We start from the raw sequence: 72089 nt of genomic DNA, 5'->3' as shown, positions 1-72089 counted from the left end.
TTACTAACTTCATGCACATGGTTCTATGGGGTGGGGGGCTCTGAAAGAAGGCTGGATTAGAGGGAAAAAGAGTCTGTATCACCTGCAAGCTTGGAATTAATCATGAACTGGAGGGTATTTCTTTCTCTCTGAGGGTCTGGGAGGAGGTTACAGGCATGATCATATTGGTTTTCAGCTATAATCGAGGGAAGTCACCTTGATGCACATGCTTTCCCCATTCCTGCAAGGAAACCAAATTGCAGTGGATCCTGGGCTGCTCCTGCCCACTCCCACGGCCCATTACCAGGTACTGAGGTCATCTGATGCCTTCGAGTCTTGTTTGGTGGTGTCTCCTCTTAAGCATTGTACAGGTGACTCAGATCTCTCTTCTGAGCCATTCATCAGGGAGACAGTGATTTATTGAGATGGGACAAGAAGGTGCTAACTCCAGCTGTTGGTCCAGGCCTCATTAACACCAAGCCTCTTAGAGTTCAGCTCTAAGCACAGGTGGGTAAAGGTCATGGCCAAGGGGTTCTCTCTCCTCCTGCTCCACCCTCTGGAGTCTTCCAGAAAGTCTTGGCACTCACTGAGGTAGGAATGGTACCCTCAGAGCAGAGGCTTTCAACTAGGGATGTGAAATAATTTCACCTGGAAAACCTTAACTCTGTCCAGCCATCTGTCCACTGACTCTTCTCATCACTATTTATTTAAATAGATAATGTGAGCCTAAAGGGAAACAATTAAAAAAATGAAGCTTCCTCATCTGTAAAATAAACATAATAATAACACCTACTGTAGAGAGTTGTTATGACAATTAAATGAATTACTATATGTCAAGTGCTCAGCACAGTGCTGGCTCTTTTTATAAATATAATGCTTACACTTCCAACCCCAACCACCCAATTTCCTTCCCATTACAGGTTCTAGAGATCATCTCCATATAAAGATATGAGTGTATATAAACATGGCTTCCCTGGAGGCTCAGTGGTAAAGAAACTGCCTATCAGTGTAAGAGATGTAGGTTTGATCCCTGGGTCAGGAAGATCCCCTAGAGAAGGAAATGGCAACCTTCTCCAGTATCCTTGCCTGGAAAATCCCATGGACAGAGGAGCCTGGTGGGCTAAGTCCATGGAGTCACAAACAGTAGGACATTTCTTAGTGACTAAACAACAACCACACACACACACACACACACACACACACACACACACACAAATTCCTCAAGGTGCTAACCCTGGAGCAATTTCTCAGGACTTGTTTCCAGGCCCCTGCTCTGGCCAGACCACAGGAGTTTCTAGTGCTAGCCTGGGTTGGGAAACTCAGGCTTGGAAGCCAAGTAAGATTCTGGGGAACATCAGGAAATCAGAGTGTGGAGCCACTAAGGGAAGAAGCAAACAACCGTGTTTCCACAAGTGCCTAAGCCCAGAGGACTGCCTGGAGGAGGGTCGCGGTGAATGAAATATGCACAATGTAGCTGTGAAAGTCACAATCAAAATAAGAGTAACAGAATTGGGGGACATTGGTTGGGGCTTATCATGTTACCTCAGCACTCTGGTTAGAGTCCTAGGCTCAGGACAATTGGCATTGAGAAGTTCCACAACCCTGAGAGTAGCAAAATTGTCAACAAACTCCTTCCCAGGACTTACTAAGAGGCAGTAGAAATGCTTCTGCTGCCTTCATTGCCATGCTCCCCTCCCAGGTGTGAAGATAGGTCTGGGGAATCTCTAGGAGCCCTGACTGATTAGGCCAATGGGGGTGACACATCAATTTATTTTCCCTCTTTCCTGGGGGTTTTCACCTGGGTGCAATGCAAAGCAAACTCTCTCTCTTGAGAGAGAGAGATACAAGCATCTCACGCCTAGGCAGGACACTTGCTGAGCTGATGAAACCTGTGTGTCCTCTGGGGCTGCCAGTGGAAGAATTCATGGACAGCCTGGCAAGTCTCCCTGGAAATGTACAGAAGCAGAGAGACTGGAACCAGCTCCTGGCCTGACATGCTGAAGGTGAGAGGCTGGTGGAGCAGCCTGTCCCGGTGGATACAGCAAAAGACGGTTGTAGAGCTGTAGGCACTTTGCACCACCTGATGTGGCCAGGATGCCTATGCTTCCTCAGGACCCAGAGGATGCTGCCGATTCTCAGCAGTCCTTGTCCGAGGATACTGCCCTCCCCTCCCCCCCCCCCCCCCCAGGAGCCTGGGCAGCAAGAGGCTGTGCAGAAGGAGCGTGGGAGTCACAGGGGCGGGGGAGCGCTTTGAGGGGCTGTTGACAGAGGTCAGCTAGAGGGCATCGCCCATGGCAGGGAACAGTGGAGGGACTCCTTGACATACTCCCCATGAGATCCTACAATACTCAGATGCACTTGTAGAGGTTTGATGGGAATGAGAGGGTTCCAGCAGCCTCAGTGAGGGGAAAAGACTGCTTTCCTCTCCCTACTGATCACAGTAGGAGCTGGAGCACAGAAGGGGGGCCTGGGCCATGAGAGTGAGCTGTTCTTATAAGTCCTGGTGCCTCCTCCACTGCTGGGGCCTGAGTAAAATGTCCTTGGGGGGCGCCCAAGGACAAGGATTCAGTGTGAATAGTTGATAACTGGTCTTAGGATGCTGCCAAGCAAGTGGGGACAGAGATATTGAGGGAAGAAAGCCAATCAAAGACTGCCTGCCACACTTAGTGGTTCCTGCTGTGGGCCACGTGGCTAACACCTCCCCTGTGTTTTCCACCAGGGGTCCAGTGGGCATTCAACCTGAAGCTCCCGCTTTCACTCGCTGAGGGTTGGACCCGCACCTAATAGTGTCATGTGCATGGCGGGAAAGTCCATGGGCTCCCAGTATGTGCCAGAAACACGAGTGCCAGGGGTGGGCCCTGAAAACCTCTGCTTCAGGGGATGGGGGGAGGCTGAAACAGGATACAAGATGAAAGATTTGAACCAGATTGAATTGGACTGGGCAAGACTGGAGTGTTTCCATTCCCAGAAGTGACCCAGAAGCTGTGGGATCAGTTGGGAAGCTCGATGCAGGACAGGGAGATGCAGGTGAGCATATGTGAGGCAGGAGCCAGAGAAAAGAAAAGGTATTTCAAGTTGCTTGCCAAGTCCAGACTGAGAACGGTGCTGACTTCTTGCATTAAGTGCATGCTTAGTGCTGTGAGGACTACCCCAGATGCCCAACTCATTTAATCACTTCAAGGGATGGCTTTGCTATTATCCCCATTGTGAAGATGGATGGGCTCGGGTCTGGGAGGCTAAGTCATGTCAAAGCCGCTCAGCTACTTGGCAACAGAGTTTGTCTCCAGCCCCGTGCTGTTTACTACTGGGGAAGAGATTCCTGGGGGCCTGTCTGCTGTCCATTTTCTCCTCCTTCCTTAGTGACAGAGCTTCGGTGTTCTTTCAGGTACCAATGCATCTGCCTTCATGACCACACTTTCCAGCCTCTTTGGAGCCAGGGCTGCCAATGAGCTGTAGGCAGAGGCTTTTGGGTGGGACTTCTAAGGCTCCTTAAGAAACAACTTACAGGTAAAATGTGCCCTTTACTCCTTCTTTTGCTTCTTCCCTGGACCGGGATGTGATGTTCAGGGCTCTAGCAGCCATGTGGGACAATGAGGTAATTCTGAGAATGGGCACCACATAAGAAAGGATGAAGGGCTGTGGAGAAGCATGTTGGCAGGAGCCTGGGTGTCTGGAAACTCTGACCCAGATCACCCACCTCATCAGCCTTGTACAGGCCACTGTCCTTTTTTAATCTCTGTTATTGGCAGGTGGATGCAGCTTCTGATGGATACAATCATGGAGCCATCACATTTTCACAGTAAGAAACATGTGAGACATTCAGTACCTGCAGAAGATATTTACTGAGGAACTTGCATGAGATCAGCCCCAAATGGAAGGCACTGGGGAGGCACTTTCTTCCTTCTCTCAGACACCAGCACCTCTCCAACCCACCACACAGAGTCAAAGCCCTGGCCCATTTGACCATGAATCTGACAACCTGTTGAAGTTTCATGTTTCACTGTTTAATTTTTTAATGGATGAAATTCCTCCAGGACAGCATCATGTTTTAGAAATTGTGTGTTCTCCTCTGCATGTGCATTTCGGGAATTCTGTGTTAGGCATGAAAGCTATAGAGATTCTATTGGCGTGAGGATCTGGAGGAGTGGAAGGAGTGATGAACAGGCCTTTGGGACTGATGGTAAGAGTCCTGTGTGCTAAGTTGCCTCAGTCGTGTCTGACTCTTTGGGACCCTATGGATTGTAGTCCGCCAGGCTCCCCTGTCGTGGGGATTCTCCAGGCAAGAATACTGGAGTCAGTTGCTATTTCCTCCTGCAAGGGATCTTCCTGACCCAGGGACTGAACCCAGGTCTCCCGTATTGCAGGCAGATTCTTTCCTGTCTGAGCCACCATGGGAGCTCCTAAGAGCTCTATTAAACAGACCCTCAAACTAGAAAGAGGGTAAAAAACGCTGATGGGTGTGCCCAAATCTAGGAAAGCAACTCTGAGTAAAAGAAGCAGGCATTTGGGGGAATTTTTGATTTTGAGCAAGAAATATTTTTGAGTGTCTAACTCAAGACTGACATCACTCATATAATGGCTACCATGCCTCTCTCGGTGTGTATTAGGGTCTAAGAATTTTGAGCAAGAGATTGGTATATTGGTCAGAACTCTATGGGCTGTGAACATAAGATTTATACATTTCTTTCATTGACAAACTTACCTGGAGCCATAGGCAAAGGGAATTCTGGAAAAAGTAGCTCCCAGTTTTAGAAGAGAATGATGTGGTACCAAACTGACTACAGGCAGGTCAGCTTAAGAATGCAGATTTTTTTGATTCCTCATCTTTTGCTATCTTGTGCTATCTTTCACAGAAGAATTGTATAAGAACCTGATTCTTGATTCTAAGGAATCAAACCAAACTCGGGTCTACAAGGCTAATCTTGCCTTGAAAAAAGCTGAATATGATATGGTAAATCCCCCGTAAGTATGTTAACTAGATTAGGGTACCAATGGCATGCAGGGCATTGACCCTGGTCTCTTGGAGTAAGTAAAGTAGGCAAGAATGAAAACAATTTGCATTTCCACCAGCAGTGTAAGAAGCTTCCCTTTTCTCCACACCCTCTCTAGCATTTATCATTTGTAGACTTTCTGAAGATGGCCATTCTGACTGGTGTGTGATAATACCTCATGGTGGTTTTGATTTGCATTTCTCTAATAAAGAGCAATGTTGAGCATCTTTTCATGTGTTTGTTAGCTATTTGTATGTCCTCTTTGGAGAAATGTCTGTTTAGGTCTTCTACCTACCTTTTGACTGAATTGTTTGTTTTTCTGATGTTGAGCTGCACGAGCTGCTTTTATATTCTGGAGATTGATTGTCAGTTGTTTCATTTGCTATTATTTTTTCCTCTTCTGAGGGTTGCCTTTTTACCTTGCTTATAGTTTCCTTCATTGTCTAAAAGCTTTTAATTAGGTCCTATTTGTTTATTTTTGTTTTTATTTCCATTACTCTAGAGTAGTCATCTTGCTGTAATTTATGTCAGAGAGTGTTCTGCTTGTTTTCCTCTAAGACTTTTATAGTTTCTGGTCTTATGTTTAGGTCTCTAATTCATTTTGAGTTTATTTTTGTTTATGGTGTGAGAAAGTGTTCTAATTTCATTCTTTTACATGTAATTGACCAGTTTTCCCAGCACCACTTGTTGAAGAGACTGTCTTTTATCCATTGTATATTTTTGCCTCCTTTGTCAAAGATAAGATATCCATAGGTGCATGGATTTATCTCTGGACTTTCTATTTTGTTCCATTGATCTATATTTCTGTTTTTGTGGCAGTACCATACTGTCTTGATGACTGTAGCTTTGTAGTATAGTAATATAGTCCAGAGTCAGGAAAGTTGATTTCTCCAGTTCCATTCTTCTTCTCATGATTGCTTTGGCTATTCAGGGTCTTTTGTGTTTCCATACAAATTGTGAAATTATTTTGACAGTGTGGAGATTACATAAAAAAACTGGGAATAAAACTACCATATGACCCAGCAATCCCACCAGTGGGCATACACCCAGAGGAAACCAGAATTGAAATAGACACGTGTGCCCCAGTGTTCACTGCAGCACTATTTACAATCGCTAGGACATGGAAGTAACCTAGATGTCTGTTGGCAGACGAATGGATAAGGAGGTTGTTATACACAGTGGAATATTACTCAGCTATGAAAAGGGATGCATTTGAGTCATTTCTAATGAGGTGGATGAACCTAGAGCCTGTTATACAGAGTGAAGTAAGTCAGACAGAAAGACAAATACTATGTATTAATGCATATATATGGAATCTAGAAAGATGGTGCTGATGATTGTACATGCATGGCAGCAAAGGAGACACAGACATAAAGAACAGACTTTTGGATTCAGCAGGAGAAGGAGAGGGTGGGGTGATTTGGGAGAATATCATTGAAACATAAGCATTACCATATGTAAAATAGACAGCCAGTGAGAGTTTGATGTATAATGTAGGGCACTCAAATCTGGTGCTCTGTGACAACATGGAGGGATGGGGTGGGGAGGGAGGTGGGACGGAAGTTCGGGAGGGAGGGGACACATGCATGCCTGTGGCTGGTTCATGTTGATGTATGGCAAAACCCATCAGTATTGTAAAGTAATTATCCGCCAATTAAAATTTTAAGAAAGAGTGAAAACAGGATACCTCCACTGCCCAATGGCCATCACCACCTAGCCTGTCTGGGGGCCTCCAGGGAGTGGGTTTCTGGTAACTCAGAGTTGCTTTCCTTCTACCCCATTAACACAGATACCTTATATGAAGTGATGGGTGATGCTTGGGTGAGTGTGGGCTCTTATGAGCAGTGGGTGACTTTACTCATATGGGCTTCAGGCAGTCATGATGAATGGTATCACTAACTGGCTTTTCTGTGTTTTGGACAAAATAAAAAATAATAAAATGAAACATTCATGACTCAGGCAGTCTTGCTGACAAGCTGGTCTGCAGTGAGAAAACTTGAGAAATTAAATTTGAAAATAGCTTGAAAGCACCTTCAATATGTTTCTGTGGAGCAAGTGCAGGTGTATCTCTGGGGTTAGTTTTGATTCTTTGACCAGCTAATTTTAAGTGGCTGTATCTTGAAAGAAGTCATGGTAACATTTTGGGACTCCTGTTGAATTTTTACATTAGTCACTAAACACAGTTGCAACTTCTGTCTCTTTAGAAGGACTTTTAAGAGTAGAATAAAATAACAAAATGCAACAGTCTTGGTCTGAGTTCCCCAGAAATCAGGGCCTGAGACAAAGGCTTCCCTGTTATGGTAGCTTATTTAGAGCACAGGGCAGGGGAGTGAACAGGGAAAGAGGGGAAGCCCACACAACCATGGGTTATTGAGTTGGCTACCACTATTGGCAGGTCATAGCACTTGATTCTGCTAGGACTTTCCAAGGACCTTTATGGAATGTGCCTGAGAACTCTTTGCCCAGAGGACCAAGGAGGGAAGCATTTATTCATTTGCTTCAGGTTCCCATTGATCAAAATAGGTCCCATAGAACCTTGCACTTCAGGTCACGGGTGTTAAGCACATAATGGATTTCAGTGGGTGCTCCAGGCAGGAACTGAGATGTACTCAGTGCAGACCCAGCGGAAGTCAATGGTCTGAATACAGCTGCTCAGAGATGACCACAGCCTAGTTGAAACCAGTCTCTGCATCAGTGATTAGAGGGAGGCATGAATGTGAGAAGGTTTTTCAAGGGGATACAAGAGGTATCCAAAACATCTTTCAAACAATAAGCATGTATTAACTATTCTGGATACTGTGTGTAGGGATGGTCTGGGTGGAATAGGTAGAACAGTGATGTGGTAAAGCCTTCACTTCTTTTGTTGCTGTTGTTCAGGCCCCTACTTGTCTCTGATCTTTCAGCCTCATGGACTGCAGCACGTTGGACCACCTTGTCCTTCACTATCTCTCAGAGTTTGCTCAGACTCATGTCCATTGAATTGGTGATGCCAACCAACCATCTCTTTCTCTGTTGCTGCCTTCTCCTCCTACCCTCAATTTCTTCCAGCAACAGGGTCTTTACCAATGAGTCCACTCTTCACATCAGGTGGCCAAAGTTTTGGAGTTTCAGCTTCAGCATCAGTCTTCTAATGAATTTTCAGGGTTGATTTCTTTTAAGACTGATTGGTTTGATCTCCTTGCCATCCAAAGGACTCTCAAGAGTCTTCTCCAGCGCCACAGTTTAAAAGCATCAATTCTTCAGTGCTCTGCCTTCTTTAAGGTCTAACTCTCACATCTGTACATGACTACTGGAAAAACCATCATTTTAATTATACAGATGTCAGCAAAGTGATATTTCTGCTTTTTAATATGCCATCTAGGTTTTTTTGGTCATAGCCTCTCTTTCATGGAGCAAATGTCTTTTAATTTTCATGGCTGCAGTCACCATCCACAGTAATCTTGAAGCCCAGGAAAATAAAATCTTCCACTGTTTTCGTTTTTCTCTATCTATTTGCCATGAATTGATAGGACCAGATGCCATGATCTTAGTTTACGAATGTCAAGTTTTAAGTCAGAATTTTCACTCTCCTCTTTCACTTTCATCAAGAGGACCTTCAGTTCCTCTTCACTTCTTGCCATTAGGGTGGTGTCATCTGCATATCTGAGGTTGTTGTTATTTCTCCTGGTGATCTTGATTCCAGCTTGTGTTTCATCCAGCCTGGCATTTCGCATGATGTACTCTGCATATATGTGAAATAAGTAGGGTGACAATATACAGCCTTGACGTACTCCTTTCCCAATTTGGAACCAGTCTGTTGTTCCAAGTCTGGTTCTAACTGTTGCTTCTTGACCTGCACACAGGTTTCTCAGGAGGCAGGTGAGGTGGTCTGGTATTTCCATTTCTTTAAGAATTTTCCATCAGTTTGTTGTGATCCATACAGTCAAAAGCTTTAGTGTAGTCAATGAAGAAGAACTAGATATTTTTCTGGAATTCTCTTGCTTTTTCTATGATCCAATGGATATTGGCAATTTGATCTCTGGTTTCTGTGCTTTTTCTAAATCCAGTTAGTACATTTGGAAGTTCTCGGTTCACGTACTGTTGAAGCCTAGCTTGAAGGATTTTGAGCATAACTTTGCTAGCACGTGAAATGAGTGCAATTGTCTGGTGGTCTGAACATTCTTTGGCATTGTCTTTCTTTGGGACTGGAATGAAAGCTAACCTTTTCCAGTCCTGTGGCCACTGCTGAGTTTTTCAAATTTGCTGGCATATTGAGTGTAGCACTTTAACAACATCAGCTTTTAGGATTTGAAATAGCTCAGCTGGAATTCTATCACCTCCATTAGCTTTGTTCATATGAATGTTTCCTAAGGCCCACTGGACTTCAGACTCCAGGACATCTGGCTCTAGGTAAGTGACTACCCCATTGTGATTATCCAGGTCATTAAGATCTTTTTTGTACCATACTTTTGTGTATTCCTGCCACTTCTTTTTAATTTCTTCTGCTTCTGTTAAGTCCTTGCAATTTCTGTCCCTTATTGTGCCCATCTTTGAATGAAAATTTCCCTTGGTATCTCTAATTTTCTTGAAAAGATCTCTATTCTTTCCCATTCTATTGATTTCCTCTATTTCTTTAAATTGGTCACTTAAGAAGGCTTTCTTATCTCTCCTTGTTATTCTTTGGAAATCTGCATTCAGTTGGGTGTATCTTTCCCTTTCCTCTTTACCTTTCACTTTGCTTTTCTCAGCCGTTTGTAAGGCCTCCTCAGACAACCAATTTGCCTTCTTGCATTTCTTTTCCTTTGGGATGATTTTGGTCACAACGTCCTGTACAGTGTTGTGAACCTCTGTCCATGGTTCTTCAGGCACTCTGTCTATCAGATCTAATCCCCTGAATCTTTTTTATTTCCCCCTAAATCAGGTTTTCATAGGTAAAGAGAGTGTGCCACAAGCATCCTGGGAATCTCCTGTGGTTGGGAGCCAAGTTTTCTAAAACTTTTATACTTTTTCCTTATCATCCTGGCTTTGCCTTGTGCTCATAACCTTGGGAGAAGGTGTCCTGGTGCCACCCGCTCTTCCAAGGGTAGACTTTTTTCCCAGTCATTCTTCTCCCTTGGCTTTTGCCATGAGGAACCTGATGTGAGGAGAGAACTCAGCAAATATTTAAGTAAATATTTATGGAATGACATGAATGAATACAGAGTTAAAAATAGAACACTTTCCTATTCTACTGGACTAGATGTACGATCAAACAAACCTGAATAGATTTTGCATAGATTAAACGTCACCTTCCTGACCTCCCCGATGAGTTCAGCTCCTGCTTCTGTTTTTTTCCAGACCACCATGTATATTCACCTGCTGTAGTCCTTATTCTTCCTTGTACTTATTTAAGGTTTGCTAGAATGTGGACTCTTCAAGGGCAGAGACCATTTCTTGTTCATCTTTCTGTTGTTAGCACTGAGAAAAGTCTCTGGTGCCTGGATATTTAGAATTAATTAGAATCTGACTTTAGTTTATGTAAGTCATGATATCGTCAGTAATGTAATTAAAATGAAGAAAACCATTTGAAGAGTAAAATGTCTAAACCTATCTCCCAGCTGAGTGACTTTGGGTGAATCACTCAACCCTTCTGTGCATCAGTTTAAGTGAAACAGGAGAGATTAGACAGAGTTAGGAGATCTCTTGTGTGCCCGCTGCCCTTCTGCTTCCTGGGCAGAGGAAGCGGACATTTCTATTGGATCATGAACCTTTCTCATTGAGTCCAGACATGGGTTTATTGTTCTTATCTAACAGGCATTCTTTGCTTAATTGTGCTTCACCGATATTGTGTTTTTTATAAGTTGAAGTGTTGTGGTAACTTTGCCTCAAACAAGCCTATTGGTGTCATTTTTCCTACAGCATTTGCTCACTTTGTGTCTCTGTGGTAAATTTAGGTAGTTTCTACAGTATTTCAAATGTTTAAATTATCATTATTTTTGTTTTGGTAATCTGTGATCAGTGGTCTTTGATATAATTGTTGCAAAAGATTATGACTTGCTGAAGGGTCAGATGATGGTTAGCATTTTTCTGGGCAATAAAGTATTTTTAAATTAAAATAAGCACATTGTTGTCTTTTAGACATAATGCTATTGCATACTTAGTAGACTATGATATAGTGTAAACATAACTTTTATATGCACTGGGAAACAAAAAATTCACGTTACTTGTGTTATTGCAAGGCATTATTGCAGTACTCCCTTTATTACAGTGGTCTGGAATCAAAACTGCACTATCCCCAAGGTATACCTGTTTAACTGGAAGTTTCTCTGATGATATTAGCTGCCATCTGGCTGAAATCAGTTCTTTGGAAGCTTTTAGGCAGGAGAGAGATAAAATTTGATTTAGGTTTTCAAAGATCATTCTGATCAATTAGTAGAAGCTGCCCAGAGTAGTGTATCTTCTCTGAAACTCTAACTAAATTATTAATATAACAACAAAGACCAAAGCACATGATTGATCTGGTAGGAAAGCAAATGTCAGTGACATAAATGAAATTGTAGCAAACAGGGAAATCCTGTGAGCTCATGAAATAGTTTCCCTGGGAGGAGGAGTCTTGAGTGTGTAATTAGGTCTAATAATTAAACTTCAGGTCAAATTTAGGGATAGAAGATCCTGTCTTGGGTCTGAATGAAGCAGGGGACTGGAATGAAAAGCCACATAAACCAGGATGCTTGCAGGGTTGATCTGTAGAGATAAGATTCTCTAGATGAAATTCCACCTACCAACATAGAGAAGAAAGCATGTCTATGTTTTGCTCTGGGTGAGAAACACTATCTCTGAGAATTCAGAATCTCTACTTTCTGCTTTATGCAAATTTAGCATCCAAATCTATTCTTTCCAATTTTTCCATAAAACTCAAACTGAAAAATTAATATATAAAGTGATTCTAAGCAAATGTTATTCGTGGGTACCTGGCAGAAGGAAAGCAAAACTCCTGTGGAGGAGCATTTCCATTTCCTAAACCATAGGCATTCCACCAAGTGAGAGAGACTGATGATGAATCCACAACCCACAATTACAAAGCACACACAGAAACAAAACAACAGGCCTTAGAAAGCCAACAGACAAAACAACATTAAGCAATTTTATATTTGTTTAAGTGTCTGAGACATAGTATTATGTAAATGTCTAGATAGAGAAGTGGATGGATAGATAAATAAATATTAATAACAAAAGAAGATTAAAACACCAAGAACATTGGTTACCAGAGAAATTCATAAAATAGTTTATAAGTATACTTAAAACTTTTAAAGATATAAAAGGCATAAACATTTATAAGAATGTTCATTGTAGCATTATTTACAATAATGAAAAATTAGAACTCAATCTAAATATTGACCAATGGGAAAATGGACAAATTGTGTACACTCAAATAATGAATGAATGAGTGAATACTCTACATGGGTTAAATGAACAAACTAAAACTAAGTTTATTTAGTTCAATATCAAACACATAATATTAAGAAAAAAAATTTTAGAAGGATTTCTACAATATGATTTTATTTATAGTTTAAAATCACCCATGCATGGTAATGTTGTATTACTATATATTGTTTGTGGGTATATATATATGTTAAAAATATAAAAATATAAATATGCATGATAAACATCTAAAATCAGGAAAGGGTTTACTTCTGAGTATGAAGGGGTAGGAGGGGAATAGAATTGTCTCCATTCACCTTATTTCTTAAGCTAGGTGGTAGAAACTCAGTGTTTGTTAAATTATTCTGTATACATTTTTTAAGCATGAGGTAATTATTCATCGCAGTAATCACAAGAGAGAACTACTTAGTGACTGATATTTATTTATCCGTAAAAGATATTATAGAAGAGCAGAGAACAAACCCAATAAAGTAATGGAAATAAATAGCAGAGATAAGAGCAAAAATTCATTTAAAAGAATGTAAAAAAACAATAAAAGAGAATGAAATAAAACTAAAAACCAATCTTTTGAGAAGCTTAATGAAATAAACCTCTGATAAATTCAATCAACATAAAAATCGAGTATACAAATAAAAAGTATTAGTATTAAAAGGAGACATAACTACTGATTCAGTAGAGGTGAAAAAAATCAGAAGAGAATACTATAAGCAACTTAAGCCAATGCCATCTGAAAACTTATATATGGATATCTTTTAAGAAATTGACTCAAGATGAAACATATATGTTACCATATGTAAAACAGATAGTCTGTATAGTCAAAGCTACGGTTTTTCCAGTAGGCATGGATGGAATTGAGAGTTGGACCATAAAGAAGGCTGAGCGCTGAAGAATTTATTCTTTAGAACTGCGGTGTTAGAGAAGACTCTTGAGAGTCCCTTGGACAGCAAGGAGATCAAACCAATCCATCCTAAAGGAAATCAATCCTGAATATACTTTGGAAGGACTGATGCTGAAGCTGAAGCTCCAATACTTCGGCAGCCTGATGTGAAGAGCTGACTCGTTAGAAAAGACCCTGATGCTGGGAAAGATTGTAGGCAGGAGGAGAAGGGGACGACAGAGGATGAGATGGTTGGATGGCATCACTGACTCAACGGATATGAGTTTGAGCAAGCTCCAGGAGATACTGAAGGACAGGGAGGTCTGGGATGCTGCAGTCCATGGGGTTGCAAGGAGTCAGCCATGACTGAGAGACTAAACAGTTTCCTGTACAGCACAGGAAACTCAGCCTGGTGTTCTGGGACGATCTAGAGGGGCGGGGCGGGGTGGGGGGAGGTTCAAGAGAGACGTGACATATGGATACTTATTCATGTTGTTGTATGGCAGAAGCCAACACAATATTGTAAAGCAGTTATTCTCCAATGAAAAATAAATTTTAAAATAGAAAAACGAAATAGACACAATTATTAAGGAAATTAAAATAGTGGAAAGTCTATTCATTTTAAAAGTCTCTAAGGTGAATTTACAGGCAGGTTTTGTAAAAGATCCCCTGGAGAAGGAAATGGCAACTCCCTCCAGTATTCTTGCCTGGAAAATCCCATGGTCAGAGGAGCCTGATAGGTTACAGTCCATGGGGTCGAAAAGAGTTGGACACGACTGAGCGACTTCACTTTCTTTGTAAAACCTAAAGGAGCACATACCAATTTTGTATAAATTGTCCCACATAATAATAAGGATGAAACGCTTCCCAACTGCTGTTATAATATTGATAACACACCCGAAAAGGGTACAAAACCTTAGGCTTAGGATATCTTCGTGGGATGCTGCAGTCCCCTTACCAGTTTAGGTTTACAAGGCCGCCCCTGAGTCAGCAATAAAAGGCTAGATTGAATGTTCTGCTTAAGCAAAGTGCCATGGAGAAGGACAGACATGGGGCTGATGTGTTTGCTGTGGTGTTTCAGCCTCCTGCATGCAGATTTGCTCTTATAATAAGCATCCCCACAGCTGTGTTAGAGTCACAATGATCGACATTTCCAAGTCGATCACTGGCTAAACAGGCATATTACAGCTACCTGGAGAATTTCTCATGCAGAATATGTCTTTCCTTGGTGACTTCTGCAGGGTGGGGAAGAATCTCTGTATATCTTTCTCATTTGTTGCCTTCCTCATTTGTTTAAAAGCAGTATGCTCTTAAGTATACTGTTGCCTTATAACTGCAGTTTCCCCCTTATTTTCTTGCTTACTCCACACTTCTTTAGGAAACATGCTTTTTTTTTAAACAAACAATAATAGTAATAAAGAAACTATAAACATAACTTCAAAAATTCCAAAGAAGTTAATAAGAGCAAAATAATTTGTCAGTAATACCTAAGTTAAATGATAAATCATGACCAAGTAGACTTTATTTTAGAAATATAAGGAAGATTTTACATTCAAAAGTATTGCATGTAGTTTATCACACTGCAGTAAAAAGAAACATCTCGTGATCACCTAAACAGATGGAGAAAAAAGATTTAATAAAAATTAAATACTCATTTATAATATAAATTCATAATGGACTAGGACTATAAGAAACCATCATGAATCTGATAGTATATTCTAAAAAATTATAATGGTCATAATTAATGGCAAAATTTTTAGAAACATGCCTATTTAGTTCAGGGGGTGATATTTTCTTGGTGGGCTTAGCCATCATAATTAAATAAGAACAAATACAAATATGAGGAGTTAAAAGGATGTAACCTAATCCTCATAATTCAAAAGTTATATAATTGTCTATACAAGTAATCTAAGAACATTAGATTAAAATCATTAACACTAATAGGAAAGTTCAACAGGTTTCCTGAATTTAAGATAAATATATAAAAAACAATTATATTTTTAGGTACTAGGTGAAATTAGGAAATGAAGATTTTAAAAAAGATATCATTTTGACAAATGTAATAGTTATCCACCACCATCACTCTCCAGATTTCCCTTATAATCATCATTTCTCAGTCCCATATCATCATCCCCAGCCGCTAACACCACTGATTTCTTTCTCTATTACTTTTTATTTTCTCAGAAATTCAAGTAAATGGAATCACACAGTTTATTGTCTTTTCTATCTAAGCTTTTTATTTTATACATGTTTTTTCATGTATTAATAATCTCATACTTTCTATTCCTGGATAATATCCCACTTTATGGATGTACCCTAAATTTTTATATTAAATTACCCATTGATAAATGTTTAGTTAATATTATTAATAATAAACTCATTATAAAGATTGTGTACAGGTCTTTGTGTGAACATGTTTTGATTTATTTTGGGTAAATAGGAATAGGAGTTGCTGCTAGAAACAGGCAAACTCTTTTCCAAGGTGATTCTAGCATCTCCTACTAGCAACATGTGAGAATTCCAATTGTTCTTTGTCCTTGCCAATACATTGGGCCATCAGTTCTTTTTTTAGCATTCTGTTGAGTGTATAGTTCTACCTCTTTATAGTTTTAATTTGCATTCCCCTAATGACTCATGTTGCACATTTTTTCATACATTTATTTGCTGTTTGTATATTTTCTTCATTGAAGTGTCTACTCAAATTCTCTCCCACATTTTTAAACTTCTATTTTAATATTGAATTGTAAGAGTACTTTTTATATTCTGGATAGAAACCTTTTATTCGATATGTGTTTTGCGAACATTATCTTTTTGTGTGTGGCTTGTCTTTTCATTTTCTTATCTGTCTTTTGAAGACTGGATATTTTAATTCTCATGAAGTTCAATTTTTCAAATTATTTATGGGTTACTATGTGACCCATAGTATGTGATATCTATAAAATCTTTACCTCACCCCAAATCACCAAGATTTTCTCTTTTATTTTCTTCTAGAAATTTTAGAGTTTTAGGTTTTATGTCTGGATCTATGATTCATTTCATGTCTTTTTAATATGGCACAGGTTCATGTTTTTGGATTTGGATTCTTCCAGCACTATTTAGTATAAAATCTATCTTTTCCCTATTACCTTGGCAAATTTGTCAATCAACCATATAATTAGGGTCTATTCCTGGACTCTAGTCTGTTCTATTGACCTATATGTCTGTCTTAACATCACTACCACACCGTCTTGGTTACAGCAGATTTATGCTTGCGAGGGTGCCAATGCCCTGTCTGACTCTGCAGTGCTATGGACCGTAGCCCTCCAGGATTCTCTGTCCAGGGATTCTCCAGGCAAGAATATTAGAGTGAGTTGCCATCCCCTCCTCCAGGGAATCTTCCTGACCCAGGGAGCACAGCAAGTGAATTCTTTAGCGCTGAGCCCCTGGGGAAGCCCCACAGCAGGTTTATAACAAGTTTAAAATCAAGTAGTGTGAGTGTCACGACTTTGTTCTTTTTCAAGATTGCTTGGATCATTTTAGAGTCTTTGCTTTTCTATGTAAATTTTAGCATCAGCCTGTCAATTTCTATAAAAATGACCTTCTGACATTTTAACTGGGGTAATATTGAATATGTAGGTCAATTTGAGGAAAACTGACGTCTTAACGATAACTAAACAACTGAGTCTTCCAATTCATGGGCACATATTCCTATTTATTTAGGTCTTGTTTAATTTTTCTTATCAAGTCAATAAGTTTTAAAAGCTTTGTTATACATAAATAAATAACCATAAACATCTGCTTTGTTACTATTTTATACTGAGACCTTAGAACATTTTCTGATATTCAGTTAATGAATGCTCAGTGAATATTCTTTGAATCAATAAAGAGTTCATATACAAGATATTTTGAGAATATGTTAATATATACTCCACAAGATTGTGGAATGAAAGAAATGAGTGAAAAAAGTGAGAAATGATTTTTGAGTACTTGGCACAGTTGGCACTTGGTAAGATTAATTATGTCAAAGGGAAAGAAAGGGTAGAAAAAATAATTTCATATTGCCTTGGTGATCCTGTGTTTTCCAAAGTGAAGAATGGAGGATTAACAAGCATTTTGAGATAAGATAAACGGTAAAATTTGGTTCTGAGAACTATCTTGATTCAAACTGGATAAACTAAATATTTGCACACATCTCCTTTTTGACATTTTATAAAATATTAATTTTATTTATTTTTATTTATTTGGCTGTGTGGGGTCTTGGTGGTGGCGTGTGGAATCTTGGGAACTCTGAGCTGCCGCATGGGAACTCTGAGTTCCAGCACGTGGGATCTAACTCTCTGACCAGGGATTGAACTCTGGCCCTCTGCATTGGGAGTGCAGAGTCTTAGCCACTGGACCACCAGGGAAGTCCCGCCTTGTTGATCTTTGTGAAGTCTGGGTCACTGGGTAGATGTCCGTACTTCAGAGGAAAGCAACTCATCATTTGTGGTCCAACAGTGAACAGCTCTGCTTACCTTTTGTGGGGAATGACCACTGGAGTAGGTCAGGATCAACTGGAATCATTTCACAGCACTGCTCTTCCGGCTGTCTAGGCCCTCCCACAATGGCCCGTCAGAACGTTCCAGAAAGCCCCGTCAGAACTGGGCAGTTGGGAAGCAGTATGGCAAATGGAAAGAGCACAGGCTCCGAAGTTACATGGACTGAAAGCTGAGTCCTGGCTCCACAATTTTACTAAAGTATGACCTTGGACAAGTTACTTATGAACTCTGAATCTCAACTCCCTTATCTGTAAAGCAGGAGAAATAAGAACTACATCAATAACTTCTCAATGTAGAATGTAGTTCTACATTGAGAACTATAGTAAGAACTTCTCAATGTAGTTCTTATTTTCCCCACTTTACAGATAAGGGAGTTGAGATTCAGAGTTCATAGGTAACTTGTCCAAGGTCATACTTTAGTAAATGGCAACCCGCTCCAGTAATCTTGCCTGGAGAATTCCATGGACAGAGGAGCCTGGTGGGCTACAGTCCATGGGGTCGCAAAGAATCAGACACAACTAAGTGACTAACACACACACACACATATATATAAAATCACTCTATAAAACTCTGGCTAGAGCATTCAATGAAATTCATGCTTTAAGCTCAGTGATCTATTGAATAAGTAGTCTTTACATCATTGTGGTTTCCTGGGTTGTTGATAAACATCTGGTTAAATAATGTCTCCTGAAAACAACAATAATAAGCAACTATCCAAACCAGAAAAAAGCACATGTACCTCCCTTCCCCACCAAAAAATAATAAATAAATAAAGTCCCAATCAACAGTGGTAGCATGGGTCTCTAGACTCAATACTCAGCAACTTTTTTTAGTGCGGTCTATAAACAAATTTTACTCCCCTCTTAAATTTTACTGCCTTTGTTTTTCCTGCAGAGCTGTATGACCCTTTTTACTTCATTCTTGGAAGCACTGTTATTAACCACCGGAGCTGGATAGATACTATGAGGCGGCCACCAGCATGCCACTTCTGTCTACCTTGCCAGGGATGCTGAACTGCAGGTGATTCTTTCTTTGGGGATCAGAGGCTGTGAGGGAGGGTGAGAAGGTAGGGCAGGTCTGGGGATGGATTAGTGAGCTCTTTCTGAGCAAATCCCAACGGAAGCTGGCACGTTTCAGAGTGTTTTCTGAATCACTCTTAGCAGTCCTTGGAGTAGATTTACAAAGAGACATATGTTCTCAGTATTTGACTAAACACAGACAGGCACTAAAATATGGTATGCTCACAAGTTGTTTACAGGTATTGAATTTTAAATCACTGACACTCTTGGGCATCTATTCAAAGAAGAATTCAAGCTCTCCATGCTGTAATCTACCTCTTGAAACACAGGCACAAAAGAGACCCTTGATAAATGCTTGTGGAAGGAGTAAGGAAGGGGTGGGAGAAGGAGGAAGAAGGAAAGCGATGGATGGAGGTTGAGAAAATAAAGAAACAAAAAGGATGGGACAATTATTAAGTTGCACCCTATCCCTTTAAGAGAAAAGGTTACGGTCAGGCAAGTGTTCCCAGGAACCAAACCTAGAGTCGCTACTTGGGTCCACCATATCTCCCTCTCTGGCATGAATCTGGACCTTCCTTTTGCCAGATCCACATTTCCTAGCTTCCTCTTAAGAGTGGCTCAGTCGCAGGTTTGGCTCTGACCTTTCTTTCATTGCTGTTAACCTCACTGTCTTGAGAGGCTTATGCTTAGGAAACTCCTTTGGGACTTGGTGGCCGGTGTTCCCCCTCTGGCCTCACCCCTGCCTGGGATGGGGTCCCAGGTCCTGCCCGGGGCTGACTTCTGCCAAGGGATGCTTCCTGATGTTGGGGTACCAACAGCCTCATGGGTGATGCTATGAGCACAGCTGGACATCCTGAAGGGTCTGCAGGCTCAGCTGCTGGGAACAGTCAGTTTTTGATGAAAGAACCCTCCTGAAAGAGGGGTAATCTGAGACAAATTAATGTCCCTCAGCTAGTGCTTCCATGGGAAAGAATGATGAAAACATAGGAGAGGACACTTATAAAAAAAAGCAAACTACACTATTAACCTCCACCCCAGACAGCAGTTCCTACCACCTTCCAATCTTTATTTCTTCTCCCTTTAAAACACATTTGTGGCAACTTCAATTACCAGTCTTAACAAGGTTCAAGGAGTGACCCTAATTAGTTAATTGACTTTAAAAGGATGAATGATGTACTGGTCAAGGATGAACTGTGTAACTAATTTACAATATTGTCTTAGTTTCAAGTGTACAGTGAAGTAATTCAATTATACATATCTACCTATCTATCTACTCTTTTCCATTATAGGTTACTCTAAGGTATCCACTGGACTGCAAGGAGATCCAACCAGTCCATCCTAAAGGAGATCAGTCCTGGGTGTTCAGTGGAAGGACTAATGCTGAAGCTGAAACTCCAGTACTTTGGCTACCTGATGTGAAGAGTTGACTTGTTGGAAAAGACCCTGATGCTGGGAGGGATTGGGGGCAGGAGGAGAAGGGGACGACAGAGGATGAGGTGGCTGGATGGCATCACTAACTCGAGGGACATGAGTTTGAGTAAACTCCGGGAGTTGGTGATAGACAGGGAGGCCTGGCATGCTGCGATTCATGGGGTTGCAAAGAGTCGGACACGACTGAGCAACTGAACTGAACTGAACTGAAGGTATCAAGTATAGTTCCATGTGCTATACAGTAGGTCCTTGTTTACCTATTTTATATATAGTAGTGTGTATATATTAACGCCAAACTCCTAATTTACCTCTCTCTCCCCTCAGTTATGGAGAAGGAAATGGCAACCCACTCCAGTATTCTTGCCTGGAGAATCCCATGGATGGAGGAGCCTGGTAGGCTATAGTCCACAGGGTCGCAAAGAGTCGGACATGACTGAGCGACTTCACTCACTCACTCCCCTCAGTTATGAACTCTTGAGACTGACCCTCCGATGGCATGAAATGTGCCTCACCAAGCATTCCCCCACCCCCAACTGCAGACGATGCTTTTCCTCCTTTCCATCTGGGAGCACCCATGGCCCGACCCACTGAAGACATAGCCTGTTGATCAACAGCCACAACTGAGCATCCACCAAGCATCAGATCTGGTGTCAGGTCCTGAGCCAGAGAGGATGAAAATGGTCCTTCAAAGAGCTGTCCTCGCAGCTCTGGAGCTGGTGGAAGGAAGCAGCCATTCGCCCTCCTCTCTTCTTGTGGTATTAGTTCCTCCTGTCTTGGGCAAATACTATCTTTTCTGCCTCCCACCTCAGACCACTCAGTTCTGGTGGAGCTGTTGCCTGCCTGGGCATACAAGCAGAGTGCTTTCATGGAGAAACCTGAATTGGCAATAAGGAAGAGCATCATCTCTATTGTTTTCTAGCAACAACCCTGGGAAATGTGAACACAGAGCTTTTGTTCTAACCTGGTAGGGACAGCCATGTGGGGAAATGAGGCAGAAAAGAGTCCGTGTTCACTGATTAGTAAATCATTGTAAGATGATGCAGAAATCAGTTGTATTAGTTTGCTATTGCTGCTGTAACAAGTTAAAACAATTAAGTGGCTTAAAACAACACGACTTCATTCTCTTATGGTTTTGTAGGTCAGAAGTCTGGGGTAGGCTTTATTAACTAAAATCAAGGTGTTGGCAGAGCTTCTTTTCTTCTGGAGGCTGTAGGGAAGAGTCTCCTTCCTGGCCTTTTCCAGTTTCTAGGTGCTGCCTTTATTCCTTAGCTAATGGTCCTTTCCTCCATCTTCCAACTGCATCCCCTCTACCTCTGATTCCATCACCGTATTTCCTCTCTCTGCAACTCCTCCCTCCTACTTAGAAGGACCCTTGTCATTACATTGGGCTGACCCAGATAGGCTAGAATAATCTTCTCATTTCAAGGTCATCTCAAAGTTAATTAGCAATTTTAACTCTGTCTACAACCTTAATTCCCTCCTGCCATGTAACATACATATTCACAGGTTCTCAGGATCAGGATGTTGACATCTTTTGAGGCCATTATTCTGCCTATCACATCAGTAGATAACAGTAGAGCCCAAGTTAATATCCCTCAGGTTGCAAAGATACAGAGAAGGGGATGAGGAGGTTAGAAAGAAAACTGAATAAGGTTTCCAGGGCCAAAGGTATCATTTATTCACATGTGAAGTGAAGCTTCAAATCACCATATTTTTCCCCTACAGGCACACATTCTAAAATGTGCAGCCTTTTGTCATTCAGTTCCCCAGGCTGTAGAATCTTTCCAATTTATACTCATTTCAAAGATCAGGACACTTTTTTTCTGTCTTATTTCCTAGCATCCCCAAACGCTGTGATTCTTCCACTTACTGACAGGTTCTGCAGCCAGGTCTGCAGTTCCCGGGTGACCTGGAGATGTCCTTACTCTGATCCTGGGGCTCACTTACCATCTCCTTAGCTATTTAGGCCTCATTTCCCTCCCAACAGTGGGTGTTCTGCCTGCTCTAAGTGGAAGCAAACCTGAGTCCGGCAAAACGAAGGCTGAGCATGTGCCTGCTCTCCTTCTGTTCAGGGAAACATTGCATGACTGGCCCCCAGCTGTTTGTTCATCTTGCTCCAAACAAGCTTTTAAACTCTCTGCTCTCTTTTACACACACATTTTGTTCACGAGAGGAGATCTTCCGGACACTGTTAAGGTTTTTCCTTGATTCTTAATTCTTCTGTATTTGTTCTTGGTTACTTGCCTTTCTCTTTTATTGTGTGTATGTCATTCTGATAGGTGTGTCTGATTTTGCCTCCTGAGTAGCTGGATGAAGTGAAGGAAGAGGAAGCAGTTTATTCTGGGTGTCCCAAGCTCACCTCCATAGACTAGAAAGCACTCAACGCAAAGTATTAAAGGTAGCAGGGCCCTACTGACTGGATGCTGAGGATGCTTAATACCCATCATAGCTAATATTTGTCGAGTGCTTACACAAGACACCATGCTAAATGCTTTATGTGTATTATTTCTTTTAGACTTTCAACAACTTTAAGTACAATTAACTTCATTCTATTGACAAGGAAACTGAGGCACACACAGGTTAAATAATTTGCCTAATGTCCCAGAGTTGTAAAGTGATACCATTGTGATGGAAATTTAGGCAGCCTCCTATGGGCTTAACTGTACCCACCTCCCCTCAATAAAAAAGGAGATGGGAGAGGCATCCATGGCCCATGTTTCCTGTTCTTAGCAGATACCCTTAGGCCCAGATGCTCTTCCTGGGGGTGGATGAGTTTGAGATGCTTGTCGCTTTAGTGACTCTCCTTGGTCCATGGCTTGTTTTGAGCTAGAGGTGCTTGTTTTGGGGAAAGTCAGGCGGTTGACTGGGTCTCCCAGCACCCAGTAGGGGCGTGGTGTCAAGGAAAACACAGCTGATCCTGTGGTTGGTCTTCTTAGAGCATTTCCTCCTCCATTCATCAGAATGGGACAGAGTGGGGCCAGGTCTTCATTGGTCCATCTCTCCCATCAGATATGGCAGCTGGATCCTTATGGCTCATTTACTTTTAAGATCCACTTGGGGACCAAATAATTACTGACTTTACATACTCATCTTGCTTAGGGGGGACAAAATTGATTAGCATCTGTATTAGCTTCCTAGGGTTGCCACAGCAGATAATCATAAGCTGGGTGACTTAAAACAATAGACATTTATTCTCTTATAGTTCTGGGGGCTATAACCCAAAGTGTCAGCAGGGTTGGTTGCTTTTGGAGGTGCTAAGGGAAAACCTCTTCTGTGCCTCTCTCCTCAACTTTTTATATTTTAGTTAAAAAGATTTGATATAAAGTCTCCCATTCTTCTTTTTTTCTTTTTTAACTTTAGTATAGTCAATCTACAGTGGTGTGTTAGACCCAGGGAAGGCTGGGGCTTGGGCAGGTAGGAGGGGGATTATTTGAAGAATGCACCTCAGGTAAGAGGTTTCTCCTGCCTTCTCAGTGTGGGAGAGGGGCTGCTTCCTCCTTACCTCAGGCCAGGAAGGAGGAGGTTCAAGAGCACCATTTGGTGGTAAGGTGTAGGTCTCTTGCGCGTGCATGCTCAGTTGTGTCCGATTCCTGGCGACCCCACGGAGTAGCCCCCCAGGCTCCTCTGTCCATGGGATTCTCCAGGCAAGAATGTTGCCATTTCCTTTCCAGTAGGTCTCTTAGAGTTTGGCAAATACAGGATTCTGACTAGACTTATTCCTGGAGTCTACAGGTGAGAATGACTGGTGCCACCCCCTGCGGCAAAGAGGAGAGTTGCCTCCTCAGTCTCCAAGCTACACTCTCTGTAGGTTGGTGTTAAGGGATGGTTTTCCTGAGAACCAGATGTGGACCCTGCAGAAGGCAGCCAGCCTAACATCATCACCATGGGGCTTCCTGGGAGGGTGCAGGGACCCTAGCAAAAAAAAAAAAAAAAAAAAGAGTGTGTTCATTTCCTATTGCTTCTGTAATAAATTACCATAAACTTGGTGGCTTACAATAATGCACATTTATTTTTCTCATAGTTCTGGACGTTGGAAGTCTAAAATGGCACATGGGAAGAACCGTGTTCCTTCCAGAGGCTCTGGGGAGAATCCATTTCCTTGTTTTTCCAGTATCTTGAGGCCATCTGCTTTTCTCACCTCATGGCCCCTTTCCTCTGCTCTCAAAGCCAGCAGTGTAGCATCTTTACGCATCTCTGACCTCTGCTTTTTCCTCACATCTTCTCTCTGACTGTGACCCTCCCACTTTCCTCCTGTAAGGACTCCTGTGATGGCATGGGCCGACTCAAGTGATTCAGGATAATCTCTCCATCTCAAGATCCTTAACTTAATCACATCGCAAAGTCCCCTTACAAAGTAAGGTAACATGCTCACAGGTTCCAGGGAGGATTAGCACGTGGTCATCTTCGGGGAGTTGTCAGTCAGCCCAGGACAGGTGGACTGCTGGGAATCAGTCTTGGCTTGAGATCTGATCTGTTACCTGAAGGAGAGGCATTGCCCAAACCAAAGGAGAGGAATCCAAGAAGTGCCTGTAAAAGAAGAGGTGGGGACAGGAGACTACACTGGATGGCCAGTGTATACTTGTCACTCCAAGGGCTTCAAACCTTAACAAACTAAGGCACATAATGACTTAGTCATACAAAAATAGTCTCTTGTCCTTCATCTCTTCTCCCCCAGGCACATTTCTGAAAGAGGGAAAAAGTGTCCTAGATGCTGATTTTAAATTATGGAAACAGAGTAGATCTCATGATGGAAAGAGCCCAGAAAACCATGGGACTTGATAGAGGTTTCCTCCTGAGACAGAAAAGAATGAATCAGAGTCCAAAGAGAGATCCCCAAGTGATGGAGGGAAGTAAGATGCAGCTGGTTTCTGCTTGTACATTTGTATTTAGCTCTTTACTCTTCAGGAGCCACCTGAAAGCAAGGAATGACTGTCTCATCCTTCTTCCCTCCCAGCCTGATGTAAGGAAGGGTCCTTAGGAGATAGTCAGGAACCATGAGCTATTGGAAGACATGATCCAAGTCCATTTACAAAGTTTTCCACCACTCTCCTGGTGATTCCAACACTGTCTGGTTCCATCAGCAAATTATGCCCCGTGCTCAGTTGCTTCAGTTTTGTCTCTTTGAGACCCCATGGACTGTAGTCCCCAGGTCCCTCTGTCCATGGGATTCTCCAGGCAAGAATATTGGAGTGGGTTGCCATTTCCTTCTCCAGGGGATCTTTCCGACCCAGGGATTGAACCCACATCTCTTTTGTCTCTTGCATTGGCAGGCAGGTTCTTTACCAGTAGCACCACCTGGGAAGCCCCAGAAACCACTTAAATGAACTGATGGAGACATTTGCCTGCAGCACACACAGGTGATAGAGAAGAAGGGGCATCAGAATCCAGAATAAACCTTACCTTGGTGGCTGACATCAGCTCTTACTTGGTCTGACTGTCAGAAATAGTCTGTATCGTGGGTGGCTAGTGAGCCATTCCAGCTTGTCACCAGTGGGCAGGGTAATGACACCTTGAATTAATTTATGTGATGAACCAAGAGGCACAGATATTCACACCTCTGCAGTTTATCTGTATCTGTCCCCACAGAGGAGGCTGCTGTCAGGAGCTTCAGGAGGCTGGGGAGGTTAATGGTGAGGAAAGCAGGACCTGCAGCCAAACTCACCTGGATTTGAATTCTGATTTGCCCATTTTATACCTGTATGACCCTGGGCCAGTGAGCACCTCTGGAGCCTCAGGTCCTTTCGTGGTGAGGTGGGGGAAATAAGTAGGATAATTCGTATGAAATGCTAGTACAGGGCCTGGCATAGAGCCAATACTCAGAATATGTTAAGTTGTTGTTACTACTATTACTGGGGAAATCAAAAGTGTCCTGGACTGGGCATCAGAAGACTTGGGGTTCAGGTTCAAAAACTAGTTGTATGGAAATAATAGTTCATGTTTATCACACACAGAGAAAGTACTGAATAATGTGTTAAATATTGACATCAGTCCTCTCATTTAAACCTCAAAACCATTGTAAGAGGTGGGTATCTTCATTCATCCAGATGTTGTGGGTGAGGGAATAAGGAGCTTGCTCAGAGTCCCTGCTCTGAACTAGTGCGTGTAACCAGCCCAATCCCTTCCTTCACTGCTCCTGAGGCTAGCTTTGAGTTTCCCAATGTACTGTGATTTTTAAAAAATTTTCAGTTGGAGGATAATTGCTTTACAATGTGGTTTCTGCCATAGAACAATATGAATCAGCCATAAATTTTCATATGTTCCCTCCTCTTAAGCCTTCCTCTCACCCCTCTAGGTTGTCACAGAGCATAGGGTTGAGCTTCCCATGTTATACAACAACATCCCACTAGCCATCTATTTTACATACGGTAATATATATGTTTCAACACTAGTCTCTCAATTCATCCCACTCTTTCTCCCCCCTCTATGGCCACATGTCTGTTCTCTATGTCTGTGTCTCTATTCCTGTCCTGCAAATAGGTTCATCAGGTACTGGGGGTATTTTAAAGGCTATTTTGAGGCATGAAAAACTGATTTTTCTGTTAGTGTGACACTTTTATTTTTGAGAACCTTGCTAGTCCTCAAACTTGCAGAGATGCTTCTGTCTCAGGGCCTTTGCCCTGGCTGTTTCCTCTGCCTAGAGCATTTTTCCTGCTGATCTCTGCATGGCAGCCTCCCCCACTGCCTTCAAGTCTTCACTGAAATCTTATCTAGTCAATGAGGCCTACCATGCTACCCTCTTTATAATCATATCCCTCTTCATTCCCCTAAACTCTCCACACTCCATTAGTATAGTACTTGTCCTCTTCTAACATGCCATACAATGTGTTTATTCACTATGTTCATTTTTATTATGTAATTCTTCTCTTTCTGCCCCATTTAAATGTATTCTCTATTAAAATGTGCATGTTTGTTCTCTCATATGTCCCAGGTGTTTAGGTCAGTGCCTGGTGTATAGTTGTTCACCTGCTAAGTCATGTCTGACTCTTTGCAACCCCAAGAACTGCAGCTTCCCTGTCCTTCACTATCTCCCAGAGTTTTCTCAACCTCACGTCTATTGAGTTGATGATGCCATCCAACCATCTCATCCTCTGTCACCCCTTCTCTTGCTCTCAATCTTTCCCAGCATCAAGGTCTTTTCCAATGAGTCAGTTCTTTGTGCCATGTGGCCAAAGTGTTGGAGCTTCAGCATCAGTCCTTCCAATGAATATTCAGGTAGGCGTTCAATAAATAGTGATTAGTTGAATCAGTAAGTGAAGATGACCCTTTAACCACACTCCCCTCCCCTGTTAAAAATCCTTCCAAGGCATCTTGTCCTACAGTCACTCATGGGGTAGAACAGTTTTTTTGTGGGTTCCATGGTCATCTCTGGCTAACATAGTTGGTCTGGGCCCATCTGCTTCCAGTGGGCACCCTGATGGAGGGGGTTTAGATTAGGAGGAAGATGAGGAGGAGATATTGAGTAAATCTGGAGGGAGGGGAGCCTGATGTGGCCTGTTCCCTCTCTTCCCTGAGGACTGGACTCCCTACCCTCTCCTCCCCTTCCTTCTTGCAGCTGGCTCCACACTCTCAGGGCCCAGCCTGCCAGTTCTCCCTCCCCAGTCACCCACTGCATTGGAGAAACCCAATGCAATGGTTGGAAGAGCCTTGGCCTTTGATTCTGGCCTTTCTCAGGGGAAGAGCATCTGATGCCCAAGCATACCAGTGGCTGGTGACCACCCACCATTTTGTTCCTGCATTGCAGCCACAAGTTCTTGTTCCTGGGCCTCAGTTTCCCATCTGACAAATGAGGTGGATTATATTGTCTCTTCTGATCTGGCTCTATTTTGCCAGGAATCTAGGACTTGATTCCAAAGCCCTCTTGTTCACAAAGTTAGCCCTTCTCTTCTCTGGCTTCCACAGTACCTTGCTGGTCACCTGTGTTAGTTCTCACCAAGGGCATGGGCTGTAGCTGTCCCTCCGTCTCCCCCTGCCCTGCTGTTCTTGTTCAGTCACTCAGTTGTCTAACTCTTTGCAACCCCTGGACTGCAGCATGCCAGGCTTCCCTGTCCTTCTCAGAGCTTGCTTAAACTCATCCAGCCATTCTGTTCTCTGTCATCCCCTTCTCCTCCTGCCTTCAGTCTTTCCCAGCATCAGGGTCTTTTCCAATGAGCTGGCTCTTCGAATCAGGTGGCCAAAGTACTGGAGCTTCAGCTTCAGCATCAGTCCTTCCAGTGAATATTCAGGATTGATTTTCTTTAGGATTGACTGGTTTGATCTCCTTGCAGTCCAAGGGACTTTCGAGTCTTCCCCAACACCACAGTTCAAAAGCATCAATTCTTTGGCGTTCAGCTTCTTTACGGTCCAACTCTCGTATCCACACATGACTACTGGAAAAACCATAGCTTTGACTAGACAGACCTTTGTTGGCAAAGTAATGTCTCGGCTTTTTAATATGCTGTCTATGTTGGTCATAGCTTTTCTTCCAAGGAGCAAGCATCTCTTAATTTCATGGCTGCAGTCACCATCTGCAGTGATTTTGGAGCCCAAGAAAATGAAGTCTGGTGTAAAGGACTGAATTGTGTGCCCCACTTCCCCAATTCATGTGTTTAACATGCCTGTGTCAGGAGACAGAGCCTTTAGAGAAGTGATTAAGTTACGTGAGGTCATGGGGTGGGTCCCTGATCCAACAGACTAGTGCCTCTATGAGAAGAGGAAGAGTCAGCAGAGATCTCTGCAGGGGCATGCACAGAGAAAATGGCTATCTGCAACCCAAGGAAAGAACTCACCCCAGAGATCAATCCTGCTGGCCAGAACTGTGACAAGAGAGATTTCTACTGTTTAAGCCACCCAGTCTGTGGTATTATGTTATGGCAGACAGAGCAGACTGATAAACCTGCTTTCCTAGTCGATCTGCTTCCAGAGGGTGGGGGCTGCCTTCAGTCCATTGAGGATGTTCTCAGGCACATGTGCTTACCTTCTCCACACTCCTCCCCCCCATCTTCCTTCCTCCCCCATACCATTCCTGATAGATGGTTGAAGAATGGAAGAAAAGACATGCAGTCAGAAGACTGATTTTGGTAAAATATACAAATAGTCATTCCTTCCCAAGACATTTGCTAGGCTGGATCTTGTGTAAATGATGCTGTTGAGTGCTGTAGGGAGGAGAGCAAGGAGATCAAACCAGTCAATCCTAAAGGAAATCAACCCTGCATATTCATTGGAAGGACTGATGCTGAAGCTGAAACTCCAATACTTTGGCCACCTGATGTGAAGAGCTGACTCCTTGGAAAACACCCTGGTGCTGGGAAAGACTGGAGGCAGGAGAAGGGGACGACAGAGGATGAGATGGTTGGATGGCATCACCGACTCAATGGACGTGAGTTTGAGCAAACTCTGGGAGATAGTGAAGGACAGGGAAGCCTGGTGAGCTTTAGTCCATGGGGTGGTAAAGAGTCTGACATGACTAAGCAACTGAACAACAACAAGAAGGGAGGAGAGGGAGGCTGGGAGTGAAGCTAGAGGTTCTGGGTTCAAGCCCCGTTCCCCACTTAGCAGCTGGGGCCCTGGAGACAGATCTTTAACTGCCTGACCTCGGTTTCCTCAACAGTGAAACAGGCATAACACTCTCTGTCTCCTAAGCAGGTATTAAATGGTGCATGAGACTAGCCGTGTGTTAGGACATAGGACTGCTCATCAGTGAGAGTGAGTTTATATTAGGAGTATTAGTGATTCCTATTCCTTCATTGATTAAAGGATTAAACGCATTTAACATGCGTTAAAACGCATGTTTATGGAGCACCTGTTAACTGTTGGTGAATCTGCTTGTACTGGACATACTGCGGTGAACTTCCTGGATCTGAGCCCTGCCTTCCTGGAGGGCGCGGTCCTGATGACCTCCGAGCCAAGCCACTAGATCCCATTCACTCCTCTAACAACCGATGGGCTAGCGGTGTCACCCGGTCCCCGAGTGCGGAGACCACACCAGGACCCAAGCGGCCCGCGCCCACCCCGGGTCTAGAAGCAGATGGGAGAACTGAACCCCGCGCTGCGCCCCCCGAGGCGCCGCGCCCACCGCCCGGGCCTCCCCGCGGCTTGTGAAGGCACAGCGCCCGGCGGGCGGGCTGCGGGGAGCTGGCCGAGCACGTCTCTTCGGTAAACAAGGCGCCGAACATGCTCCGCGGTGAACCTGGCCGATTTAGACACTCAGCCCTAATTGCAGGGAGCCCGGGCCGCGGCACCCGCGCGGGGCAGATGTGCCTCGTCGCGGCCCGGCTCAATTGCTCCCATTTATCCCGGCCTCGCCCGCCCGGTGGGGAGCGCGCCGCCAGTAAACGCCGGTGTACTCAATCCGAGCGGCGGGGCGGCGGGATCGATGGCCGCCCCGCCCGTCGTCAATCCCAGAGCTGGGAGACGGGTCGATGCGTCTCGACCTACGCGGGTTCCCGCGGCCTCCCCGGGATTGGATGCAGCTGGCCCGTCGGGCGGAGGCCGCGCGGTGCCGCGTCGCCCCGGGCCGGCTCAACCCGGCTCTGGGGGAGCCCTGGGGCGGCGGGCGCGGGGGCAGCGGGCCGGGGACACAGCACGGGGCGGGCATGGTGACCGTGCGGCCGCAGAGAAGGCTGCTTTCGCTGTCTCTCACGTCCCCTCCCTTCCCCGCTCACCTTGCCCCCTCCCGTCCACGCCTCACCTCCACCTTTCTCTCCCCAAAGTCTCATCTCACTTCTCTTTTCTTTCCTGCGCTCTCCCCCACCCTCCCTCCATCTTCTTTCTCCCCCGCCTCTCCCCGCTCTCTTCACCTGCTCTTGCGCCCCCCCGCCCCCCCTTTCCATCTCTTGTAGTCACATCTGCTACTGGAGGCCTCTCCCTCCCTTCCGCTAGTCTCTCGATCACTCTCACTCAGACTTGCTCTCCCCCGGCGGGTAAGTTTCAGAGGTTTACCCTGCCCCACCCCATCCCCCGCAGTCCCCTCCCGCGCGCCATCCCATTTAATGTTGCCTGATTGATTGAAAGGCTGCAGCGCCAGACCTCCAGGCAGAGGTGCTGGGCCCAGGCACTGGGTAGTAATTGCTTACTAGAGGGTGGGAAGACCCTCTCGACCCTTCAAACAGAATCAGGATAATGTCAGCAAAATTAAACTCAGGCCCTCTAATTACCTCCTCATTTCACTATTAATGTTTTCATTTGAGCACATGTTGAATGAGTCTTTGTCAGAGAAAATTAGCAATGCCAGTCCCACAGACAGCCAGAGAAACGTGAAGAACCCCAAAACAGCGGCGGGAGCTTTTTGTATAGACCCCAAAACCTATGAAAACGCCATGACTGTGTGACCCCACTCCGCCCTGCCCCCCATAATTCTTTCTTCATGTATGTGTGTGTTAGTTGCTCAGTCGTGTCCGACTCTATGTGACTCCATGGACTGTAGCCCACCAGGCTCCTTTGTCCATGGAATTCTCCAGGCAAAAGAATTCTGGAGTGGGTTGCCATGTCCTTCTCCAGGGGATCTTCCAGATCCAGGGATTAAACCCAGGTCTCCTGCATTGCAGGCCAACTCTTTACCTTCTGAGCCACCAGGGAAGCACAGTCCTTCTTTATAAAAAAAGGAGGTCCTCCGATGCACAGGATCAGTACTAGGACAGCTGCTAACTTCTGCCGGAGGAGTCACATTCCGCTCTAGGCATTATCATCTTTCAAAGGGTTCTGTCTGCTCCCATCAGAAAAAAGAAGAAAAAAAAAGTCTGATTCTATGGAGTTTTTCTGCTAGCCGTTACTTCAGAAAGTTCAAATCCCCATCTCCCTTTTGAAACCTTAAAATACTAAGCTAAAGCTGTCGTTCCCTTGGGTTGTGGGCTCTCCCAGCCTGACAGTGGTGTGTTCCATTACCTACAAATCTTTCAGATTCAAATAGGTGGGACGGATGGTTCTGATTAACCTGCAGTATCCTCTGCTGTGTTCAGCCCACCTTCCTATCCTGAGTGATTTCTGACTTTGTTGAAAAATTAGTCACAAAAAAGAACCACAGTATTAGTAGATTAAAAGTAGCTCAAAATTAGAATTGCAATAAGTGAACTTTCTTTTTCCTCCCTAACCTTTTCCTCCCCTATTTTTAGTTGGACTTTAGGGGTTTTACAGCAAGGAGATCAAACTAATCAATCCTAAAGGAAATCAACCCTGAATATCCATTGGAAGGACTGATGCTGAAGCTGAAGCTCCAATACTTTGGCCACCTGGTGCAAAGAGCCCACTCATTGGAAAAGACCCTGATGCTGGGAAAAATTGAAGGCCGAAGGAGAAAGGGACGACAGAGGATGAATTGTTGGCTGGCATCACTGACTCAATGGACATGAGTTTGAGCAAAGTCCAGGAGATGGTGAAGGACAGGGAAGTCTGAGGTGCTGAAGTCCACGGGGTCACAAAGAGTCAGACATGACTGAGCGACTGAAGAACAACAGGGATTTTACTATTTGTGTGTGAGGATGGGAGCAAGAGAGACTCTGCCTCACTTTTACAGAAGGGCCTCCAAATTAGACTTCTGATATGGTCTACTGATAAATAGAGTCTGCTGTAAATTCATGTGATGACTTAGTGTGAATTGCAGAAAGACCTCTCTTTCACAAGACACTTTACTGCCAGCTGTCAGAAGATTGTCATGAAAGCTGTGCAAATCTACGATAACTATGAGGAGGATGGTGCCCTTGGAGGCCTCGCTCACAGTCAGAGCACGTCCATCCCTTCAGCGGCAACGTGTGTGTCATTAATGGAGCAACGTGTCTGGCAGAGCTCTGTGAATTAATGTTTTAAATCGACTGCATTTGTTTTGTGATTAGCACCAGGACACTGTATTAATCCCTTTGTGTGAAAACATTTGCTTGTTAAAAGTATACATTAGGAATATCTCATCACTTTTATAACCATCTTCTGGCATTTATTCATTTAGTTCAACATACCAAACTCTTACAAAGTTAGTTTAGCCTCTTGTAACCTCTCAGGGACCCTGGGAGCCAATCCTGAAGCCGATCCAGCATCCACTGCCTTTCAGTATTCCCTTTGGAGACCACCTTTGCTCAACTCAAGAACTTCTGGTCATAGTGGGCCTAGGCCTAACTGGCCCATCAGGCTATTGGATTTTTCTTGAGGTGGTCATGTGACCACATTTCCCATTGCGTTTGAATTTCAGAACTCTGTTTTAGGCTGCTGTGGAGCGCTCTCTGCTGTGGGCTTTTCTGCTGGGGCTGCTGAGGCCTTGGGTTCCTGGCAGCCATTTTGCCACCATGAGGTGAAGACAGGCTGTGAGTGGATCCAGCACAGAAGACTGAGAGATGGAGAGAGAGAAGTGTTAGTCGTTCACACCCTGCTATTGATTTCAGCCAGGGAGAATTGTCCTTCCAGCCTAAGTGAGAGTGCTGGAAGCAGTGTTAGAGGTCAAAACCTCATTTCACAGGAGGGAAAAACCCAAGGCCTAAAGAGCAGGAAGCCAGAAAAAGCCAGAGCCAGCCTGAGAATCCAGTATTCCCTGTTCTTCTGTCCACAGAAAGTTTGATGGCCATGGTGGAGAAAAAGTGACCAAGGAAAGGCAGGTCCTGTGATAAAACAATTGAAATCTAGGCTTTTAGTTAAATTAAACTCATCAGACATTTTTGGGAGCAACTCCTATTTCATACAGATGTGTGATAAACATCTGTCAAAGGCTAAATAGATGTACTGTGCCAGGAGCAGTGTGTGCAGGGGTGTGCCAAAGCTGACTCAGAGTAAGAGCTTGTGGGCTGCTGAAAGGGGCTGTGTGCCTTGTCCACTGCCCAGCCCAAGGAGGACCAAGGGCCAGAGTCTCACATTGTGCAGAGCCCAGCAGTATGGCATCTCTGGGGGCTCAGTAAACAGTTATTCCTGAATATTGTCAGCCCGGTGGAAGGGGATGCAGGAGAAGATGACATGGTGCCCCCGCCCTGTAGGATTTTGCTCTGTCACATGGGACAGCCCTTCATAAGGTCTAATTCCCTGACTTTAAAAACAATGAGAAGAGTGCCAGGGGCACACGAGGAGAAGCTATCTCATGCCCTGCTGAATGCCAAGCTTTCTTAATAATTTTCGGTGATTGGGAAGAGGGGGATGGTGAGTGGGGAAGCCAGAGGGGAACTGATGGAAAAGAAATGCTGTGGCCAATTAGCTGAAATGTTACAGTCAGTGCATCCCCGCCTGACGGGCTCATTAAGCCACAGAACTCTTCTGACAGTTTTTGGTTGTAGTTAAGAGCCGACGTGGACCCTCCACTTCGCGTGTGTGTGCAGTCGTGTGCTTCTGCGTGTGCCAGGCTGTCTGTGCCTCTCAGCCCCCTGGTGCTCCCCCCGCTGACCCCCTTGAGGGTCTGTGGCTTGTGCTGGGCTTTTCCCCCTCAAGTCTTTCCCAAATACCAAATAATTTCCTTGCATGCGCAGATCCTATTTTCCCCTTGAAAGTTTAATCTGAATGCTCAATGTTCAGTTGCCAAAGGCTGTGAACTAATTTCTCCTGTCATTGCCACTTGGTGAAAATGTCATCATTAGTGAGGCAGGAGATGTTGAAGAAAGGCGAGAAGGGGAGAAGAGGTTGGGGAAGAGGGTCCCAGACCCCTCTGGAGACTGCTAAATGCCACAGCGTTCAGAGACCCAATGCTGGGTGAGGGTGCTGCCCAGGTGGAAGTCCAGCTGCATTCAGGGGGCTGACGGGTTGGCCGTGTTCCCTAAGTGCAGGGGAGCTCGCTCGGCCGGTATGCCCTGGGGACAGGCAGCCAGAGTCCTGGTGACCTCTGTAATGAGAAGCATTCCTAAACGAGAGATCTGCCTTTTGCAAAATCACTGTTCCCTCTGTGACCTGGTGTGGCTTATGTAAGGGTCCTTGCAAGAATGACTCCTTGCAACTGGGCTGGGGAGCCTTTGCGAACAAATCTGCCTGCTGCCTGTGAATGGTCACTTAGAACTCAGCCAGCTGCCAGGGTCACTGCAAAGCTAAGTTCCACCCTCAAAAATGCTTCCTGTCCTGCTGTGTCTGGTCACGTTCATGTTTTTTGACTCTTTCCATTGTTTTTGCATCCCTGCTTTACATTTCATGTAATTTTCTTTTGTTTAAGAACATAATTTTGAAATTAGCAAATTTCATTAAAAACTACTGAAAACATTTCTGATACACGTTGACTCTTTCCACCTCCGTCCCTGACACACAGAGTTCTGATTTCTTTGTGCTAAATTTCATAAGTCATCTCATATTCAGTTTGGGAATGAATAATTTACAAACTTAACAGGAACAAATACTGATTGGGTGCAGCAAGAAATGTGCCAAACACTCTGTTCATGATTCTTCCCATTTTATCTTCACAAACAGCCTGATGAGATAAACGCTATGGTCCCAGTTTCCTGATGAGGGTCAGAAATAGTGATTTGCCCCAGAGTTCACAGTGCAGTAAATGGTTGAGCTGGGATTTGATCCTGAGACTAACTGACTTCTAGCACTTGTGTTATTTATAACACATTCCTGTTAGTGAGTTATAATCAGAGCTAGGTTATAAACAGCTCTACCCCAAGCATTGATAACAATGGTTGGGGCATGGGTTGTTGCAGTTAATTCCTTTTGTCTCTAGGCCTCAGTCCCCTTATCTGTGCAATGGGTATAATGTTCTGGGCCCTGCCTCCCTCACCAGTTTATTGTGGGAACTAAATTGGATAGTACATGGACAAAATGGTAACAAAACAGCATTAGTCAGTGTGAGGAACATGAATGAATAGCTTAGAGTCTTCCCAGCATCTTCCTAGCAGTCTTGGGCCTGCAAGTTACCATAAGAATGATGACCTAGAATAAGCCTTGGCTAGGATCTGGAAGTCCAAGTCCAGGCCTGAGGAAGGGATGGTAGGTGGTTGGAAGCTTTCTTGTCTAGAACTTGCATCCTCTCACCCACTGCATAAAAACAAGCGATCTCATTTTTAAAACTTGCCTCATTACCCTGCTGCCTCCAGGAAAGAGATTACATTTCTACAGCAAAGTCTGCTTTCATATCTTCCCATTCCATCCTTCCAAGCTGGTGGGCTTGTGTCCTTGTGGACCTGTAATGGAGGAGGGGCAAGAGACCTGTGGTGCCTGGTTGGCAAACACTCTTAAGGCACTCCTCGACACCTGGATCTTGTCCTGGGCCCGTGGACAGGTGGGCTCCTCAGGGGCTGGCACAACCATCAGACCATGGCCCCATATTGCCTCCTGGCTGAGGTGGTGGTTAATTCTGGTTGGACAAGTAGAGCAGTGACTGGGACCCTGGGACCACTGGCTGCCTCCAAGGCTAGCCTGGAAAGATGTCAGGAATGTATTTTGTACGATTACTTTGGCCTTTCTATGCATCTGCTGCCCTGCGTAGCTTCTGAGATACCCAGCCAAGGCCCCCATCAGGCTGAGATTTTTTTCATCAGGCAGTGAAGTGCCCTCCCCTCCTGGCCTGCCTCTAGAGTTAGGGACCCATCTTTCTGTGTCAAATGCAAAGTTCAGGGCTGCCAAACTTGTTCCCTAGGCCCAGGGGCCCACTGTGCCTTCCTTCTGCACCTTTATTGCTTCTTTGATTTGAGAGCACTTACCCCAAACACTTATCTTCCAAAAATGGAGCAAAAGGGAGCAAATGGAAATGGCTGTTCATATGAAATTTTATGTCAGTATTTTTTCACCCAGACACAGACCAGTCCCTGAGATGCCTGTGAACTTTGGGGTCAAGGTCTGAGTCATGACCCCTGGGGGCTCTGTAGTTACAACAATACTCACTGAGCACCTTCTACTGGGGGAGGCCTTGGCTTGTTGCTGGGAGAGAGGATTGCCTTTAAGGAGTCCCTGGTTTCATAGCTTCCTGGGGGGCCAGGAGTGACGGCCTGCTCTCAGGAGCTGACTCTGTAAAGGAGGAAATGTTGAGAGGCAGGTAAATAGCATGGCATCCTCTTTCTTTTTCTTTTATGTCAGCTTTACAAAGGTTATTTCCCCCTCACTATCTCATTCATCATGACCTCTCAGTAACTCTGTGAGTAATCAGGGAAGGGATTTATCCCCATTTTATGGAACTGAGGATCAGAGGGGCCAAGCAATCTTTCCAAGGTCACTGGCCCAGTGTGAAAATTGAAGCCAAGATTCAGATGTATTTGTCTGACTCCAAATTTAACCAGTGCCTCTTCCGAGGATCAGTGCTTCACCTGGGTATTTTGTGAATGATGCAAGCTATTGGAGTGTTCGTGGGGGTGCAGAAAGAGATAGAGCCTTAGGACAGGGGTAGCCCAGGAAGGCTTCTTGAAGGAGGTGGGTCTGGGCTGGCCAAGGAGAGAATCTGGCCATGCAGAGGGTGAATGACCTCTCAAGGTTGCTCTTTGCCCAAAGTCTCTGATTTTGCAGGATCCAGATGCTATCCTTGCCTCTCTCTCCACCTCTCTCATCAGGGACTGAAAGGCTTGAAATTAAAAAGTCATCATTTGCTGGAACAAGGCAGCTTCAGGCCCTGGGGCCTTGTCTATGAGGACCATACTTGACGGTGCCTGTTCACAGCCTGCCTGGGCTAAGGGGATCAGAAAGTCATTACCATCTGGCTGCTGAGCCAGGCTGGTCAGAGGAAGGACACAGTGGCTTGGCTGGGGTCACCGTCACCCTGGCTCAGGCTAGAAGCTATACCCCCGACTGTCTTGTACCTTGACCCCACTTCCTGGCCCTTCTCTCCAGCTGCTCCCTGACCTGCATCCCAACCTTGACTTAGGCCTGAGGAGGGTTACTGAGAAAGTCTGTAAACATAGATGCTTTCATTTCTGTGAGAGAAATTTCCATAGCTTTTGCTCTGACCTTCCTGTGATGATAGTTGCCTGAGTGTGTGCTCTGGGCCAGGTGTAGTGTCTGTGCTGGGGAGGCAGAGAGAGGTCAGACACTCTTTTCCTTTGGAGGAAACTGTGTCTGGTGTGGGATTATATGACAGGGGCTCAACTTAGCTTGTTTTGCTTGTTGCTCCTGCTCCACATCTGAAGAAGGGTGTGGGTTTCAGATCTGGGAAGCAGAAGAGAAACAGAGTGGGGAGTACAGGGTGGGAGGCACCAACTCAAATCCTTAGAGATCCAGGCAGTGAGGTGGGCCGGGGGAGGGAGAATGTGGGGACCTGGAGACTGCAAATCCCACCCCAAAGTGGGCATCACTCAGCTCTGGTCACCTGTCTGCATGGAGGAAAGTGGACCCAGATTGCCATATCTCTGGATTTTTCATGAGAAGCTGAAGATCTGGATTTTTATGTATAAGAAACTCTGAAATAATTGATAAAAATTCAATTCGTTATTTAAAAACATGGCACGGTGCACACATACTCATGTACGTATGTGTACAGGTCAGTTTTAGGCCACGAGTCATGACTACATCTCTGTAGTAGAAAGAGAAAGTCTGGGGGAGTTCTCGGGTTGCCTAGTGGTTAGGATTCTGGGCTTTCACTGCGATGGCCCAGGTTCAATCCCTGGTCAGGGAACTGAGATCCTGCAAGCCTTTTGGCACAGCAACTGTCCCCCCAGCTTCTTCCCTCCAAAAATGTCTGGAGAGTGAAGGAGGAAAGGATTGGGAGAACATAATCAGAGATACTAAGTTGATTTACAAAATAAAGGGCTAGGAATGAAAAAGTAAGTGAAAGAAACTTTGTGCACGTTGGGATTGGAGGGAAGATTTGAGATTTTGCGTGAGAGACACTTGAAGCGGGTAGTCAGGTGTGAGAGACATCTGAAATAGAGGAAAGGATTTTGATTAAGATTGCTTTGGAGTTATGAATTAGATACTTTTAATGTACTCCTGCTGAAGCTGAAACTCCAATACTTTGGCCACCTCATGCGAAGAGTTGACTCATTGGAAAAGACCCTGATGCTGGGAGGGATTGGGGGCAGGAGAAGAAGGGGACGACAGAGGATGAGATGGCTGGATGGCATCACTGACTGAATGGGCATGAGTTTGAGTAAACTCCAGGAGTTGGTGATGGACAGGGAGGCCTGCCATGCTGCTATTCATGGGGTCGCAAAGAGTCGGACATGACTGAGCAACTGAACTGACTGACTGACTGACTGAATGTACTCCAGTCCAAATTGATATTCCTCTATGGAATCTTCACTTGGCTATTGGCTGAATTTTTTTTTGTAATGTAAATTCTTACAATCCTGAATTACATGAAACCACAGGTTATATTTAGGATATAAGTATCGCGTAGTATGTTTAACGTCATGACTTATTCTGGAGTAAGTTTGATGAATTCATTATAATGTGCTTGGTGGGATAGAGGAGAACAGAGTAAATCAGTGAGGGTGATTGTGCCAGCCTTTGCAGCCTGTGTTCCCAAAGGAAGCATGAAGTGAATCTCTGAGCCTCTGTCAGCCTCAGCTCTAACACGTTTCTCACGGTGTGAGCTCTCTGTGCTGAGTATGATTTGGGTTAGGTGTGTGTGTGCGTGTTTTGTTCAGTATGGATCCTAACCACAAGTCAACCATTTCACTTAGTACCTCAACAACAGAAACAGAGATTTCTTCCCAAACTGAAGGAAAACAGGACTACTGATGGGTTGATGAATATGCTTTGACGGCATCCTTCTAAAGGCATTTCAAGGGTGATTTTGAGCCCGTATGACTTTTGCCTTGTATGCTGACTTTATAATCTACTCCTTGCATGATATGTTATGTGTTGGTTATAAAATCATAAAGAAAATACCGTGACTGTCCAAGGAAAGTGCTGACTGTCTTTAAAGATGTGGTTGGGTGGGGTGGATAAAGGGAGGGAAAGGTTGAGGAAGGCTTTACAGAAGATGTAAAATTTCTCTAGGGCCTAAAGAAAAGTTTGTCAGGCTTGGAGGTGTAGAAGTGGGAATTCAGAAGAGAGGTATTCTAGGCAGTGTGCAAAGGAAAGAGAGGAAAAAATATTGACTGGTTTGGAAACTGGCATGTCATTTTTTGTGACTGGAGGTGATAATTAGGGTGGCCAGCTCAGGCTATGGCCAGATTATTCAGTTTTATATACCATGCCAAGAGGTTTAGAGCTTTATTCCATAGAGCATATATTGAAGCAATGGGAGTAGTGGGTTTTCCAGACTTACCTAGCATTCAGTCAAAAAGGGAGGAATGTAGATGAGATTTGAAGGTTCCATCCACCTCTGTGATTCCAACTTTGTTTTCCAAGTCTTCTCTCTTCCAAGGAGGTTTCCCAATTGTCCATTCCAACAGGTAGTTCCTTGTTTATAAGACTGCAGTATTTCCTGTATGACCCTCTCACACAGTACATGTACATTGTTTATTGACTCACCTATTTATACTTCATTTATTCACTCATAATTTATTCAGCACATATTTATTCTATACTTTTCTCCATTTTGGGTATAATGTTAAACTTTGTGCATGAAAAAGATGAACAAGATGGAGGAAATGGCACCCTACTCCAGTACCCTTGCCTGGAAAATCCCATGGACAGAGGAGCCTGGTAGGCTATAGTTCATGTGGTCGCAAAGTGTCTGGACATGACTGAGCGACTTCACTTCCCCATTATGGGTATAATGTTAGACTTTGTGTATGAAAAAGATAAACAAGATGGACATAACCCTATTCTCACGTAGCTCATGTTGCAGGAGGGAAGCAACACTGCACAAATAAGGATGTGCTTTCCAGAGACTAATAGGCATTTTAAGAAAACGTCATGAGGTGATTTGATTGCTTCTGGGGTAGAAGACCAAAGACGATTTCCCCAAGAAGTGCGCTTTTTTCAACTGAAAATAAAATATAGGTAGAAATTAGGAGTAGAGGGCAGCAAGAATACTTCAGGGGGAGAGAACAGTGTGGGCTGAGGCCTTGGGGTGAGAAGGACTTGTTGTATTGGAGGAACTGAAGAAAGAGGAGCATGGCAGAAGTGTGGAAGGGGATGAGGGAGAAGACAAGGCTGCCAAAGCAGTTCTGGTGGACTACTGGGAGGATTGTGAGGTCTTCCTTAGGTGTAACAGGGAGTCACTGAAACATCTGACATGGTGCCATCTATGTTTTACAAAGACTACTCTGCAGTGGGGAGACTGGCTAGGAGGGCCAGATAACAGAGGGAGTTTAGGGGCCGTTACAAGGGTTCAGGCTGGATTAGGTGTGGCAGTGGAGATAGACAGAAGTAGATGGATTTGATCAACACTTGTTGGGTTAGCTATAGGAGATGAGGGACATGGGGTTGTCAAGGGCTTTGGGCTTGTATGTATATACCACAGACCACCAGGTGGTCAATAACTTCAGTGGTTCCTTCACCTGTAGGACTATTGATTTTGTATATTACAAGTACTTAGTAGATTCTTAAAAACATAACAACTTTACTGAGATATAATTCATATACCATACAATTCATGTATTTAAAGTATACAATTAATGGTTTTTACTGCACTTACAGAGTTGTACAGCCTTCCCCATAATAAATTTTAAAACATTTTCATCTCCCCAAAGAAATTCCCTACCCATTAGCAGTCACTCCCCATTTTCCCCTCCTTCTCACAGCCCTGGGCAAATACTAATCTATTTTCTATCTCTATGGATTTGTTTAATCTAGATATTTTATAGAAATGGAATCATAAAATATAAGGCCCTTCCTGTCTGGCTTCTTTTACTTAGAATAATGTTTTCAAAATTTATCCACCCGGTAGCATGTACTAATTCATTCCTTTTTATTACCAAATAATTTCCCATTGTATGGATAGACCACATTTCATTTATCTATTTTGTTAATGGATGGACTTTTGGGTTGTTTTCAATTTTTGACTGTTAAAAAATAATGCTGCTGTGCACTATTTACAATAGCTAAGACTTGCAAGCAACCTAAGTGTCCATCAATGGATGAATGGATAAAGAAGATGTGGTATATATGTATACAGTGGAATACTACTCAGCCATAGAAAATGAGATAATACCTTTTGCAGAAACATGGATTTTTTCTAGATTCCATATAAATGTGTTAATATACAATATTTGCTTTTCTTTTTCTGATTTGCTTCACTCTGTATGACAGACTCTAGATCCATCCACATTACTAAAAATGACCCAGATTCGCAGGGCAGCAATAGAGAATGGACACAGGAACAGAGAATGCAGACACAGAGAATGGACATGTGGACACAGCGAGGGGAAGGGGGGGAGGGATGAACTGGGAGAGTACCACTGGCATATATCCTCTACCGTGTGTGAATCAGAGAGCTGGGGAGCTCAGCTCAGCTCTGTGATGACCTAGAGGCGTGGGAGGGAGGGTTGGGTGGGAGGGAGGCCCAAGAGCGAGGGGATATATGTATACACATAACTGATTCATGTTGTTGTTCAACAGAAACTAATGCAACTAGTGAAGCAATCATACTTCAATAATAAAATAAAATAATGCTGTCATGAACACCTCTGTACACGTTTTTGTGCGGAAATATGCTTTTACCTCTCTTGGATATATACCAAGTGGAATTACTGGGTCATATGGTAACACTGTTTAAATTTTGAGAAATTGAGAGACTTTCTTCCAAAGTGGCTGCACCATTCTACATTCCAGTTCTCTGCATCTTCACTGACATTTTTTACATTTTTTTTTTATTATAGCCATCCTTGTGGGTATAAAGTGGTATCTATGTCATTATAGTTTTGATTCGCATTTCTCTAATGGCTGATGATGTTAAGCAGCTTTTCATGTGCTTATTGGCCATTTACATTTTCTTTGGAGAGATGTCTATTCAGATTCTTTGGCTACTTTGAATTCAGTTGTTTGTCTTTTAAGTTGTAATAGTCCTTTATATATTCTAGATACAAGTTCCTTATCAAATATATGATTTTGCACATATTTTCTCATTCTGTGGGTTGTTTCCACTTTCTTAATTGTGTCCTTTTGAAGCACAAAAGCTTTTAATTTTGAAGAAGTCCATTTAATTCAGTTTTTCTTTTGTTGTTTATGTTTTATTGCCATATCTAAGAAATAATGGTCTAATCCAAGGTCACTAATATTTACACCTATGTTTTCTTTAAGGAGTTTTACAGTTTTAGCTCTTAGATTTTGATTGATTTTGAGTTAATTTTTCAATATAGTATGAGCAAGGAATTTATTCTTTTGCATATGCATATTTGGTTGTCCCAATGCCACACCCATTGGAGAGACTAATTTTTCCTCATTGAATGGTCTTGGCACCCTTGTCAAAAATCAAATGGCCCATGTGTGAGCTTATATATGTACACTCAGTTCTATTCCATTGGTCTATATGTCTATTCATATGTTAGCACTACACTGTTTTAATTACTGTAGCTTTGTAGTAAGTGTTGAAATCAGGAAGTATGAGTCCTTCAATTTGTTCTTTTTCAAGATTATTTTGGCTGTTTGGGGCCCCCTAAAATTTCCTATGAATTTAAGAATCAGCTTCCCTTCTCTACAAAAAAATGGTCATTGGAATTTTGATAAGGATTATTTCAGATCTATAGATTGCCTTGAGTAGTACTGATATCTTAATATTATGTCTTCAGGTTCTTGAGCACTGGATGTTTTCATGTTTATTAGGCTCTTTTAAAATTTCTTTCAACAGCATTTTGTAGTTTTCAGGGTATAAGTTTCCCACTTCAGTTAAATTTATTGTGAGGTATTTTATTTTTTAATGCTATTGTTAGTGAAATTGTTTTCAATTTAATTAATTAATTAATTAATTAATTAAATTAATTTTCAGATTGTTCATTGCAAGTGTAGAGAAATACAATTGACTTTATATATTGATCTCGTATCCTGAAACCTTGCTGAACTGGTTATCAATTCTAATAGCATTTTAGTGGATTTCTTGAGATTTTCTGTATATTAATACAAGATCATGTCATCTGGAAACAGAGATAGCCTTACCTCTTCCTTTCCAGTTGGATGCACTTTATCCCATTTTCTAATCTAATTTCCCTGGCTAGAATCTTCAACATGATGTTGAATAGAAGTGCTGAGAGTGGACATCTTTACCTTGTTCCTGGTAATAATTTTTTTTTAATGAAATTCAATTTAGATGGCAAGTTTCTTGAAAGCATCTTAAATGAAAAACAAACTCCTAGGGAAAGAAAAAGCAACAACACCAAAAGCATGATACTTTGTAGCCGTGCATATTTCACTCTGGAAGGTTTATCTGTCCTGAGATCTCTCCATTATGGTGCCTCATTGTTCAGTGACCTGGCAGAGACTGTATTACCCTGAAACAATGGAAACTGTGCTGCATGGCTTGGCCCAGAAGCCCCTCAAAGGAAGGACTTGTTATCTAGTTGCTGGGGAATGCAGTCACTCTAGGCCTCCAGTTATCAGTCCGTTCAGGGATTATCTGAGTTGCCTTGCCCAAGATCACTCCTCTTCCTGGGTGGTTTAAAGGCATGATCTTCTTGCCCCACTTTGGCCCAACTGCTTCATTCTTTCTGAAGCTCTTAGTAATTGTCCTCCTCTCTTCCCCAGTAGCACGTTGGACACCTTCCAACCTGGGAGTGGGGGGCTTATCTTTCGGTGCCATATCTTTTTGCCTTTTTATACAGCTCATGGGCTTCTCATGGCAAGGGTACTAGAGTGATTTTCCATTCCCTCCTCAAGTGTTTTAAAAAGCTAAGACATCACTTTGCTGACAAAGGTTCATTCAATGCTATGGTCCTTCCAGCAGTCATGTATGGATGTGAGAGTTGGACCATAAGGAAGGCTGAGCACCAAAGAATTGATGCTTTTGAACTGTGGTGTTGGAGAAGACTCTTGAGAGTCCCTTGGACAGCAAGATCAAGTCAGCCAATCATAAAGGATATCAGCCCTGAATACTCATAGAAAGAACTGATGCTGAAACTGAAGCTCCAGTACTTTGGCCACCTGATGCAAAGAGCCAACTCATTGGAAAAGACCCAGATGCTGGGAAAGACTGAAGGCTAAAAGAGAAGAGGGCCACAGAGGATGAGATGGTTGGATGACATCACTGATTCAATGGACATGAACTTGGGCAAACTCTGGGAGATGGTGAGGGACAGGGAGGCCTGGCGTGCTGCAGCCCATGGTGTTGCAAAGAGATGGACATGCCTTTGTGACTGAACAGCAGCAACTTCTTGCCCCAACTCAGGACAATTCTGAAGATCATTCCAACTCTATAGCTCCTGTAGGCTTGGCCAAGCCTGTTGGACTTTTATTGCATCTCAACTTCTCTCTTCCTTCCTCTTCTGCTTCCTTCTTCCTCGTGTGGATCCCAAGGGTACCACCTCATGTGGTGGTGCGTGTTTGCACTCAGTCATGTCTGATTCTTTGAGACCCTGTGGACTGTGGCCCACCAGGCTATTCTGTCCATGTAATTTTCTGGGCAAAAATATTGGAGTAGGTTGCCATTTCCTACTCCAGGGGATCTTCCCGATCCAGGAATTGAACCTGTGTCTCTTGCATCTTCTGCATTGGCAGGTGGATTTTTTACCACTAGTGCCACCTGGGAAGCCCTATTGGTAAAGAATCCGCCTGCTAATGCAGGAGACACAAGAGACTCAGTTTTTGATCCCTGTTGGGAAGATCCCCTGGAGTAAGAAATGGCAACCCACTCCAGTATTCTCATCTGGAAAATTCTATGGACAGAGAAGCCTGACAGGCTACAGTCCATGGGGCCTCAAAGAGTCAGACATGACTGAGTGATTGAACATACACACACTTCTTGTTCCAACTCAGGACAATTCTGAAGATCATTCCAACTCTGCAGCTCCTGGTAGGTTTGGCCAAGCCTGTTGTTAGGCTTATATTGCATCTCAACTTCTCTCTTCCTTCCTCTCCTTCCACTGTTATTGATCCCAAGGGCACCCTTCATAGACACCTGGCATGCTAAATTCCACATCAGAGTCTGTTTTCTGAGGAATCCCACCTATGGCATTCATGCCTGCCTGTTTCCATGTTGACTGGACACAGAGCTCAAGTACCTACACAGGGAAATGTGTCATAAGAATAACATCCCTTGGGAGATTTAAATAACTTTTTTTCCCATGTGTAGGGCCTGGGTCATTTCTTTTTTGGGAACTAGTAATAACACTGTATGCATTCCTGGAGTGATTTTATACATTTATATAAATACTTTATGTATTCCTGTGGTGATTTCTGTTGAGAACCAGATATATGATCTTCTCCAGGATGCTGACTAAGGAGTGATTCCCTTAGAATTGTCGATCCTAGCCCATGCTGAGCTTCACTGCTAATTTTGTCCAGGTCAACATTTTTTTTTTTTTAGTAACTCTGGCTATTGTAGGTTAAAATATGACTGCCCAGAGATATCAGGACCCAGACCCAGGAACTATAAACATTATCCTCTAAGAAAAAAGTCTTTGCAGGTGTGATTAAATTAAAGGTTTTGGCATTATCTGATAATCCATTATCCTGGATTTTCTAGTGAAAGTATTAATAGCTCAGGTGTGTCTGACTCTCTGCAACCCCATGGACTGTAGCCCACCAGGCTCCTCTGTCCGTGGAATTCTCCAGGCAAGAATATTGGAGTGGATCACCATTTTCTTCTCCAGGGGATCTTCCTGATCCAAGGATCGAACCCATGTCTCCTGCATTGTGGGCAGATTCTTTACCATCTGAGTCACAAGGGAAGCTGTGGATTATCTAGGTGGATCCCAAATCCAATCACAAGTATTATTAACATATAAGAGAAGGAGATTCAACACAGACAGAAGAGAAGGTGATGTGACTGCTGAGCAGAGATGGCAGTGATGTGGCCACAAGTCAGGGGAGGCTAAGTCACCAGAAGCTGGAGGAGGTAAGGCACAGGTTCTTCCCTAGAGGACTGCATGTGGGCCTGCTTTGATTTCACTGGGTGTGTCCAAGTGAAACTGATTTTCAACTTTTGGCTTCTAGAACTAGGAAAGACTAAATTGCTGCTCTTTTAAGCCATCACGTTTGTGGCAATTTGTTATAGCAGCTTCAGGAAACAGATCTAGTGGTCTTTACTTATGCTTTCCCCTCTGAAGTGTCTCTGTACTCCTGAAGCAATACTGAAGACAAGGAAAGTTCAGTAAGTAAGAGCTCCAAAGAGCTTGTGGAGAAGAGGGAACCGCACCAGTTCCTGGTACAAGGTCCTTCAAGGCAGCTATGCAGAAGATGTGGGAGTACAATGTCTTGATGTTGGTTCACGTTGCAGCTAAAACCAGGGATAAAACAAAAGGTCTGGAGGCTCTGCAGGATCCAGGTTCCTTTTAAATCTTTCACAAATCACTTAAATGTTTCTCCTTATGATTGGGAGTTGAATTCACCAAGACAAAGTGAACCAGTCCATGTGCGTGTGCGAGAGTGCTAAGTCGCTTCAGTAATGTCCGACTCTTTGTGACCCTATGGACTATAGCCTGCCAGGCTCCTCTGTCCATGGGATTTTCCAGGCAAGATTACTGCAGTGGGTTGGTATGCCCTCTTCCAGGGAATCTTCCCGACTCAGGGATCTAACCCTGGTCTCTTATGTCTTCTGCCTTGGCAGGTGGGTTCTTTACCAATGTACAACATCATCCTGATTCTTTCCTTTATTCATGTGCATTTTGTCTCATTGTTACATCATTGTCATATACTAGGGGCCCTGTTTCTAGGAAAACTGAGTGAAGTACGAATGGCTTGGATTTACATAATGTTTACTTGGTCTAGTCCAACCGTGATCTTGGGGTTGATCTTGGGTCCCCTCATTACGGATGCACAAATACAAAAGTTAGGCATTTCCTCCTTTTTTCTGTTGATTTTTTTTTCACCCAAGCTTTTGGTGTCCTGTACACTTTTCCCTCAGTTTACCTTCTTAATTAATTTGATTTCTACTAAACTTGATAACTTTCTTCACTCTGGTACAATAGATTTCTTAGGGATCAGTATGTTAACATTTTTCATCAAAGACAGTGAAGGTATGCTTAAAAAATTCACAGATGATAAAACCTATAAGACAGAGCTTTCTAATTCAAGTATGGGGTGGCAGAGTCAGGATTTAGAAAGATTTCATTTAAAATCTCAAGGATGGAGGAGACTGGTGGGCTGCAGTCCATGGGGTCTTTAGGAGTCAGACACGACTGGGCAACTTCACTTTCACTTTTCACTTTCATGCATTGGAGGAGGAAATGGCAACCCACTCCACTGTTCTTGCCTGAAGAATTCCAGGGACAATGGAGCCTGGTGGGCTGCTGTCCATGGGGTTGCACAGAGTCGGACACTACTTAGCAGGAGTGCAGTGTCATTGTTTGGAAAGAGATATCCAAACCACCATATTGAAACAAAACAAAAGAAAGGACTATAGAATCTTGCATTTAGTTTCAAAATGATCAGTCGTATATCCGTAGGAAGGGTGAGACTTATTTTCCAAATGAAAGTCATTTATATGAAACAGATATGGAGGACTGAGTTGAGTCCAGTCTCAATATAAGCCAGTTGTGTGATGCGCCTGCTAAAAATCTTGCATGACTGTAGGCTGCATTAATAGGAATATAGTGACTGGATTGAGGGAGGTGATTATGTTTTGGACTGGCCAGGTTTCTCGTGTTCTCTTCTGGAGTTGGATGAGTAGGACATATAAGGAGGGGTGGAGTTCAGAGGATAGAGGATTTGAAACATAAAGAGTGAGGAATCTGAGATTGTTGTTCTGGAGAAGAACAGACCAAGGGCAGGCGAATCACTACTTCAAGTTCCCGAGGGATCAACTGTGTGAAGGAGCCATAGCTAAGGGCAGCCCTGCCCCAGGACCAGGGTTGGGCAGATCTCGGCTCACAGAGGTGTCCAGCCAAAGGAGGAGTTGCTCTGAGCTGTCTGGAGTCTCCGTCTTTGTGTAGAAGAAGAATGAACATCTGTCAGAAAATCTCTGGAAAGAATTCCTGCATTTGGAAAGAAACTGGACCAGACGAACTCTTTCCAGCGCTGACAGTCCTTGGTTCTCTGATGTCCACTCAAGTCTCACATGAGCTTTGTAAGGGAAGCAGAGTGGTGATATGATTTCTGTTTTGGAGCTGAGCGTTGAAGCAACTTGAATTGCAGAGGGGTGACTGAGCTGGGACTGAAATTCAGGTTGACTGGTTCCCAGCCCACAGCTCTGTCCACAAGACTTGGGTTTGCCCTAGAAGTACCATATGGAAAACTGATGGTTATTTATACCTGCTGTGAGAGCCATAGTGAAGAACCCAGATCCTCTGCTGGGCCGGGCCTGAGGAAAGGAGAAGGTTGTCTTTCTCTGGGGAGGGAAGTTGCCACTTGCTCTGACTTTCTGAAATTCAGGTTTGCTCTGCCCACTCTCTGCCTCCACTTTCCTGACTGAATACACCTGGATGTATAGTAAGAACAGTGACTGATTTCTTGTCACCCCTCTCAGGAAGGGGACACCACAGAGGAGCCAAATGGATTGGACACTGGAAGGTTGCTGCTGCGAGCCGTGTGTTTTGCTGGGAGTCATGACCTCCAGAGGAGAGGATTTCGATCCGGGGTCAGAGGTGAGGCTTGACTACTTGGAGCTTTTTGTGTAGCAATCTTTTATTAAAGTATAATAGATATAGGGAAAGCTTCTGACATAGACATCAGAAGGGGACGGAAAGAGTGCCCCCTACTAGTTTTTGGCAAGTGTTTTATGTCTTTTAGAAAGCTATTAATTAGATAAGAGAGACCCCTCAAGGCTGAGGGAGTTTCCCCAGGCCCCTCTCCCACAATATGCATTTTTGAGATAGAAAGGCATAGGTATGTCATCCCCTGGCCATTAAAACAATTGACATGAATACTGGTATGTTGAGCCATTATCAGCCCAAGGTTTGAGAAAAGAAAAAAAGGTTAGTCTTAGGCAGAACCGGTCAACAGAGAAGGGAAAAAATGTCTGCCACCTGAAGTTTATTTCCTCCTGCCGTTTAGGGAACCTCTGGTCTTCCTACCTGTTGCCCTCTCAACACTTCCTTTTTGCCCAAATTAAGGGTCATTTCCCAGCCTTTGTGCTTTTCTGACCTGGCAAGGCAGCAGATCCGACTCAAATGCACTTTTTCCCATCTGGTTGGCTTCTGGCAGAAATCACCTCTTGCCTGGTTGCAGAAACCTTGGCAGACTGTGGCAGACTGGGAATGAGAGGTTGCAGGTAGGAGACACTAGAGGCAAGGAGATGGTTAGGAAGCCTTGGGGATGGCTGCTGGGATAGGGTGAGTTGGTGGGGTTAGGAAGAAGCGGATTTGAAATATTTAAGATGTGTTGTCTGGCTGCTTCAGGTAACTTACTAGTGACTCAAAGGACTGAGTGATTATGAATTGACAAGAAAAGGATCTCCTTAATGGATCACAGCCTTATCACGGTGAAAGGGGCTTGCATAACTCCATGAAGCTATGAGCTATGCCATGCAGAGCCACCCAAGACGGACAGTTCATAGTGGAGAGTTCTGACGAAATGTGGTTCACTGGAGAAAGAATGGTAAACCACTCCAGCATTCCTGCCATGAGGAGCCCATAAACAGTATAAAAAGAGACAAAAAAGCAAAAAGATATGACATCAAAAGATGAGGCCCCCAGATCAGAAAGTGTCCAGTATGCTACTGGGGAAGAGTGGAGGGCAATTACTAATAGCTCCAGAAAGAGTGAAGAAGCTGGGCCAAAGTGGGAAAGATGCTCAGTTGTGGATGTGTCTGGTGGTGAAAGTGAAGTCTGATTCTGTAAAGAACAGCATTGCATAGAACCTGGAATGTTAGGTCCACGAATCAAGGGAAATTGTATACGGTCAAGGAGGTGATGGCAAGAGTGAACACTGACATCTTAGGAATCAGTGAACTAAAATGGATAGGAATGGGTGAATTTAATTCAGATGACCATTATATCTACTGCTATGGGCAAGAATCCCCTAGAAGAGAGGGAGTAGCCCTCATAGTCAACAAAAGAGTCCAAAATGCAGTAGTTGGTGCAATCTCAAAAATGGCAGAATGATCTCGGTTTGTTTCCAAGGCAAGCTATTCAACATCATAGTAATCCAAGTCTATGCCCCAACCACTGATGCCAAAGAAGCTGAAGTTGAATGGTTCTATGAAGACTTACAAGATGTTCTAGGACTAATACTGAAACAGATGTCCTTTTCATCATAGGGGGTGGGAGTGCAAAAGTAAGAAGTCAAGAGATACCTGAAGGAACAGGCAAGTTTGGAGTACAAAATGAAGCAGGGCAAAGGCTAACAGTTTTGTCAAGAGAATACACTGATCAACAAACACCCTTTTCCAACAATACAAGAGCTGACTCTACACATGGGTATCACCAGATGGTCAATACCAAAATCAGATTAATTATATTCTTTGCAATGGAAGATGGAGAAGCTCTATACAGCCAGCAAAAACAAGACCTGGAGTAGGCTGAGGCTCAGATCATGTACTCCTTATTGCAAAATTCAGGGTTAAACTGAAGAAAGTAGGAAAAACCACTAGACCTTTCAGGTATGACCTAAATCAAATCCCTTATGATTATATAGTGGGGGTAACAAATAGATTCAAGAGATTAGATCTTGAGTGCCTGAAGACCTATGAACAGAGGTTTGTGACATTGTACAGGAGGCAGAGACCAAAACCATCCCAAAGAAAAAGAAATGAAAGAAGGCAAAGTGATTATCTGAGAAGGCTTTTCACATAGCTAAGGAAAGAAGAGAAGCAAAAAAAAATCAAAGAAAAAGGGGAAGTATATCCAACTGAATGCAGCATTCCAGAGAATAGCAAGGAGAGATAAGAAGGCTTTCTTAAATGAACAGTTCAAAGAAGTAGAGGAAAACAATAGACTAGGAAAACTAGAGATCTCTTCAAGAAAACTGAAGATATAAAGGGAACATTTCATACAAGGAAAGGCATGATAAAGGACAGAAACAGCAAGGACCTAACAGAAGTAGAAGAGACTAGAAAGAGGTGGCAAGAATGCACAGAAGAACTATGCAAAAAAAAAAATCTTAATGACTTGGATAATCATGATGGTGTGGGTCACTCACCTAGAGCCTGACATCCTGGAGTCTGAAGTCAAGTGGGCCATAGAAAGCATTACGACAAACAAGGCTAGTGGAGGTGATAGAATTCCAGTTGACCTATTTAATATCCTAAAAGATATGCTGTTAAAGCACTGCACTCAATATTTCAGCAAATTTGGAAAACTCAGCAGTGTCCATAGGACTAGAAAAGGTCAGTTTTCCTTCCAATCCCAAAGAAGGGCAGTGCCAAAGAATGTTCAAACTACTATACAATTGTGCTCACGTCACATGCTGATAAGGTTATAACCAAAATCCTTCAAGCTAGGCTTCAGCAGTACCTGAACTGAGAACTTCCAGATGTACAAGCTGGGTTTAGAAAAGCAGAGGAACCAGAGATCAAATTGCTAACACTCACCAGATCATAGAGAAAGCAAAGGGATTCCAGAAAAACATATTTCTGCTTCATTGACTACACTAAAGTCTTTGACTGTGTGGATCACAGTAAACTGTGGAAAATTGTTAAAGAGATAGGAATGCCAGATTATCTTGCCTGTCTCCCGAGAAACCTGTATGCAGGTCAAGAAGCAACGGTTAGAACCTTACATAGAACAAGACTGGTTCCAAATTGGGAAAGGAATATGACAAGTCTGTATATTGTCACCCTGTTTATTTAACTTGTATGCAGAGTGCATCATGAGAAGTGCCAGGCTGGATAAATCACAGTCTGGAATCAAGATTGCTGGGAGAAACATCAACATCCTCAGATACGCAGATGATACTGCTCTAATGGCAGAAAGTGAAGAGGAACTGAAGAGACTCTTAATGAGGTTGAAAGAGGAGTGTGAAAAAGCTGGCTTAAAACTCAACATTAGAAAAACTAAGATCATGACATACAGTCCCATCACTTCATGACAAATAGATGGGGAAAAAGTGGAAGCAGCAACAGATTTTATTTTCTTGGGCTCCAAAATCACTGTGGATGGTGACCACAGCCATGAAATTAAAAGACACTTGTTTCTTGGAAGGAAAGCTATGACAAACATAGTCAAGGAATTAAAAGCAAAAGACATCACTTTGCTGACAAAGGTCTATATAGTTAAAGCTGTGATTTTTTCAGTAGTCATGTATGGATGTGAGAGTTGGACCATAAAGAAGGCTAAGCACAGAAGAATTGATGCCTTTGGATTGTGGTGCTAGAGAAGACTCTTGAGAGTCCCTTGGACAGCAAGTAGATCAAACCAGTCAATCCTAAAGGAAATCAACCCTGAATATTCATTGGAAGTACTGATGCTGAAGGTGAAGGTCCAGTACATTGGCCATCTGATGTAGAGAAACGATCCATTGATTAGAAAAGACCCTGATGCTGCAAAAGATTGAAGGCAAAAGGAGAAGAGGGTGGCAGAGGATGAGATGGTTAGATAGCATCACTGATTCAATGGACATGAATCTGAGCAAACTCAGCTAGTGAAGGACAGGGAAACCTGGTGTGCTGAAGTCCACGGGGTCTCAAAGAGTCAGACATGACTTAGCAACCGAACAACAAGGGCGGGATGTTGGACCAGGCTGGTTCACTTGATGATGATCACATCCCTGACTCATTAGCCCCTGATGTCTCTGCCTCCATGTCCCTTTGTTTTCTCTTGCAGGTGGGTGTCCTTCATGGGAGAGGACTTTTGTGGCCTTTGCTGTGCAAGGACCAGCTGGCTGACAGCTGACCTTCCTGTTGAGAGCATGCACATTAACCCAGGTCTTAGCCCTACGCCTGGCAACATGCAGAGGCCGTGAGGTCACGTCCTTAGCGTCCCTGTTCATCCTCTGCTCCTTTGACCCCAAGCATGTATTTCACGTCTGACTCCCAGCCCCGGCAGAACCCGTCCACCTCTTCCATAAGACGGCTAAGGGTTGTCAGTAGGCTGCAAATGAGCAGCCTCGATTGCTCAGGAAAAGATATTACAATTTTATCTCCTTGTACTGTTCAATAAAACATTAGTATCTCAGCATTTTTATTTAACAATAGGCAACCTTAGGCCAGTAATTATGCAACAATTATAATCATAAAAACTGTCCCCTGCTGCTCACCTAGAAACATGAATATATTAAACCAAGACTAACCACCTAAAAGGCAAGCAGCAAAGCCCCCTCATTTTTAATGTCCCTGCAGTGCACCATGGGAAGCTAATAATTCACCCTCTAATTAGTATCCCTTCTGCTGCTGTTGGCGCAAGGACAGACAAAGAGGGAGCGGCTTCGGTACAAACTCGCCTCGGTAATCTTTAAACGTCGCGATGCTCTGCGGGTTGGCAGAGCCGAGCCGGGCCAAACTGGGGGTGTGCGGTTAGAGGCGGGCAGGAACGCACCTTGTCCTGACAGGGTGTTCCTGCCCTAACGAGCTCCAGGCAAGCACCCTGCCAGCCCACCCCCAGACCCCTTTGCTTTTGAACCGTGCCGTTTCTTCTTGCTTGTCCCTTATTAAATGTGACCGTGGGAAGGGCTTGGAGTGGCAGCGCTGGTAGAGAGGGTAGACAGAGAAGGGGAGACAGCCTGTCTGAGTGTCCCTAGGCTGGGACCGCCCTGGAGGGCGAGGGAGCCAGTGGGCAGGATGGGGAGATTCCCAGGATGCCATCTGCCCTGGGGAGGAGGGCGTGTGTGTCTCCCCAAGCACCCCCTCCCTGCCTAAGCCCTGAGTGAATGCTCTGCTCTGAACTGCCTCTGACCCCAGCCCCAGAGGCCGTCCTGCACACAGCCCTCTGAGGGGTCACGGGGTCAGGTAGATCTTCTTAGGGCTTCCCTGGCTCAGTGGTAAAGAATCCGCCTGCCAATGCAGGAGACATGGATTCGATCCCTGAGTTGAGAAGAGCCCCTGGAGAAAGGAATGGCTACCCACTCCAGCATTCTTGCCTGGAGACTCCCATGGACAGAGGAGCCTGGCAGGCTACAGTCCCTGGGGTCGCAAAGACTCAGACAATACTGAGTGAAAAAACAGCAAACAACAGGGCCTTTTAAGGACTGCAGAGTCCCTTCCTGCTAACCCTGTCACTGTGCAGGTGAGAACAACCAAAGGATAGGTCAGGAAACAGCCGCCAGGCATGACAAACACCAGTCTTTTCAAGGAGCCCAGTGTTAGCAGCAGTGGGCAGTGATGGGGACTGCAGTGAACTGGGACTCACACACCCCATTCACTGGGGCACCTACTACCTGATTCTAGCTGGTTAGCAACATGTTTAGACCTTGGGCCTTGTGTGGTTCTTTGGATTTTATATGAGAAACCAGAAATCTATAATTTTTTAGGTGAGACCTTCTGAAGTAAATATTTTTTAACACTTCAGAATCACACAATTGTATAATTGTTTCTTGTTATTTTATTTTATTATTATTATTTTTTAATGCAACGTGCTTCTCCAAGCCAGACCTCGCCTCTCTGCTCTCAGTGTGAAGCTTCTGGGTCACGGACCACCATCTGTGGGCCCATAGCCAGGTGACATGGATTTCTCTGCGTCAAGTTCTGGATCCAATTTGACCACTAATTGGCCTTCTCTGCACCTTGCTTGTGTGGCCAGCCGGTCAGGCTCTCTCACTGGTAGGGTGAAACCAGTGTGGGAGAGAGCTGTGGAATAGCCGGCTACAATTAGGCAGCTAGGAATAAGGCTAGTTTTAAAAAGATGGGGCATTTTGCTTTCCATCATCAGCTCATTAAGTTTCCCAATTTGACAGCTGAAGCATTCCTGAGGCTGGCTGAAGCCAGATTTTTTTTCCCCCCTCCAGCACCAGTTGAGAGAGAGAGTACTGAAGATTTGGTAACCAGGTTCCCTGTGATCTCAGATGAGAGGGCAGCAGCAGCTGAATCACCAACTCCTGGGGTACTTGAACTGATTCTCTCGAGCACCACCCTCCGTCCAAAGACCCAGCCCTGCAAGAGGAAATGGTTGGAAGAGAATTGAGCCAGGAGGTCAGGACTGCTTTGCTTGCAAAGGGGAGAAGACCCCAGGCTTCTGTTGGGGCATCCATTGCTGCCACCGGCCTTCACCACATCACTGCTTCTGACGGCTGCCCCAACCGTTACCAATAGGAGTGTCTGGGTCATCATCCAGGGTGGGATGATCCAGGAAGAGGGCCAGCAGGAAGCTCAGTAAATTAGATCAAGGTTGAGAAGACATCAAAGGGCCCTTCTTGAGTCCTAGGGCACCAGAAATTTGGAATAGTGTTAATACAGTGATTTCAGCTACAAGGGAATCACTGATTTCCTTTTTCCAGGGACACCCTAACAGAAGGAGAATGCCTTTTATTTGACCCTTTTGTTTTTCTGAAATAGCAAACATGAAAACAGGACTGGAGCTCTCCTCCTGGCCTGGGGAAGAGTCTGTGTCCTGAAAGATGGTTGGAGTGGCAGGGACAGCTGCTTCAGTAATTGGGTGTTAAGAGAACCTCCTGGGCGTGCTGTGGCTGATTTTTGGCAGGAAAAGCTGAGGGCTCTGTTCTTAGGGAGCAGGCTGTTTTATGTAGGTGTTTTTTTTTTGTCTTTTTGAACATTAAATTTAAAAAAATCACAATAGGTTTTTATTCAGGAGAATATCTATTGGTAACACAATAGAAAAATATTTCTCTCATATTCTTGAGTGCATATTTCAAATACCTACCATGAAGGGAATGGAGAAGAACTAACATTTACTTCCCGTTATTAGGGTTTTAAGTTACATTTTCTTATGTAGTTTCTCAGTTCCTTTTTCTCACTCAGTGTCTTATTCATTACATTTTCTCATGATGTAGATATTATTCTGCCCATTTCCAGATGAGGAAATGCTCAGAGACAGTAAGTAACTTGACCCAGGTAGCACAGCTGGTAAGACAATGGAGTCAAGTTTCAAATGTAGGTGGAGGAGACTGTAACCGTGCTCTGCCAGCATCTCAGATGGTCTCCCCTCTTTTCATCCTGCAAGTTTAGTGGTTTTTGACTTGGAGCATGTTTCTGAATCAGATTCCTGTCTTTCATCCCAGAATTATTGAATTATAAGTACACCAGGGCCCAAGTGTTTATTTATTTATGTGTAAGACCTCACAGGTACTCCTGATGTACACCTCTAAGTGAGCTCTGCTGGTTTAGAAAGAGGACAGAGGTCTGGAATCAGGAGTCCTGGATCTGAGCCCTTCTTCACGCCCCTTCTCACCTCTCAACCCCACCCTGTCTTTAAGTGAGCTCAAAAATACATTACTGTGGAAGGAGTCGAATGAGATTCTGTCCATGTAGGTATTTTGTAAACTCTAGAGTTGCTATGCAAATGTTGGTCATCATTCTTGTAGACACTCTGAGACTTGGGCCTGGTCTTTCCCTCCAGAGTTATGCAAGTTCAGGGTCACAGTGGAACTCTTAGTAAGAGCTCTTGTTTGAAAACCTGACAACCTTGCTCTTCTTCCCGCACAGTTGTTTGTTGATGATTAAATTATTGTAAATTTGTTCTACGTGTAGCATAATAAATGTCATTAGCATGACTAATCACATACCTGATTATACAACCCACTCCTCCTCCCCCAATTTATTTTCTGCTTCCCACACCCAATAAATCCGGCGTTGATGTAGGGCTCTTGTTAGGGCTGATGGATGGTGCATGGTGATGTTTGCTGGGTGTGGGCTCAAATTCCACCCATGACTAGAAAGAGCTTTTGAGAGGAGCTACAGACCAGAGCAGAGATGTGCAGGACCAAGGTACCAGGTTTTCACCTGCCTCTTCGGCTTATCTTCCAGGTGTTATTGTTACTGTTGTTGTTGTTATTTAGTTCCTACTACTAGACCATTTGTTGGATTCCTTATGTTTCAGGCACTGTGTTAAACCCCTTTAGATTTATTATTTTATTCATGAAGATATTGTTTTGTTTATTCCTTATGGAAAACTTATGATGTGGGTATTACCACAGTTGTCCCCATTTTAAAGGAAAGAACACTGAGAGAGAAATTAGGTAACTTGCCCGCATCATCCAGTTAGAAAGTGGCAGAACCAAGGTTTGTGCATGTCTGCCTGGCTCACGAGCACACGCTCACTCCAGTCTCCTGCACTGACTGTCTATGCAGATAGGAACTGAACCAGGCCCACTCTCCTGGTGAGTTTGGGTGGTTTAGGGGCTTGATGAGTGGTGGAGATGGGTGAACCAAAGTGTCAGCACCCATATGGGGAGCTGAGAAGTGTGTTCTCCTGGTTGTTAAGGATTTGGAGTGGGTGGTGACATGGTGATGTTGTTGGCAGTGGTCACCTGTCCCCGGCGGGTGGTGGTAGGTAAGAAGATACAGTTTTGTGCTGTGCAAAGAGCACAAGATCTTAATAAGAAGACTCATGTCCTGGTCCTTGCTTTTCTTCCTCTTTCCACTTGCCCTTAGGCTTATCACATAACCCGTCTGGACCTCAGTTTTCTCATCACAGAGCTGTTTTGAGGATCAAATGAAATTAAGGTTGTGAAAGCAATTTGTAAGCTGTGAAGTGATTTCCATATGCAAAGAACTATTTTTACCCTCCTTTGCTGAATGAGGGCAGCCAGAATAGAAGACCTACAGCCTCAAGTCTTAACACAAGTGGAGATTCATGATCCAGTTAAGCAGACGATGAAGGTGGGGGCAGCAAGGCAGGTGGTCCACACTGGTGTGAGGATGCCAACTCTGGAGAGGATCCACGTGCTGTGGGCCCTTCCTGTGAGTTTGTTAATAAGAATGTTCTGTGCTTTACAGAGAATAGGCATTCTTCAGATTAAATTTCTGTAACAATAATAAAAATGAGCCCCACCCCCTGCAAGTTGAATGTACAATAATGAGTTGCTTTTTTTTTTTGCTCAGCACTAAACCTTCCAGCCTAAAGACAACTCAACCAGGGCTGCTAGGTGGAGTAAATAACACTGGAAGAAAAACTGTCCTGTATTTGTGCATTGTCTTATCCTAGGTTTGTCTCTGTGTGTTCACAGCTTAAAGGAATTGCTTGGTTTGGGCTGAAGGGCAGAGCGGAGGGCAGGAAATAAAGGAAGTGCTGTCCATGGTAGTAAGAGTTATTCAGAGTTGGACTGGTCTGGCAGAGAGCGTGAGATACTCAGCGCTGAAAGATCCAGCCTAGTCGTGGCAACTGTGGGGCCAGGGTGGTGCTCCTCTGTCTCACCTCCCTAGTCTTCCTGTTCTTTGATCATGATAGACATCACTAATTGATAATAGCTTTCTTTCCTGTTGAGCCTTCTTCAGCTCTGCATCCTGAGCAGCCGTCCCCAAGAAACTAGAGCTGTCGTGAGTAAAGAAACCCAGAAGATGCTGCTCCGGAGCAAACCACTCATTTCTAAGAAGAGGAGGTATCAAGTCCCAGAGGTGGAAGGAGAGTTGTGCAAGATTTATGGCAGAGTTAGAACCAGAGGAACTCTCTCCACTTTACATCCTGGAGTCTCCAGTCTCTTCTTAAACTGTCCATACCAAATAGAGTCATTTATGTATCAGTTTTGAGCAGGCTCCTTAGGAGAAGAAAACTCCTATAGTGCAGTGAAAGGAAAGGTAAGAATGAATGTTAATTACCTACCACTGAATAGCAAACCATTCCAAAATATTTTAAAACAAGGACCATTTTTTGTTTCTCATGAGTCTGTAGGTCCATTAGCAGTTCTGCTAAGTTGGACTGGCTGGGCTGATTTCAGCTGGACTTATTTATGCCTCTGTTATTAGCTGATGGGTCAGTTGGGGGCTGGATGGTTCAGGATGCCTTCAGTTGGGGCAGCATGTCTCTCTTCCACATGGCCTCTTGCCCTCTAGCAGGCTAGCCCAGGCTTACTGCTGTGGCAATGGCAGGTTCCAAGTAGGGGAGGCTAAGGCTCAGGACTGGCATGATGTTATTTCTGCCACATTCTGTTGGTCAAAGCTAGTCTCCAGCTGAACCTGGACCAGGGTGAGGGGAGCAAGGCACCTAGGGCACACATTTTAAGGTGGCACTCACTCTCGGGTGTTGACATTACACACACATGACCCTGAGAGTGAAAACCTCCTTAAAATTTGAGCCCTAGACCTCTTGTTTGCCATATCCTAGACACAGCCTTGGTCAGAAGGCCAGGCCAGATTTAAGGGGTGAAAAACAGACCTCACTTCTTAATGCAAACTCACATTGCAAAGGTTACAGATACAAGCAAGGGAAAGAAGCAAAGCCCTCAACCCAATCAATCAATAGAAGGATATTGCAGACCCTTAAATATCAGGGTGAGCCCAAGGCTTCACAGAGAGCAGTCAACTGGAGTTTATAACCCTTAACCTCATGATGATTTTCTCCCATCAACTCAATAGTCGTTTATCACAAAGAAGCCTTCATCACATCCCCATTTGCTTATTCCTAAACACTTCCCCAGTACTGCACTAGTTAGAATCAATTGTAACACTGCAGGGCCTTGGCATCTCTGGGTATAATCTAAAGTCAATGGCAATATAGTCAATGTGATGTGAGGACTGCTATATACAGTCATGGATTTTGTGTGTGTGTATGTGTGAGCACTCAGTCATGTCTGACTCTTTGTGACCCCATGGGCTGCAGCCTGCCAGGCTCCTCTGTCCATGGAATTTTCCAGACAAGAATACTGGATTGGGTAGCGATTTCCTCCTTCAAGGGATCTTCCCAACCTAGGGATTGAACCTGCATCTCTTGCATCTCCTGCATTGCCAGATGGGTTCTTTACCAGCTGAGCCACCAGAGAAGCCCATAGACATCAATTATTTCAAAACTTATTTCCAATGATACTTTGGCACAGAGTGGAAGTTTTATTTTTGTTTTAACAGGATGTATAGCTTTAACATATTTGCTAAAATCTTTGCTATGTTCTTTCTCCAATAAGATTCTAGGAATTTATAGAACTCATAGGTTTTCAACTGAAGAAATTTCTGAAGGATCCAGGTATCTGAGTGCATGTTTATATTTGGACCTGAAAAATGTAGATCCTTTGGGGCCAGAGATATTGTCAATAGAAACAGCACCTGGATTTACTGCTGCAGCAGATAGAAGCTGTTTTCTGCATGATGGAAATCTTGCCACCTGATACATTGTTATTACAGCTGAATTTAAGGTCACTCTTTAGCCAAGAGTATCATGCTGGGTCAATAGGAGATAAATTGGTCAGGCTACTTGCTTGAATAATGGCATCAGCCATGGTATGATGTCCAGGATCTGGGTACTGCATCCAACTCTGGTTTGTTTTTCAAGGAGGCCTAGATTTGGTCTTTAAATTTTTGTCTTTCTTTGCCATCTGACCCTCACCTCCTGATAGAAAGCCTGTCTAAAACTGAGCTCTAATCATGTCATGTTCGATGGCTCTTAATTATCTCCATGTACCTGGCCCTGCTCCTTTTCTCTGGCTTATTTCCTTATGCTTCTTTCATACAGAACATTCTCCAGTCAAACTGAACTTATTTTCACATGTGCCTGTGGCCTCCCCTTGCCCTGCCATGCTCACTCTGTCCCCTTTCCTCGGAATGCCCCTCTCCATCTCTCTAAGTGCAGATTCTATCAATTTGTTAAGACAAAGATTAGGTTCCACCTCTTATATGAAGTGCTCCTTAATCTCTTGCTAGAAGTGATTACTTCCTTTTCTGATCTCTCATGGCCTTTTAGGGTATTAAGAATGTGGTTGGGCTTCCCTGGTGCCTGAGCAGTAAAGAATCCTGCCAAGTCAGGAGACTCAGGTTCGATCTCTGGGTTGAGAAGATCCCCTGGAGAAGGGAATGGCAATCCACTCCAGAATTCTTGCCTGGGAAGTCCCGTGGACAGAAGAGCCTGACAGACTACAATCCACGGGGTTGCAAGAAGTCGGACATGACTTAGTGACTAAACAACAACAACAAAACTATGGTTAAGGATGAAGTCTTTGGAAATGGCTCAGCTGGTAACGAATCTGCCTGCAATGCAGAAGACCTGGGTTTGATCCCTGGGTTGGGAAGATCCCCTGGGGAAGGCAAAGGCTACCCACTTCAGTATTCTGGCCTGGAGAATACCATGGACTGTATAGTCCATGTGGTCGCAAAGAGTCGGACACGACTGAATGACTTTCACTTTCACTTTTAGAATCAAATGCTAATTCTATCACTTATTTGTTGCATGAACTTGAGCAATGTTCTTTATCCTTCTGTACCCTAGCTAGAAAATTAGATTAATAATATAATCAGTTTATAGGTTGTGGTAAGAATTGAGCACTTTTGTCTGAGATGATTTTCAGTAACATCTGGTGTACGGTAAGTATTAACTTTACTGTTGCTATTTTAAAGTATCCAATGCTAGTTACTGAGCATCTACCAGTCTCATGTAAAGCACTGGAGTTGTACTGTGAATGATGGACATCACTCCTGCCTCGTAGAGATTAACAGGTTAGAGACACCAGTTGAGGTGTGTATTGTAATGTTTGGTATATTGATTTTTACCTTCTTTTCCAGACTATGAAGTTCATGGGTACTATCTTATATTTTCCTGTAACTTTTGGGTGCCTGGAATAGTGTTTCATGTATAGTAAATGGTGTGCCAATGAATTAAAGGTGGCTAACAGCAAAATCAGTCACCAATTCAGGCTGGAGCTTTCCCTACAAATAATCATTGGTCATGAACTCTGGATCACATTGGAAAGATCTTGAATAGAACACTTTCACTGGAATCTTGGGTCAGGGACAAGGCCTGGCTGAGGAGCTGCTTGGAAATAGGGACCAAGGGCAGGAGTGCTACCCCAAAGTGTTTTGGAGCAGACTGCCCTTAATTCTTCTTGCCACCATGACATAAATCCCTTGTTCCTAAAATCTATAATGCACAAAGCAGATGCAATGGGAAACATATTAGTCTGGGAGCTGGAACATCTGGATCTCAGGCTCTGTTGCAAAGCATCTGTGTGACACAGGACAAACCTCTTCCACTTTCTGAACCTCAGTTTCCCCATTGGAAAAATGAAGTGGTTGGTTTAGATCAGTGGTTTTTAAACTCATCCTTTTCTTTTCAGTCCTTTAATTTGTTCCCTTCTTTTTCCTCTTCTTATCCTAAGCCATTTTTATAATAAATTCAAATTCAGAGATGTTCTGTCTGAAATGAGACTGGAAATCCCAGGGCTTCTGACATTCAACTCTCTTTCCCTTCTCTGCTTCCTATATTGGTTCAAGAAGCACTTGTAAAACTCCCTGGGGTTCCAGTAAACCCTGGCCTCTTAGCTCTTGGGGCCCTTATGCTTTAGCATTCTATGACTCAGGGCAACAGAACCCAAACGCCTTTAATTAAAATCATTTCAACATATCCCCATTAACTATGATTGATGCTCCTACCGGAGAATAAGTGCATTAATGCTATAATTATCTGTTGAGGATGTTTTATTGATTCTGCAATGATATTTTAGTCAGTTTGTATTATTCGCTTTCTGACTTAAGTCAGGAAGAAATGGCTATTGGTGAAGAAATTAATCATCTAAATCAAATTGTCATTGATGCTTCTAGAAATAAAAACCTAGTATAGGACTAGCCATGTCTCTTACAGGCTGATGTTCATTGTTATGATGATTGATAATGCAGGCTGAAGAGGCTTCAGTTTGCCCCTCTAAAGTTGCAGGTGAAATATAAGTTTCCCCTAGGACTTTTGTAAAAGTCTTCTTCAGCTCAGCCTTCTGGACTCCATCCTGGGTTGGAAGATGACTCCAAGGCAGGGAGATCCTAAGGATTTGTGAGTTTCCAGGTCCTCAGGAGCTTCTCTGAGCAAGGGCACTTTGGCTCCTTTGTCATGTGTGGGAATAGCAGGGAAGGTCTGAGAGGGTGAGAACCTCAGATTTGGAATCTGTTTCAGTGAGAAGCCTTTTAATTGCTAGTGACAGAAAACCTGATGCAAACAGACCTGAGCCAAGAGAAAGCTGGCTCTCCTGAGCAAAGTGTCCAGTGGAGGACCAGCTTTCCATGGGGTCTGGTCTGAGCTCAAGTTGATGCCACAAGGCTTGGCTTCTCTGTGGCTTGATCTGGTTTTCCTATGCATCTGGGCCTTATTTTTTAACTTTGTGGTGGCAAAAAAGGGGCAGCAACTCCATCTCTCCAGTTCCAGCTACATGCCCCATGGGGAACACTGCCTGTTTCTCTTCTAGACCCCCAGGAGAAGATGCACCATACCTCACTGGCTGTAAGTATTTCCCTCTCATATTATATTAGTGGCCATGGAGTGGCTGCCACATCATGGTCCTGTTAGGCCCTGCTGGGCTCCCCACCATGTGCCTTCTCATTCAGGCTGAGAAACAACCCCTGGGTGCAGAAGAGGAGGGAACCGAGCTGACCCATACAGTCAATCTGAAGCTTCTACTCAGATGTGGTATGCCATGACCACTTATATTCTCTTGGCCAAAGATATTCACATGGCTAAAACAGTATCATAGGGGCTAGGATGCATACTTTTCCCATGGAGAGAGAGGTGAGTGAATATTTGCAAATGGTAATATGATCTTCCATAGCTCCCAATCTATAAAGGCTGAGAGGGGAAAGTGGATTTTACTCAAAAGAAAACCAGGGTGCAATTTTCTGGAAGAGTGGTAAAGATCAGTCATCCTCCTTTGGTATATTATAATCCCCCCATCCAATGACCAAAATTCCTGTGCTGCCCAAGGTAACACCCATCTTCTCCCTCTGGTGAAGGGACAGATAACCCGCAGAGGCAAACTATTCTGTATTTTGATTGGTTGCCCATCCCTCCAAGAAAAAAAAAGTAGTAAAAAATCTTTCTTTAGCTCAAGCTACTGGTATGGGCTTATACAGTAGAAGAGTGGGGACAAAGATGAAAAAATAAAGACCTTGTGATTCACTTGGGGGGCTTTACTGCAAGGAAAAAGAAAGAAGCAGGGTGTAGAAAGGATAAGCAAGATAGAAAACCACCCTCTCAAGAGCTCTCCATGATAATCTGTTCAGAGCAATGAAAATGTTTGCCATCAGTACATCATTTAGACCAGAGTGATAGATCTGTGAGTAAAGGCAAGAATCCTGATGGGGGCAGAGGGCGAGTCCTTGATCAATGGGAACATGACTTACTTCTCTTTCATATGTCTTTGGATGAACTATTTACTTGCACTTGCTTTTAATTTACTGCCCAACAGTTAGAGCCAGCTAACAGGCCAACAAGCTGGCATGATGCACCCAATTATCTCCTGAAAATGTATTTCTGTGATTGGAACTTTAATTGCAGCTTAAATCAAATGCTCATGAACCCAGTCACCATCGAGAGAATGAGACCAGCTAATGAAATAATGAGAGCTCTGACTCCAATTCATAGGTAGAGAGACATAGGGAAAGAAGATTGTTCCTTTTAAAAATTCCCTTCCCTATTTTTAAATTGCTTTTGAAGACAGTGATGTCATAAATCCCACCAGGAGGTAGTGATGTTACAAAATGGGCAGTGTGTTCCAATCAGACCACAAATGGAACAGGAGCCTGTTTTGTTTCCTGGGATTCACTCTCACATTTACCTGCATGGGTTTGTGTGGACACCAAGGTTTGCACTTCTGTAAGTCCAGATTCAACACCTATAGCCTTGGATTTCAAATTCATGAAACAAGCTCCCCTCTCTGAATGCCGTTATCTGTAATGTTGGATGTGAAGCCTTGCTGTAGGGTCACACGAGGAAGGAGCCCGAGTCCCTGGGACTGATTCATTTATGCAGATGTGGCTTATGCCTAGAGCCCAGAGCTGTAGGCTCCCTTCCCCACTAACTCACGGTGCTTAATTCAGATTACTTCCATTTTATGAAGAGCCGATTTGCCAATTATCCCTGAAGTTGTGATTAGGTGCTTTTTACGTAAGATCCTGTGCCATGGGCTATGCCCTTCTGAGGTTCATTTAGTTTCCTCTGAAAGACGATAGTGGTTTGTCTGAGAATCACAAACATTCCACTGTTCTCCAATACAAGCAAGTCCTTTCTTCTTAGAGGTCTCATACCTTTGGCTTTGCGTCTGGGACGATGTGGATTATAAACAGCAATGGCAATGACCATAATAGCTACCATTTATCTAGTGAAGTGGCTGTCTTTCCAGCTGCAAATTAGAATCACCTAGGGAGTCTTAAAATGTACTGATGCCCAGGTTTCCACCCCCAGAGGTTTCAGTTTCATGGGTCTGAGCTGGAGACTGGACATCAATATTTTTAAAAGCTCTCTAGGTGATTCCAATGAGCACCCAGGATTGAAACCCATCAATTTCACATTTCCAGTGGGCCAGGGACTGTGTAAAGAGATAGACACATAGTCATAGGAACTTGAATGGGGTAAATATTTTTAATCCCTATTTTATAGACAGGGATATTATGCCCAGAAAAATTTAGTAACTCATGTAAGATCACTCAGCTAATAAGTAGTGATGGCAGGTTATTAGGAGTATGTTCTCCAAAGTGCAGGAGTGATGTAGGCACAGGGTGGTTGAATTGTTTGAGGTGTAAAGACCAGTGAAGAGACTGCGTGAAAACTGATGGGAGAAATGGGCAAACAGCAGTGTTTTCCTTTCGTAGAGACCGGTGAGAGGACACACCTCTCTGTCTGTGAATAGGCACACACCTGGTACAATGAACATACATACGGTGCCTTTTTGCTGTTGTTGAGTCACTGAGTTGTGTCTGACTCTTTGCAACCTCGTGGAGTGCACAGCCCAAAGCAAAAGATCGTACCTGATTTCTATGAAGAACAGCTTACCCAAGGACTTGGGAAATGCCTGAAGAGAAACCTCAGTGTCCTCCATCTCTCTTTCCAAGAGAGCTGACATTTGTCAAATAGATATACTTTCCGTCCTCTGCCATACAGAGGAAGGAGTCACAGAGGAGATTGGCCACCGTGGCTTCTTACCTTCTGTTGTCAAACAGACTCTCCCTGGCACTGGCTAAACACTTTGCTTTTTGTCTTATTGTATTTGTGTTCGGTGCTTTTCACTATTGTTTCTTCCCCAGTGGTCTCCCTGTTATGATATGCTGGCTGAACGAGGGTGCATATGTTTTAGACACACCTAGGCTGTGGATGTGGGGGCTGAGAAGACAGCAGACACGAGTTACTGTTTGACTCGTCTCTGTATTCCTCTTGTTCCACATGCCACGAATCACGTCTCGGGTAAGTCAGCAGTTTTAGAATCTGCTTTGTTTACTGATATATCTCCTGTACTGTGCCTGGCACATAGAAGGTGTTCAATAAATATATCTGAATGAATGGATAAGTAATGAAGTGCAAGGAAAACAGGAAGTCATAGAATCACCAACTAAGGGCTAAGAACACCAGAAGACATTAGAAACAAATTCTCCTAAGACTTCTCCGGTACAATGGTATCAAGTTGAAGTGGGATATAGGACTGTCTGAAGTGTCCCATATTTTATCTTCCATCACTTCCCACATCCACTTACAAATGAGATGAATTAGTGTTGTGGATCATTGTGCTTCAGTATCTTTGTGTGTAGCAAGAAAATAATACCTCTCTTAAAGAGTTTTGGGTAAATTAAAAGAAGTAACACATATAAATTGCCTACAATAATGCTCAATGAATGCACTGAACCTAATAATTAGTGCTTAATGAATGGAAGTTAATAATTATTATCAAGAAGTAAGGTGTAACATGTCCCTTTGACCTTGCATACTAGGGATGATTAATATAGGAACTTTTGCTTAGTTATCTGTATTCTTCTAAGTCCTCTTACTCCCATGTACCATTCATTTTCTTTTTCCATTACCCATATTGAAAACCTGCTTAGCCAGACTCTGAGCTAGATTCTGGAGATGGAGTATTCTCCAACACAAGGCAGAGTGTTCCAATACACTTGATGCTTCCTGCAGAGATGACAGCCCACATCCCAGGAGCCCCCCTTGTAGATGCCCCCACTTCCTTCTGGCCAGGGGAAGACCTGCCTTTTGTCACACAGTCTATAATGTCAGTAACTGGACTTAGCTTGATTGGTGGCGTCTACAGTCGAGGAGCTGGAGGGCCACTATGGAGAGCTTTTTCCTTACAGCCTTCTTTGGCTCACTTCTCTTTACTCAGAACTCCACCAAATGGTGCTTCCCAGGGAAGAACTTCTGCATTCCCAATCCACTCTACCCCATCACTCCATGTTACATCACCTGTTCTATTTCCTTCATGGCACTTACCAATGTCAAACATTATTTGATTCATAAAACCTTTTATTTGTTTATAATCTATCTCCCCTCCTAGAATATAACCTCCATGAGGTCAGGGATGATATGTGCCCTTTTAATAATTGGTACCATTGCACTTAGAATGGGGACTGGCATATCATCATTATTTAATTCATGTTTGTGATTGACTGTCTCCAGACTCCCAGAGGTTCCTTTGGGCATCTCCCAGAGCTTCTGGAAGGTAGAATTCTCTATTGAAGGTTGATATGGGTTTCATCTGACAATAGAGCCAAAGAAAGCAGCCATAACCAGCAGAGTTGACAGTGTCCTTTTAAGAGCTGGCATGGAACATTTGATAAAAATACAGTGAGAGATCAGAGCACAATGAATCATATTTAGGAGGAAATCTCTTTTGAAAAGCCCAGGGTAGGTCATGTTTTTTTCATGCTTGTCAACTTGGCTGAATAATTTGCTTAAAATAAATGGACGAGAATGGTAAGTTGCTATGTAAGGGAAATGAAACAGACTCCTGGCTTCGTGTGCCACACGTCTCAGCTTCTGAAGGGTCTGGCTTGGGTGGTGGTGAGCTTTGCGGGTGGGGAGGTGGCTCATGCATTTAGGCAGGTTTAATGTCTTCTTGGCTTTAGCACAAGATTTCTGGGGCATTAGCACATTAGCCAATTTCCAATGCAAACAGATTTGATCCATCACTGATGTTACAAAAAAAAAAAGCCCTACCTCTCAGATCTGTCAGGTTCTCAAACATGAGCCAAATGAGTTAATATCTTCTCATTGTTGTCTTTATTAAGCCTTTGTTAAGCCAATCTTGAATAATGATATGTCTCTGTCAGAGGGCTTTTAATAAAGTAAGTGTTCCTTTATATAACTTCTCCAGGGAGAATGCTGTGGCTTTAAGAATGCGGGGAGCCACATTGTCCAAAATGTAAGCAACAAAGCTAACCCCTAGTGTTGGGCCTGGGACTTTAGCAGTACACCAGGGAACAGCTCAGTATTTGTGGCACAGGCCCTGGAGGCAATATGTACAGGAAGCTAGAGTTGGATGTCCTTTAGGCTATAGAGGGGAGGATGGATGCTCTGGTGACTGGGACAATGCAGGCTTAGTGCCTGTCTTAGCACCGTGGGAGGTTCAGGTTGTGACTCAGTGCCAAAGCCATGGCAGAGGGACAAATGCAGAAAAACCACATGGACTGGCCTAGTTCTCCTTGCCTCCACCTGTCTACAAATAGGGATGCAAATTTCTGGGAAACCCACATTTGGTTTATTGGCAATTCACAGCTTGCACACCAGGCCCAACCTGGACAGAACCCAGTTTCCAAAATTGTTCCTCCTCCTTCCTTTCGTCAGAATCCACTTGCTATCACCTAACTATTTTGCTGTAAAGAGCTAAATAATAGATAAGTGGATTCAGTCTTAAACTTATGTTGTAGGTAGTTCATAAGATGGCCTCAGGGATGTTTGCCTCCTAGTACTCATAGCCTGTGTAAACCTGTCCCCTTCTAACCAGTAGAATACTTCAATATTAAGGGAATGCCACTTCTGTGATTAGGTTAGAAATGATAACTGTAAATCTTACTAGCAGACCCTCTCTACTGCTTTCTCAGCTTGCATGTTCCTGCTAAAGCTGGAAGTTAGGATGGAGAGGCCCTTGTGGCAAGAACTGAGGCCAGCCTCTGGATAACAGTCAACAGGAAACAGGAAACCACAAAGAATTGAATCCTGCCCCCAACAAAAGTGTGAGTTTAGAAGTAAATCTTCCCCAGATGAGCTCTCATATGAGACCTCAACCCTGGCTGATACGTAGCTTATAGTCCTGTGAGGCACCAGATGTAGAAGACTCAGCTAAGCTGTGTCTAGATTTCTGACCCACAGAAACTGAGATGATAAATGTGTGTCCTTTTAAGCCACTGAATTTGTGATTATTTGTTCATCAATAGAGAACTTGCATGACTGACAAAGGCTTAGTGGACTATGTATTCCAGAGAGGACACATGTACATGGGCTCCATCACAGTAAAGCCAAAGAAGCGCATCTCTGACGGTGAGACTTGGTGGTGGGCAGGATGGGAAATCCATGGAGTATTAGCAGGGAGAGACTGTGGGAAGTTTCTGGAGCTTCTTTCTGATTTGTCAAAAGGTGAACACTTCACTCAGTTGCAAGGAACCATAGAATCTTCGTTTTTCCTTCTAAAGAAAACCACTCAAGTCCTAGCCATCCTGTCCCAGTGGGGCTGGCATGATTTGCCTTCTTGGGTTTTCATGCTGACAAGGGTTTTAAATGATTTCCCACCCATTTGCTTGGCAAATACCAACCCATGACCTCCCATGCTCTTTTAAAAATCAGTTAATACCATTCCTTCTTTAAAATGGGAGGCATGCTCAGGCCAAAGCATGTGCCAAAAGCAGTTAAGAGTGTGGTCTTAAGAGCTTCAGTGATGCTTCTCCCACAGTTAGCTGAGTGAGATGAACTCTCTGTGTCTCAGGTTCCTCATTGCAAAATACAATTAAAATCATACCTATCTCCATATGGTCACTATAAAGATTAAATGTAAATTCCTTAGAGTACTCAGTGAAAACTAAGGAGTAGGTACTCAGTAAGTGTTAGAGGTTATTATGGCTTTAACAAATTCTCCCCTTTAATGCTTGCTTGGCCCCTAGACTCTGATAATAGAGTACAGGTCCCACACCTAGAGGTGATCCTTGTCTCAAAATTATAGCTTGTTCACAGAGGTGAGGACATTCCTGTGTCCCAGGGTAACTGTCTGTTTCCAAAACACCTCATTATCATTCTCCAGAGATTCAGGGGAAACTGGGACATTATGCCAGCTCTGCCCCTCACTCCTGTGACTTGAGGGGATTAGCTCTCCATTCTGGACCTCAGTTTCCTTATCTGCTGGATAGAACTAAATACAGCCCACTGTTCCCCCAGGGATGGTGGCAAAAGCTCAAGGGATGGGAATTTGAGCGGGACTAATCCACTCCAGTATTCTTGCCTGGGAAATTCCATGGACAGAGGAGCCTGGAGGGCTATGGTCCATGGGATCCCACAAAGGGTCAGACACAACTTGGCAATTGAGCATATAAGAGACTTTCTGAGACTCTAAAATGGAGTTAGAAAGCAAAATTGGAGAATGAAGCTGAAGGTCAGGGGAGATTCCAAGTAGAAGAAGGCAGGAAGCGCAAAAGAAAATCTCCAGGCTGTACAAGTCCCAGGCTTCTCATCCTGGCCATCCAGAGCAAGTGGTGTTGGCTCCATCTCCCCACAGGACAGTGGATGCTTGAGACTGAGTCTGTGTCCCACCCATTTCTTTGCTGGAATACAGGAGGCACTTGGCTAATGTCTATTGAGTGGATGTCCCAGTGAGTAAGCAAGATGGTGTGTTTTCTAAGTACCTGTGGCCAACACATGACAAATGTGTTCCTTGGAAGCTTAGAGACCCCTAAGAAATAAAGGCCTGGTCTATGAGCCTTCTGGTCTGGACTTGGGTTTATTCCTGCCCTGCTGAGGCCACATCATGATTTTCATTCCAGTAGCAAGCCTGTTTATGACAGAGGCCCAGGCCCAAAAAGGCAGTGAGTCGTCTAGACATATTCTTTCAGTCTTGCTCCTGGAGGGGGAGCAATAGAGCAGTCTGGTGACCCAGAATGCCAAGGCCATTCTCAGGCTAACTCAAGGTCAGTTAATGGGCAGACATGCTGATGGTTTCATCTGCTTCAGCCGGGCAGTCAAGAGCCAGTATGTAAGAACCTGGGGTTTCCAGGTGACAGTCCAAAGTCAGAGGGAAGGGTTCCCTAAATTGATGCCCAACAGTCCCTTTGGTGCCCATGGGGGTCCTAGGCAAATGGCCTATAATTTTTTCCCAGCCCTGGTCACACTGATTACTGCCACAT

This window comes from Odocoileus virginianus, chromosome 20, assembly GCF_023699985.2.
Source record: "Odocoileus virginianus isolate 20LAN1187 ecotype Illinois chromosome 20, Ovbor_1.2, whole genome shotgun sequence".
NCBI lineage: Eukaryota > Metazoa > Chordata > Mammalia > Artiodactyla > Cervidae > Odocoileus > Odocoileus virginianus.
Note: the sequence above shows the minus strand (reverse complement) of the source record.